Source organism: Dryobates pubescens, chromosome 4, assembly GCF_014839835.1.
Source record: "Dryobates pubescens isolate bDryPub1 chromosome 4, bDryPub1.pri, whole genome shotgun sequence".
NCBI classification, from domain to species: domain Eukaryota; kingdom Metazoa; phylum Chordata; class Aves; order Piciformes; family Picidae; genus Dryobates; species Dryobates pubescens.
Window position 1 is genome coordinate 43242313 of NC_071615.1, and position 70821 is coordinate 43313133.

Consider the following 70821-nt stretch of genomic DNA (forward strand, 5'->3'; position numbering starts at 1 on the left):
CCAATGCAGAGTAACTGTTTTACTTACAAAGATCCTGAAGGTGATGCTGATGAGCAGAAGTATGCAGGGACGTGACAAATCACACTTGTGCTTAACCAGAAGAGAGCCATTGTAATCCATATGATTCCCTCCATCTGCTTTGTGTAGCTGGAGCAGCACAAAGCTTAAGTAAAGGATACCTTTAGGCCATGCAGACGTGATCTTGTGGAATTATTGACTGTTTTCATCCCATCTGTGAATCCTTTATGTACTTCACACTGCAGAAATCTAAAGTAAGTTGCAAACAGGCAGTGACCACAACTCCTTTGTTCCTAAGTCAGACATCTCATCTTGAGTAAGGCAGTGAACTTTTTACTAATCAGTTCTGTGATGCTTTCCCATTCAAGTTCAGGGGCAGAGAGCCAAAGCATACATGTCAAAATGCAAAGAGTAACTGAGCTTTTGTCATGCAGAAATCCAAGCACTGCAGCAGGGACAACAAAATCAAAAGTGTCATTAACCTAGCTGGAGGGTGCCTCACTAGGAAAAAAACCCAACTTTTCATTATGAAGATGACACTGTTGTAACACTCTGACTCTTAGGGAGTATTATATTTGAGCTACAGCAATTGAATAGTCTGGGTTTGATTTCTGGCCTTCGGTGCTTAACCTAGCTCCAATTGCCCAGGGTTGTGATTCAAGAAGGCAGAATCTCATTTCTCATCAATGAGTAGCTTAAAAAAAAAAGGCAAAAAAAACCCCAGCATTGTTTAAAATGGAGTCAAAAACATATTAGTATCATCTGAATGACCCAAGGATCAGATATGGCAGAGAAGAAGGAACCATTATTGAATGAAGTCTTTAATCAGGTGGGTCAGCAGTCAGCATCTGACACCATGAAGGGAGGGAAGAGAGGTCAAGAGTATGATCAGACAGATCTCATTTGGCCCCAGACCAAATGATGCAAAGGATATGAGTTGGCAGCAATTCACATCTGCTCTGCCAGCTCCTTTCAGACATGAATATTGGTGATGCTATCTTGTGGGCTGCAGAGCAGACAACCCCTCAGTGGATTACTCAGCAGGTACTCCTTGCACTGACCCACAGACCCATGAGGTATGGTTTCTTTCTCCATCACCTCCTGTGATGAGCCATGCTGGTCAAACATTTATAAGTGTCCCCTACCAAGTGAGCAAAAACAAGTTCCAAGTTTGAGACACTGTCAAGTTTTAGCTAACGTGACCTTAGGAGAAGGATTTTTAGAAGTGCTTATGAAAATGGTGGTTCTAATTTAATTATGGGATTCAAAATCAATTTATACTCAAGTATAACTATTACTCAATTAATTTTGTGGGTTCAGTACAATCGTGGATACAGAAGAGTGATTCAGCCAATGTAATATTTGCACATAAATGCAGGTCTCTGTCACTAGCAGACTCTGTCTGCTTTGTTGGCTCTTCAAATATTATTTATGCTTTTGTTTTCATCCTTGGTATTTTACCAGCAGCAACCATACTAAGGGTTTTTAAATAAACCCAGGATCTGTGCAGATATAAAGGAGTTTAGATTTTTCACAGAATGTTATGGGCTGGAAGGGGCTTTGAAAGATCATCCAGTCCAACCCCCCTGCCAGAGCAGCATCACCCAGAGGAGGTCACACAAGAACACGTCCAGGTGTGTTTTCAATGTTTCCAAAGAAGGAGACTCCACAACCACTCTAGGCAGCCCATTCCAGTGTTTTCTCACCCTTACAGTGAAAAAGTTTTTCCTTATGTTCACATGGAACCTCCTGTGCTCCAGCTTGCACCCATTGTCCCTTGTCCTGTCATTGGACATCACTGAGAAGAGCCTGGCTTCATCCTCCTGACACTTGCCATTCACATATTTATAAACATGAATGAGGTCACCTTTCACTCTCCCCTTCTCCAAGCTAAAGAGCCCCAGCTCCCTCAGTCTCTCCTCATAAGGAAGATGTTCCACTCCCTTCATCATTTTTTGGCTCTGTGCTGGACTCTTTCAAACAGTTCCCCGAGGTCCTTCTTGAACTGAGGGGCCCAGAACTGGACACAATATTCCGGGTATGGCCTCACCAGGGCAAAGTAGAGGGAGAGGAGAACCTCTCTTGACCTGCTAACCACAGCCTTTCTAATACACCCCAGAATGGCATTGGCCTTCTTGGCCACAGGAGCACATTGCTGGCTCATAGTCAACCTTCCATCCACTAGGACTCCCAGGTCCTTTTCCTCTTCACTACGCTCCAGCAGGTCAGTCCCTAACCTATACTGTTCTATGGGCTGTTCTTTCCAAGGTGCAAAACTCTACACCTGCCCTTGTTGAATTTCATTCAGTTTCTCCCTGCCCGACTCTCCAGCCTGTCTAAATCTCAGTGAATGGCAGCACCACCCTCAGGTGTGCCAGCCACTCATTGAGCATGCATACCTGGGGGCCTCCAACTCTGGAAGCTGGTGCAACTGATGCACAAGATGTTTTGCAAAAGGCTTTCAATCTGGTGAAAGTGACTTGTTTTGTGTAAGTCATTCCAACCATAAATAATGCCACTGGAGAAGACAAATGTCAGAAAGAGACAGATACTGTTGCTGGAACCATCAACAAACCAGAACAACCACAACAACAACAAAAAGAGATGCAACCCAAACATTGTCCGAGTAAACATGGCATTAGCAATGCTTCTGTTTGCAAACCCAGAAAAGGCAGTATGAGACACATCTAACTTCACCATGTATTTGATCTAATCACAGTGAAGATCCAGCCACTGCAAGTGTGGCAGTTGTTTTACCAATCTAGATCAATATGACACTTTTCTACCTCTTTCCTCTGAAAGCATCAAAGAGCCACAGAAGTTGTGTACAGTGCATTGTTGGCACGTAACAATCTGGTATGAGGCATCCATGAGTTGCATGGATGTAAGATAGCAAAAAGTAAAAAGAGACAGAGAGATTTAGCAACCCTTAATATGTTTTAAAGATACATAGAATAGAATACATAGAATAAACCAGGTTGGAAGAGACCTTCAAGATCATCACGTCCAACCCATCAACCAATCCAACACCGCCCAAGCAACTAACCCACGGCACCAAGCACCCCGTCAAGTCTCCTCCTAAAAACCTCCAGTGATGGTGACTCCACCACCTCCCCAGGCAGCCCATTCCAATGGGCAATCACTCTTTCTGTATAGAACTTTTTTCTAACATCCAGCCTGAACCTCCCCTGGCACAGCCTGAGACTGTGTCCTCTTGTTCTGGTACTGCTTGCCTGGGAGAAGAGACCAACATCCGTCTGTCTACAACCTCCCTTCAGGTAGTTGTAGAGAGTAATAAGGTCACCCCTGAGTCTCCTCTTCTCCAGGCTAAGCAACCCCAGCTCCCTCAGCCTCTCCTCGTAGGGCTTATGTTCCAAACCCCTCACCAACTTTGTTGCTCTTCTCTGGACTCGTTCCAGCAAGTCAACCTCCTTCCTAAACTGAGGGGCCCAGAACTGGACACAGTACTCGAGGTGTGGCCTAACCAGTGCAGTGTAGAGGGGCAGAATGACCTCCCTGCTCCTGCTGGCCACACTGTTCCTGATGCAGGCCAGGATGCCATTGGCCCTCTTAGCTGCCTGGGCACACTGCAGGCTCATGTTCAGTCTACCGTCGACCAGCACCCCCAGGTCCCTCTCAGCCTGACTGCTCTCCAGCCACTCTGACCCCAGCCTGTAGCTCTGCATGGGGTTGCTGTGGCCAATGTGCAGAACCCGGCACTTGGATGTGTTCAATCTCATGCCGTTGGACTCTGCCCATCTGCCCAGCCTGTCGAGGTCCCTCTGCAGAGCCTCTCTACCCTCCAGCAGATCAACTCCTGCCCCCAGCTTGGTGTCGTCAGCAAATTTACTGATGATGGACTCGATGCCCTTGTCCAGATCGTCAATAAAGATGTTAAAGATGCAATTGTGCGAAATTGTAGACACAAGCAGGCGCTGAAGGAAGCCTCAAAAATTGCTCAAGTAACCAGCAATAATATAAATGCTGCTTGAATAATAAACCTTACCTTAGAGTTGAATTTTTTATTCATTTTTTAATTTTGTCCAGGTATAACAAAATAGTTTCTGACAGATGTGGATTCCTAAATGTCTAAAAACAAACCTTTTGACCTGGCATAGGCCTAAGAGAAACTCTCGAGTTCCAGTTGAAACCTCCAACCTCACCTAAATGCCTAAAACTGCTAAATCATTTAAGACTGAAGTTTCAGAGCTGCATAGCTCTTCTTGTTCCAGCAAATCCACCCTGAGTCAAAACATTTTTGTCAGTTAGCCATGAACACCACTGCTGGCTGGACACTACCTTTCTAAATGATGAGGCTGCAAAGGACAACACAATGTCCCCTTCCGCCTTGCACCGTCCTGCCTTTCTGTTCTGGGTTTCTGCGCTCTCAGTGACAGATCATTCCTGACATACCACTTCATCAATAATTAAAACTATAAGTGCAAACAATATTTTTTTTTCTTCCAAGGGTTTTAAATGTACAGCAAGTGGATACTGAAAGCACCAAGTGCTCTGTCATTATTTGCCTCTACTTTGGTAGTTAGTAGCCAACAGTTAGCACAGCACCTCGTGCTATATCAAGATTATCACCACACTGCCTTCAAAAAGTCAGGGCCTCTTATCACATCACATATTGTGGCAGTTTTAGGCTGATGCCTAGGAAATTTTGCACTCATCTTGAGTAGAAAGTGGTAGAATGTAAATAAGTTACCATTGCATTTCATATTTCTAGATTTTAGTCAGCTCGTAAATACAGCTTCAGTTGCTCCCATCCCAGGCTGGGCTGGCCTGGCAATTTTATTCTGGGGGGGGTGATTCTCTCAAATTAGTTGGGGGGTAATTTCAACCCACCACACATATTCTTGGATCCCACAGGTGCCACTGCCATGGAAGTGTCAGCTTCAACAGAAAAACAAATGGAAATCTAGTCCTTTCTACTGGTATGTTCTAGGATTGTGTAGTAAGCAATGTCCTCTTCCCTTCTCAACTCCCAAATACAACCAACACATTCCAGCATTCCAGTACATTTTGTTCTGGTTGAGATTGTTTAGAGGTTTTGCTCCTTTGGATTATTTTTCATTCTCATCTCCTTTTCCTTGACTTTCAGCTGAAGTCTCTGCTGGGATTTTTTGTTGTAGTCTGGCTTTGGGTGTTGGGTTCTTTTTTCTGTATTCAAGGAACGGTTTATCACCTTCTCCAGGAAGAAGGCAAGTGTTCCTCTGGTGACAACTGTTATTTCCACTAGCCCTGAAGTCCAGCTATGTTTTTGTATGTGCACAGTCTTCTCTGGCACATGTCCTTGTGACTGAATTTGTAGGAGGAATTCCTGGTGAGCCATGCTCTCAGCCAGTGCCAAGCTACAATGTGAAGAAGAAAGCAAGCATTAAGGCACAGATTCAAAATAAAAGCATGTAAGTGCCTAACACCCATCTGTATAGGGCCACTGCCAATTGTCCTTGCACTGAGATCCATTGATGATGAAAAGATGCCCACAGAAGAACAAAAGCTGGATTTTCCTGAGCTAAGGCCGCTGTGCCAGGACAAATGACCTCCCTCCTGGAGGAAGGAGAGAGAGCAGGATCCTATTCAGGCACACCTCAAAGAAAGCAGTGCTGTACTTTGGAGGTCTGCTGTGTTTTGAACTGTATGTCAAGGAAGGGAAAATGATACATTTATTTTCTTTTCTCCAGATGGCCAAAATAAATACACTAGCTGGGTGGGCAAGGGTATGGGTCTAAAGAGAAAACATGGGCACACCACTTTTCTGTGGGAGCCTGCTGTGCATATGTGGAGCACCAGCAAGAGGGGACAGTTTGGCTGGGGATTTGGAGCAGCTTTTTTGTTAGAATGAAACCAGGGGACAGGATGCGAAATGGAAGTAATTTGCATCTTCATATCAATTCTTGTTGCACACTTAGTTGAATCTGTGAATGGGTAGCACAATGTCCAGGGAACAAAGCTTTTTACTCTTTCAGAATCTTGAATGCAAGGTCTTTCTGTCTTAAGACACAACTGGAAAAGAGGAGCCTCTGGGGAGACCTAATAGCAGCCTTCCAGTCCCTGAAGGGGCTCTACAAGAAGGATGGAGAGAGACTGACTACAAAGGCCTGTAATAATAGTAGGAGAGACAATGGCTTCAAACTAGAAAAGATCAGATTTAGATTGGATGTTAGGAACAGGTTCTTTGCCAGGAGTGTAGTGGAACACTGGAACGGGTTGCCCAGGGAGGTGGTTGAGTTCCCTTCCCTAGAGATATTCAAGAAGAGGCTCCATAGGGCCCTAGGCAAACTGATCTAGTTAAGGATGACCCTGCTTACTGCAGAGGGAGTCGGACTAGATGACCTTCAGAGCTCCCTTCCAGCCCAGACCATTCTATGATTCTATGACTTTCCAATCCTCAGTATGCACCTCTCTGTATATATCCCTTGTAAGGGGATGTACTGGGAGATGAGGCACGAATGCATTACAGACCTGTTTAGGAGGATTTAGTGAACCACTCTTCCAACATCTGTGTCCAGCCATATAAACTGCAGCCTCAGCAGCAATAATGCAGCTATTTCAGAGCCCTGCCAAAGGATTTGTAGTAAGAACTTAATAAGATACATGATCCATCCAGGTATTTGTGCAATGATGTCACTGGTATAGTATCTGTGTGATTGTGACATGTAAATAATGAGTGAATCCCAGATGTACACTCAGCTCATGCCATTTGATTTGCAACATGCCAGATCTGGCCACTGCAGTTTCATTCTCTTTTTCTCCTTTTTGCCCATACCTTGAGAGAAGTTCTCCTCCCCCTCTGCTCTACCCTGGTGAGGCCACATCTGGAATATTGTGTCCCACTCTGGGCCCCTCAGTTCAAGAAGGACCTCAGGGAACTGCTTGAAATAGTGCAGCCAGAGCCACAAAGATGATTAAGGGAGTGGAACATCTTCCTTATGAGGAGAGACTGAGGGAGTGTGGCTTTTTAAGTTTGGAGGAAATTGAGGGGTGACCTCATTAATGTTTATTAATATATGAATGGCAAGTGTCAGGAGGATGAAGCCAGGCTCTTCACAGTGATGTCCAATGATAGGACAAGGGGCAATGGGTGCAAGCTGGAGCACAGGAGGTTCCATGTGAACATAAAGAAAAACTTTTTCACTGTAAGGGTAAGAAAACACTGGAATGGGCTGCCCAGAGTGGTTGTGGAGTCTCCTTCTTTGGAAATGTTCAAAACACACCTGGACATGTTCTTGTGTGACCTCCTCTGGGTGATGCTGCTCTGGCAGGGGGGTTGGACTGGATGATCTTTCAAGGTTCCTTCCAGCCCCTAACATTCTGTGAAACACCTTTAATGAATTATTTGTTATCAAAGCACAGAGGAAATATTTCACCAAATTTAACAATCTTTTTAAAAGTGTTTTACAGCTAGCACTGCTAGAGCTGATAGCTGTACACCCTTATGTAAAGAAAGAGTCACAGGAGAGTGGTCAAAACCAGTACTGGTTGTAGGATCTCTTAAACTGCAAGTATGAAAGTAAAATTAGAACAGGGGCATCCCTTAGGAAAGTAGTAAAAATGTTGCTACTTGGTCACAATTTGGGAGACAAACTAATGGAATGGTGAGAAAACAGTCAGATAACAAAGCAGGAAAACTACTGCAGCCTAGGCATTAAATTCTTGACTGTTGTATGTTTGTGATGGACAACAGCCTCCTGCTCTGAACTTAAGGGTCCAAAATTAACACTTCCATCAGCTGCTGCAAGAATTTCTACTCCATTCTTTAGCCTCTGAGGCTAAAGAGTGTGTCCCTCCTTTTCAACACTGGCGTGAAGCACAAAGGCATGCAGGGAAGCAATTCACCCATCTAACAGGGCAGAATCAATACCAAGTAATTGAGTAACATATTTATTAAAGTTGATGTTAATGCTTCTCTAAAAGAAGATCAGCTATGAATTGCTTACCTTTATAAATTGAAATAATTAGAAATGATGCATGAAATGTCACATGCAAGAAACTTTACTGACATGTTATAAAAGTAAATAAAATTACTATCAGAATTCTGCAGTCAGGAAAATCCAAAGACATGTTTACTAGATTTAGTGAATGTAAGGCTAGCAGAGTACTTAGAACTGACAAGAGATTTCTCTGAACTTGACTGAGAGGTGTGGGAAAATCTTTTGTTTAAGGAGTTCATGACAAAAGTATTCACTCTATGATGTCACCTATGTAGTGGTCTTTACATTGATTCGTTATCAAACATGCACAGAAATACTGATGGCTTTGCAGGTCAGGATGAAGGCTGACATACAAACAGCCATAGTGCTGGCTGGGAGAGGCCACACAAGCTCTCTGACACCAGTGCCTTCTCTGTGAGACACTGCTAGCTGAGCACACTGAGGGCAGGATTTTGAAGTCACAAAACCACACAATGTTAGGGGTTGGAAAGGACCTCAAAAGATCATCTAGTCCAACCTCCCTGCTACAGCAGGACTACCTAGAGCAGGTCACACGGGAACACACCTAGATAGGTTTTGAGTATCTCCTGTGAAGGAGACTCCACAACCTCTCTGGGCAGACTGCTCCAGTGTTCTATCACCCTCACAGCAAGAAGACCTGAACAGTGAGAGACAGAGACCTGAAGAGCATCCCTAAATCTACCACCATAAAATCTCTTCTGAGCGAAGGCTGTCTCCAGTTCAAGGCCTGTTTCATGTACACCGTTGTAGTGGCTCACAGTGGCCACAGAGAGGCTCTTGTCAGCCCTGAGGAGCGGCGTGTGCTGGGCGGCGGCCGGCAGAAGAGTGCCCTGATACATCAGCTGTGCTTCAGGTGGTACTGAAGGTGCACCGCGCATCGTCACGGGCAATTTCAGGGAAACGTGGCAGGGGAAGGCAGGAAAGGGTTTAACACCAATGAGTAATGTGGAATGTAAAGACTTCTTGTGGTGGATGTCTGTCCTGACATTTGTGCCATGAATCATAACGTGAAGTCTCCTGAATTTAGCTTAGGTCACATATAATTATCATCCTTTTTTTTTTTAACAACAAAATAAATATTGTTGCCTTCAGTTATGCTTTGAGTTAAAAAGTTAAAAGCTCTCTCTGGCATGGGGAAAAACCTGGTAATGGAAGACCCTAGCAGCTTCCAGTTGATCTGGGTCTTTGAAAGAAAACTTTTTTGTTTTTTAAAAGAAAAACACAGACCGAAAAAAAAAAGGGTAAAAACCCCAACCAAAAAAAAAGGGCAAAACCCCCAAAACACACCAAACAAAAACAAAGGAAAAAAAACACCCACCTAAACAAACAAAACCCCAACCCACCCCAAAACACAAACAAACAAAAACGTCAAATGAAAAAAATTATTGGAATTCAAGAAACTAAGATGCAAGAAAATGATAGGAGGATTGTAATACACCCATTGCACAGTATCACAGCGGGCACAACGAGAAAAGGGGAATGTCACCCATGATAACAGATAAATGAGAAACTGCACCCATCCCACACAGAGTTATCACTGGAGAAGTGACTCTTTCCGGGTCTGCCCAAACAGCTTTATGCCACAGACGTGCTAAACCAAGTCTGAAACACTCAGATAAGTAAAAGCGATGAGCAGTGGTGAAAGGCCTTTTCAGAGGAGAGAATAAAACCGCTAGAAAAGATAACTAGGATGGGTGAAAGTAAGTTCATGTAGCGCTAAGTAGAAATGCTGTGGAAAATGCCGGTGGGAAACAGGGGGAAAGCAAAGGCTCTGCATAGGTATTTAGATACCAGGCTGACTGAAATTAAAACCTGTACCTGGTTGTTGTTTGTTTGGGGGGTGGGGAGGAGGAAGAAGGAGAATGTTTACTACCAGAGGGGCAAGTAGAGAATATAATTTTTTTTATATAACCTTTTAAAAATATATTTATTTTCCCTCTCCTCTAGTACTTTCTAACTCGTCTCTTTTTTTTTCTAGTCCACTCCAGCGACCGTCAGCTTTTGCTCCCTCCGGGCACGCAGGAAACCCCCAGGACGCAGGTGGGGTGCGGGGGTAAGGGATGCCGACGCCCCTGTTCCGCATCCCGCTCCCTGTCCCGCATCTCCGACCCGCCCTCGTTCTTCCTCCTGAGCGGGGACAGGGCCGGTCCGGCGGCAGGGAGGGGGATATACGGAGCGGGGCCGGGCCGGAGGGCAGGGTTTGTGCCTACTGCGGCAGTTCGTTTGCCTCACGCATTTCAAGGAGCGCGTCGGCTGCGGGGCCCCTGCCGGCAAGCTGCCATGGGTCACCGACTCTCCCGAGCTTCCTTGGGTTCCGCTGCCAGCCGGACCTACCCCGGTGGGTGTCCGCCTCGGCCCCGGGAGAGCGGCGGCGCCCGATGCTGCCCGTCCTGCCCGGGTGAGTCGCTCTGCGCTCAGCCGCGGGAAGAGAACGGGGCAGCGGCGGCCCCATGGCGGAGGTAAGGGCGGAGGCGGCGGCAGCGGCAGCTGCGGCAGCTGCGGAATGGCCCTGGGGACGGGAGAGACGTGTGCTGATCCGCCCGGGCAGGCAGGGGCAGAAGGGGGCTCCCGGATATGCTGTGCTGTCTCGGCCGAGCAAGGAGCCCCTGCGCCTTATGTCCGTTTGGGCGGTCTGGGCGTGTCGGTATAAGGCGAGCTGTGAGGACGCGAAGGAGGAAGCTCTTCTGAACCATGTCCACCAAAAAGAAGAGAAGCACTTCCAGAAGGGAGCAGGACTGGCCTGTACAAGTTCCCCTCCTGCAGTGGGCTCCCGTCTCGGAAAGGGGTCCCAGGCACCGGGGTGCGCTGCAACCCAGGCGGCAGGTTGGCGCTGTGCTGTACCGCCACGGAGCCTCCTGCTCACGGGGCAGCTGGTGGCTCTCCGAGCACCGGAGCGGGGTCAGCGCATCGGAGAAACGCTTGTCCCTAGCACCGCGCGTCACCTGCAAGGCAGGGCTGCAGGTCCAGGGCTGACAGCTCGGCTTGGCATTTCCTCCGGAATCACCTTAGTTTTCGTCGTGCGAGCATGAAGGCAACTCCAGAATGGCATGTGGCAGCAGAAATGCAGCTTTTCAGTGCTCCATGATGAAGCAAAACGGCACTCCTCGCCTTGGGGAAGAGCACACGTATGTTGCAGTCCGGTAACGACACTAGCCAGCAACATTCCTGACATCTTGGGAGTTTTGCTGCGTGCCAGGGCTAACCTCCAGCCTGGTTGTATCTGCCTCTGTTTTCAGTGTGGCATCTAGAGCAATACACTCAGGCAGTTAAGTACCCAGCAGCAGTGGCCCGTTTTTCTGTTTTGGTTGCACAACATGCAGTCCTTGCATGCTGGTAACTGGAAGATGAGCTGAGCCATTCAGCTGTAAGGGCTAATTTTGGGAGTTAAGGCACTAGTGGGCATAGTCCTTAATTTTTCCAGAGTAGTTTGTGCAGATACACTGTGCAGATAGAGAAGGTGCAGTAATGCCATGATAGTGGTTTTGTGATACTGATGTTCAGTACTTTTTGAAATGCCAAGTTGAATTAACAAGATTTTTTTCCAGTTGGTTTTGAACTGTTATGAATAGCTGGTTGTTATGAATGAATGTCCCAGCTTGAACTGGTAATGGTAAATTTCTTGTAGGTTCTTTTTTACCTTGTTCCCTTTTCTCTCTCTCTCCCTTCCCCTGCCATGTGCTAGCTTGGTTATTTTCCTAGTAGTTACAAATCTAGTTCCAGCGTCTTAACTTCAAGGGATCACTCATTTCAGTGGAGACATGATTCATTTCTTTGCTGAATAGAAGTCTAGGCCTCTCTCTCAAGTACATTTTGTTAAAGAATGATTGGAGCAAGATAAGGCAGTATTAAGTTCTTAACCTAAAATGCAAATGGGCTTCTAAGTGAACACCCCTGTGTCTCTTCCACCAGACTTCTTTTGAAGTGCATGACAGGTCCAAAACATGGAAAAAAAAAACCAAAGGAAAAAGTTGGTCTTGTTTTAAAGGTGACCCCTGTAGGTTTGAGTAAGTCCACTTGTGCTGTCAAAATGTTACTGCAACAGTATAATGGATTGCAAAGTGGTTTAGCTGATTTATAACCTTCATTTTGCTTTTTGTGAAAGTAGAGCACAGCTATTTTTAGCATTTCTCATATCCCCTGCAGATCAGGGCAAGGAGGCTGTGTAAACAGATGAAAGTGATTGCTTTGCTCTGCTCAGTAGTGTGGGATTGGGTGATGTTCTGAAAAGTTAGCAGCAGGATTCACCCGACCCTGGATTAGTTTCTTCATTGGGCTCTAGTTCCCTGCTGAGAACATCTCGGGCAACACATTGCAAGCTGTTGATCCTCATCCTTAGGGAACTGGTATTTAAAACCATTCTGGAAGACCACTGCTGATGGAAAACAAAATTGATCCAGTGGTGGAAGCGTGCTGTTGGAGCATGCTAAACTGCATAGGGTTGGCTGGCCTGTTTTCCTACTCTGTGCTAAGGTGAGTAGTGGTGCAGTGTTAGGATGGCCTGAGCAATTCAGCTTTGTCAAGGAGTAAAGCAAACAGGTGGATTCTTACATTCAACTTCCTGCCTTACAGACTGGGCTCAACCCTAGACTTTGTATTCACTGTGTTCCCAGCAAGTGATCTACACTAGATTCTGTGGTCCTGCTCTGGCAGGGAGGGTTGGACTTGGGTCCATTACAACCCCTAGCATCCTGTGATCCTTGTAGCCCTGAGCTGTGTAGTTTTAGCCCTGTTTGCTAACTGCATGGTGATCAATAGCTGAAACCAGTTTGCTTATGCTTTCTTCTGCTGCTAGAGAGGGCTGGTGTTCACCCATCCAATGCACCACCATAGACCTATTCATATTTTGATGTTGTTACAGGTTCTACTCTCTCATGAGGTTTTATAGACAATAAATAATGTATGGGTGTGGGAAGCAAGGGAAACTGTTACGTGGAGGGATAGTTTGATGTACAGTGTACCCAGATCATGCTGAGATCAATACTCTGAGGTGATTAAAGGGAAGCTGAAGACTCTATTTTTAACATAGTAAGAAATCCTGGAAACCTGCCAGAGCAGGCAGCAGCCTTCCAATTAAGAGTAGGCCAGACCCCCCCAAAATCATACTTGCTCTCATATCCATATTGATTCCTGGACCACCCTAAGCAGCATGTTTGACATAAATTACTATTTTTCCTATTCCAAAGACAAAATGAAGCCTATTTTTTTAACTTACAATGAGTTGTGCCTTAGGGGAAGGCCAGATGCCCAGTTGGAGCCCAGCTGTCCAGCCTACAAGGCTGGTGGATAATTTTTTCTCAGGCTGTTCTCTAGACCCACTAAAACTAGTAAGTGGCAGAAGGAAGATTAGAGTTTGAGGTGTTTGGGGAAGCTGAGTGTGGTGTGTGTGTTTGTTTTTAATGGGAGCTGTAGTGTAAATCTGTCTTGTGCTTGCATAGAAATTGTTCCAAATGCAAAGCAAAGGTTGTCCTCAGGTAGGTTTGCAGTTTACTGCTTGGAAATGGCGTGCTGTGGGAGGTGTGAGCTTTCACACCCTCCAGTGGTAGAAGCAGAAAGGCTGCTGCAATAAATGGGTTTGGCACTAATATTAAGTCTTTACAATTAGCAAAATTTCAGCTTTTTCTGTGTGTAAAGACAAACCACATGTGGTCTTGGTCTGGCTCTTGCGTTCATAGGGCTATTACTATAACTCAATTACTGTTTATTAATGCAAAGTAAGCATTCAGCCTGGAGAAGAGGAGACTTAGAGGGGACCTTATCACTCTCTACAGCTACCTAAAAGGAAGCTGTAGTCAGGTGGGGGTCAGGTTCTTCTCCCAGGCAACTTGTGACAGGACAAGAAGGTTATGGCATGAAGCTGCACCAAGAGAGGCTTAGGTTGGATATTAGGAAGCACTTTCTCAGAGAAAGGCTGATTAGGCACTGGGATGGACTGCCCAGGGAGGTGGTGGAGTTGCCATCACTGGAAGTGTTTAAGAAAAGTTCAGATGTGGCACTTGGTGGCATGGTTTAGCTGATGTGATAGTGGTAGGTCATAGGCTGGGCTTGATGATCTCAGAGGTCTTTTCCAGCCTCAAAAATTCTGTGATTCTGTGATCAAGGCAGAAACACTAAGTGGGGCAATGCAGTACTGAACAGTTTTTATGCCTAATCCTTTTTGTCATTAGATGTGTATTCAGGCTGCAAAATTAGCTATCTTTAAAGAAATGCCTGATTAAAAAATATGATATGACTGTTTCTAGGGGAGGCACTCCTCCTATTCTCCCCACAGTAGTAGCCCAGCAATCTCAATCCCAAGAAAGGCACAGTCATGGAAAGAAGTGTGCAGTTGTTGAGCAGTACTTTTCAGATGTTCTTCATTACTGGAAAAGATTTAACAAGCTGGTGGGAAGTGTAATGTCAGAGAGTAAATCTTAACAGCATAAACCTGGGGATTTTTGTTAAAAGCTCAAACTGAGAACTGAAGGTGAAAGGGTGCTGGTTGTGTTATGTCATTTCTGTAGTTCCACTGAAATGATCCCATAGGTAGACACTGGTGTTATGAACCATCTTACAGGCATTGTATCTACCCCACCATTGTTGTGAAAAGCTGGTCACAGGGCCTGCTCATAGAATCACAGAATCATAAAATCATAGAATCAACAAAGTTGGAAAAGACCTCAAAGATCATCAAGTCCAACCTTTCACCCAAGACCTCATGACTGCTAGGCCATGGCACCAAGTGCCACGTCCAGTCCCCTCTTGAACACCTCATACTCTGCCTTAGCAGCAGCAGCTGATTTCTAGGCAACTCAGCTCAGGAGGAGCTGCTGAAGGCCTTCAATGGTAGTTGTTCCTGACTTCTTATCTGCTTATGATGATGATGATGATGAATTTTATTATTTAGGATGGTAACAGATCATGTTAATTTGTCAAGTATTAGGTTGGTTCTTCGTAAAATTAAAGACTAGCCCTGCCTGATCTTGCAAATGTGATTATGGGACTAGTTTCATGCCTGTGAATAGCTCCACTGAACTCATGAATAGTGTAGTTGGCAAGCAGCTAGTTACCATGTTTTCAGTACCTTACATACTGATTTCTTTCTTCTGCTGTTTTACTGCATAGACAAAACAGGGGGGGGGGGGGTGTTTAGGAAAGTAAATTTGCTTTCTCCTATTTGGTAATAACAAGTCATTTGGTCATTTCCAACTGCAGCTGACAAAGACATAATGTATTGGAGTATCATTTTTAATAACTGGAAATTGTGTTAGACATCCCTGAAGGGAAGTACCTCATACATCAGACTGACAGACAAGTGCCCTGTATATTTATTTGCTGTTAGAAATCATTGTTTATAAAATCAAAGTTCCCTTCCAGCCCTTGAAAAGAAAGTACAAAAAAATGGAAAAAGCCAAGAAAGAAAGATTAATTTTCACAATTAAACAAGGTTTTAATAAAAATGAAATGAATATAACTCTATTTTCAAATTAGATTGACTTTTCCTCTGTAGTCTTATTTTTATACCTCCTTATATTTAGGTTTTATTGTGGTTTGTATGTAACTTTAAAAAAAATAATCTCTTGCACATTTTGTTGACTGCTGCAGCTGCTGTTTTCATCACAGAATCATAGAATGGTCCAGGCCAGAAGGGACCTCCAAAGGCCATCCAGTCCTATCTCCCTGCAGTCAGCAGGGGCATCCCCAACTAGATCAGGTTGCCCAGAGCCTCATCGAGCATCACCTTGAATATCTTCAGGGAAGGAGCCTCAACCACCTCCCTGGGCAACCTGTTCCAGTGTTCCATCACCTTCATAGTGAAGAACTTCCTTCAGTTACCCAATCTAAATCTGCTCCTCTCTGGTTTGAAGCCATTGGCCCTTGTCTTGTCACTGCAGGCCTTTGCAAAGTCTCTCCCCATCCTTCCTGTAGCCCCCTTCACGTACTGGAAGGCTGCTATTGGGTCTCCCCAGAGCTTCCTCTTCTCCAGATTGAACAACCCAAGCTCCTTCAGCCTGTCTTCATAATATAATGTATGCTTTCATATAAAACTTACAAAGTTGTCCTGGTTTTGGCTGGGATAGAATTAATTTCTTCCTAGTAGCTGGTACAATGCTGTGTTTTGGATTTAGTGTGAGAGTAATGCTGATAACACACTGATGTTTTACGTGTTGCTAAGTAGTGCTTGCTGTAAGTCAAGGACTTTAAAGCTTCTTGTGCCCTGCCAATGAGAGGGGTACAATAAGCTAGGAGGGGACACAGCCAGGACAAGCTGGTCAGAGGGATACTCCATACCTTGGGATGTTACACCCAGTATATAAACCCGGGGAAGTTAGTTGGGAGGGGCAGATTGCTGCTGAGAAGCTGGCTGTGGGTGGGACAGTGGGTGCTGAGCAATTGCCCTGTGCATTACTTGTTTTTAATTGGGTTTTATTTCACTCTCTTTTTATCACCTTCATTTTCATTGCAATTATTATTGTTACTATTAAAAAATAATCTCTGTTTTTAAACTGTTCTTTGTCTCCAGGTTTTAACATGTTTTCAGTTTTCCTCCTCATCCCACTAGGGAGTGGGGAGCGAGGAGTGGAGGAGCAGCTGTGTGGTGCTTAGTTGCTGGCTGGGGTTAAGCCAAAACAAAAGTGCATCTGTTGTGACTTTTAGAACAGGACACTATCTTGTTACATTTGCTGCTGTTTGAGTTTGGTTCTTCTGCTCCTGCCATAGCATTTTGCTGGGGATATACAAAACTAATGCAGTGTGGCTACGTGTTTTTTCTGGCTGTTGCTTCACCTGGTTTCACATTTTAATAAGTCAGACCTTCCCTGTAAAAGCTGAACTACTGAAGTTCTTAAAAATAGAGATATGGAAAGTTCTTCTTAATGATTTCATCTTATCCTAGCAATACCCCAGGCCTATAACCAAACAAGCAAACAAACAAACAAGTCTGCTGATATAGACGGAATATAACTTGACAAATGGTTTTGAAACTACTAGATCAGAACAATTTCATTGCTGGAGATGGGGAAAAAACAAACAAACAAACAAACAAACAAACAAACCCCAACATAATTTGGATAAATGGGAACTGAGTATTAACATGGAAATAAATGATGGGGAAACAGAGCTGCTATTACAGTACATATTAATGTGATTGCTTTCCTGAAAGAAAAGGCAAGGGATTTTGCTGAATGGCCATGGAAAATTATCTTTATAAGGATCCCATCACTGAGTATATATCTGGCTCAAATCTGTTGTGAAATGACATCCAAAAGACACTGATAGCCCAAACTTTCCATGAAATCACATCCTTGTGTATCTGGTAGAAGAATTTGTTTCCAGTGTTCATGAATGTGTTTGCACCACAGACAGGTTCAGGGCCTGGGCAGTTAAAGAGGAGGTGGTGTCTGCACTCCTGACCTGGGTGGTCTCATTCTGCCCCCAAAGTCTGCAGAGTCAGTTCACCCACATGAATTAACTAGTCAGTGTATATTTTATTTTAAATGCTGTAGGTGTAGGGAAGGGTGTGGGGGGGAAGTGCATTTAAAAGATTAATTTTGACAGTGTGTTTCTTAATAGAATTGTTCTCTTTGTGTCTTCAGGATGTTGACCTGAAAGCATATCAAGAAGCTTTGGATAACTACTGTCCACACCAAGGAGGTGATCAGCTGGAACTGCAAGAGGATGAGGAAGACACAAATCAGGTACATTGTGGAAAAGTGGAAGAAGGGAAAGCTGTAAAGAGGAAGTGAGGAAGAATATAGATCTTGTCACTGAGATAGAGTAGTGGAAGAAAGAGAGTAAGTGATTCTGAAAGTAGTATTTGATTTCCTCTTTTCATTTGGAGTGTCCTTTGCAAGGGCAGGAAAGAAACAGTGACTGCAGATGATGATTTGTGAATGATGCCCTTGTACACCTTCTCAAAACTTGCCTCCCCCAGTGTTGTTTATGTAGCTGAAACATTCTAAAGTTTACAGAAATCACTTGCAAGTAATCATTTTGCAGTTTGGTTCTATTTTCCTCATCATGAAGGTGTGTTTGTGGGCAAGGATGATGGGGTTTTTTTGGCCTACAAACACTTCAGACATGGATGCTAAATTGTACTGATGTAAAGCTTGATAATCAGATGCAGAGTTACATTTGGGAAACAGGATTGTTCAGATCTTAACATGTGTGTTGTAATGAGAAGGAAGGAAACAATAATGTTAAATCAAAATGGGTGCACTGTGGGTTTTGTTCTCAGAGCTACAATGAAAAAAGCACTCGTCCTTCTTGAGACCTTGTAAAGAACTGAGACACTGGGCTTCCTGCCAGCCCCTCTGTTTTCATTAGGATAGAATACAATTAACCAGGTTGGAAAAGACCTTTGAGATCATCAAGACCAACCTATCATCCAGCACTATCTAATAAACTAACCATGGCACCAAGCACCCCATCCAGTCTCTTTCTAAACACTTCCAGTGATGGTGACTCCACCACCTCCCTGGGCAGCCCATTCCAATGGGCAATCACTCTCTCCATGAAGAACTTCTTCCCAATATCCAGCCTAGACCTCCCCTGGCACAGCTTGAGACTGTGTCCTCTTGTTCTGATGCTGGTTGCCTGGGAGAAGAGACCAACCCCCACCTGGCTACAACCTCCCTTCAGGTAGCAATAAGCAATAAGGTCTCCCCTGATCCTCCTCTTCTCCAGGCTAAATAATCCCAGCTCCCTCAGCCTCTCCTCATAGGGCTTGTGCTCCAAACCCCTCACCAGCTTTGTTTGCCACTGCCCTGCAGCTAGGCTTATTAACATAGTTGATTTTTCACAGTGGTGGGTAGGAGCAGTCTCAGGAGAGGAGGAAAGACCAGTTCTGCAGGCTGCTCTTGCCATGAAGTCACTCTGCTCACTCTATCAGCATTACACTTCTGGATGAAGACTCGATGGCAGGGTTAGCAGCAGCATTTCACAGATCTGTGCTCTGCTTCCTCTCAGACTTAGAATTTTTGTCCCCTTTATGTAAAGTAACTGTGCTTTACAAAGCTTTTCTGCTTCTTCTGTTACAGAGTAACCACAACTGTGGAGATTCCCTTTTCTCCTTAGAGGGCTGTTTCCAGCTTCTGTCATCACAGATGGAAAACATGCTAGAGGTAAATGGAAAAGCACATGTATTGCTGATGAACCGGGATACAGTCAGTGATTACTGCATAATGACTTACTGAGTTTTCATAGAATAGAATCATAGACTCAACCAGGTTGGAAAAGACTTCAGAGATCATCAAGTCCAACCTATTACCTAATACCTAACACCTCATCACAATAAAACCATGGCTTCAAGTGCCACATCCAATCCCTTTTTGAACACCTCCAGGGACAGGGACTCCACCACCTCCCTGGGCAGCACATTCCACTGGCCAATTACTCTTTCTGTGACAAACTTTCTCCTCACCTTGAGCTTAAACTTCCCCTGGTGCAGCTTGAGACTGTGTCCTCTTGTTCTGGTGCTGGTTGCCTGGGAGGAGAGACCAACCCCCACCTGTCTACAACCTCCTTTCAGGAAGCTGCAGGGAGCAATAAGATCTCCCCTGAGTCTCCTCTTCTCCAGGCTAAACATCCCCAGCTCCCTCAGCCTCTCCTCATAGGGCTTGTGCTCGAGGCCTCTCACCAGCCTCATTGCCCTTCTCTGGACACATTCAAATGTCTCACTGTCCTGTCTAATTAAAAAACCACAACCAGAAAACACAACAGTGAATATATCAACAAATCAATGCAGTAAAACTTACCTGAAGACATTAAAGACATTGCTATTCACCTTTTACAGCAGCTGTCATTGGCTCTACTCAAAAAATTTTCCCCAGTAATTTGTCTGGGATTTCAAAACTGTAAAGTCTTGTCTTCTCTGTCACCTGGTGTTCAAAGTTGGAATGGAGATTCTGGACAACTTAATTCCCTTTCTCAAACCTAATTCCAATCTGTACTTACCCAGTAGCTCTTAGTGTGTTTCTCTAGAACAACATTCAGTTATTAAGCAGTAGCAGCTATTAAGCAACTGCAGCCAAAGTTTCTGGAGTTTCTATAAATACAGGGTTAAATGCTTACAAGGCCTTACCTTCAAGCAGAACAGACCCATCTTTGCTGCAAATCAGGTTGGATAGCATAAGCAGAAACCCATTTTGTTTTCTTATTTTCTGGGCTTCTGAGACTGTTCTGTAATGTATGGTTGCCCATCTTCAGAAAAAAAAGCAGCTGTTGGAGTCTGTCTTCTGCAGATCATAGCTGCTGTCGTTAACCATTAAGCTACTGCCTACATTCCCATTTTTGGCAATACTGTAAGGACATCATACTTACATTTCCCTTTGTAGGACACTTACATGCTCCACTTTCCCTCTGGAACACCTTGTTTTACAAACCTCTTTGATAGTGCCTCCCAGCCCATAAATTAGCTTCCTTCTCTGTAGACATTTGGTAATGGATTGTACACTGACAAGCTTCAGAAGCTTATCAGTTCAGTTTTCCCTGTTCTTCATTCCCAATTTGAAAGGGATTTGGTTGTAGCCATTATGCTGCTATGTGGTTGCATATTTTATTTAAGATTATTAATGCACTACCATCTTGTGATAATCCACCTGCTGGAAATGGCTTGCCTGGTTTTATTCCAGCTGAAAATTCTTTTCACTGTGAGGGATTTTTTTAATGGTTGACTTCCTGAGAATATTTCTTCTCTAGGACTTAATTGAAACAGTAGCTTCATCTGTGTTGACTAAGGGGGTCTAGTACACAGTACCTGCCTAGGAGAAATAAGACTCTTCTGTTACATGAGCTCTGAGTAAACATAGTAGAGAACTTAAGAAGGTCTTTCTGGTACATCATTCCTTCCCTGTGAAAAATGCTTTTTGTTTTGTTCAGTCAGAAAAGTCCTTTCCTGCACCACACATCATACACTTCCTACTTAATGTATTTGTATGCTCAAGTTTATAGCATCTATTTATTCTGTGACTGTTCTACTTGTCAGCATGGGCTCTGATACAATCTTGTGTAGTAGCTTTGAACTTCTAAGACGCAACAGAACAGCTATAACCTTAAGCCCACCAAAATTGGGCCTTCATACTACTGAAGCATTTACTGTATGGACTTCAGGGCTGAAGCATCATGGAGTAGTCATTTAAAGTCAAGACATCCACAGGTGGGAGGCATGTTTCCTCCAAATTAGTCACTAAAGGAATTGAGTTGAAATCTGACTACAACAGACCTCGGTTAGGAAGGAGCCAAGCCAAATGTGGCAGCTCACAGCCCCAAAAGCTCTGTAAACTGTGAAAGGAAAGCAGTGAAAATGTGCCAGCATGACCTTAGCATTCCTGTCCTACTCCTCTTTTTTCCTCACGCCATTATTATCGTGGGTTAAGTCCTGCCAATGAGCTATTGATCTTGCTTACAATGTTCATTTGCTAACAGGACATCACCTTGAACCAGCTCACCCTGGAATCTGCTGATCATAAAGAGCATTACCAGGGAAGGGGCAGGACCACCCCTCCTAGAAGGACCTTTTCTTAAGACCATGTTATGTAGGCTGTAGCTTGATGTACACTTAGCAACAGTCTCACTTCTAACTCTTACCAGTCCCACACTGTCCTTCGCAAGTCCTCCTCCTCACATCCCTTTAGTCACTTTTCTCCTGCACCCTTCCTGCTTCCTCTAGCCCTATGCCAAGACAGGTTATGCCATATACAAATGGGAAACAGCATTTAGGGTAACTAATATTTTGACTTTAATAGATTTAAATAGTAGAACATTAAAAAAAATAATTGGTGAAGACTGTAGGTGAGGGATGTAGAGGCATATGTTTTATTAAAAGTCCCATTTCCCACCCTCCCCCCATACCCTCCCCTCATCTTCTAGGTGAATTTACTGGAGGATACACAAGTTGCTACTTCTGGTAGGGGCCAAGAACCATCATCCTCACACTACAATGTAAGTTTGGCCCAGACACTTTGCCACTATTTCAGTCCTCATGAGGCCACACTGCTGAAAACAGACCACCCGGTGGAACCACATTCAGAAACAAGGCATTCACAAAGGCAAGACTGTTGTCCTCAGTCAGACTCTAGTATCACAGATCCAGACTCGCTGCTTCATGGGTCACACTTGACAGGGCTGTTTCCAGCTACTGACTTTGGAAACCTAACTGCCCATGACAATGATTTTGATAAAATTAAATCAGTGTCTTTGGCTTTAGAGGACGGCTCTGATCCTATAGAAGTTTCTCAGCTTTTTGAAGAATCTGGCCTAGATTTGGCACTGTTTTTGAATTCAAGTCACAGCACTGCCTCTTACTCAATCAGCAGTGAAGGGGCTATTGGGTGCAACAGTGATACTAATTCTTCTTCTTCATGTGGCTTAGAAGCCATTGGTGGCCACAGCCAAGAACACACTAAGTATGACCATGTGGAACATCCAGGTGATTCAGAGTGTTCTAGAAAAGCCACACTCAAGCAGTTTCTACCTAAACACACTTACAGGCTGCCAAGTCAAGCAGCACCCACTCCAGTTCTTCATCAACAGCTGTGCATGAAGCCATCAAAGGAAGTAAAGGACAAGTGCTGTAACACAACTGATACAAAGCTCAGCAGTGATGAGCGCCCGGCCAACTCCCTGATGATACCATTTTCAGCTGAGGAAATTGTGAGCATGCCTGTGGACGCTTTCAACACCATGCTAGCAAAGAACCAGCTGACAGATACCCAGGTATCACTTCTGCGTGGCATCAGACGTCGTGGAAAAAACAAAGTCGCTGCCCAAAACTGTCGCAAACGCAAACTGAAGGCAATTCTGAAGTTGGAAGAAGCCGTGTGTAACCTTCAAACACAAAAGGAGAGCCTTAAAAAGGAGCACTCTCAGTGTAGCAGATCCATCAGCCGGCTGAAGCAACAGTTAAAAGGCTTGTACCGTGACATTTTCAGTCACCTGAAGGATGACCAAGGCAGACCTGTTAACCCCCGCCAGTATGTCATTCATTGCAGCAGTGAGGGCAGCCTTCTCCTAATACCCAAGTATTCAGTCAAACCAGAACAGACACAAGATAATGAAAAAGAGCAGAAACAAAAATAAGGTGGCTGAAGATCATAGATTTTATTTTTCCAATGGAATGCCAAGGGTATTTGTGTGAAGACCGGAGGCTGGTGATTACTGCATTACAGACAGGCGACTACATTTAAGGAGGAAGACTGCATGGCCAAGGGTCTGGCAAACCCAGACAATGGTGATGCTAGAATTGTGTACCAGCTGAGGCTTCTGAATGAGGAACTGCTTAGTTTTAATTGAAGGAGCTAGGCTAGTACCATAGGCGGAGTTACACAGACCTATGTAAAACTAGGAGTTTAATTCCTGTTGCTGAGGGAAGGAGAACATCAGTGTGGCAAAAGAACAAGCCTTAGATTGCACAGGGAAGAAAAATGTGTTTGGGTCTTCAGTACTTGATTCTTCATATACAAAGGGACCTTATTTTGGTTTAGCATTGAAAGAAAGAGCAGCTCAAGTTCATCTTCACATTCACTGTATTTCTAGGAGAGGCTTTGTATTTATCCAGAACCATTGTGCTGTTTTTAAACCATCTTCAAAGTTATGGATTTAATTTGTTTTAGATTTCCCCCAGATCATTAAACTAAATTAAATCAGACCAAATTACTATTTATCTGTACTTGTGCTAATGAGGTTACACTCTCATAGTTGCTTTCATGGAAGAGCTTTTGGGTTTAATATTTATTTATGCTATGAAAAAGACATTTCGTTCACTTAGGCACTTAGAACCACTTAGCCTTTTCCATTTTACAACTTGTAAAGGATCTGCAAAACAAAAGATGTCCTGAAAGACCTGCAATGAATGGCAAGAGGTCTATTAGTTTGCAAGATATTAACAACTAGATAGCAACACTCTTAATGTCATTTTGTATACAAACACCATGAAAGTGGTATTAAAAAAAGAAATAAACCCTTGGTCATGTCATGACAGCGTAGTAACTTCGTGGGCAGTATGCTAAAGCAGCACTTGGATCAAACACTTAAAAACTACACATCCACCTAATAGAAATTCAAAAGCCAAATGATACCATTTCAAGATAAGACTCTGCCATTAACATATAAAATCACATTTGCACTTGTGTTTCCAGTAACTGGTAGCATTAAGTGATTCTTGCTAAAGAGGGAGTGCAAAATGCACTGAATTACCACCGATTATTAGATCAGCCAGTTTGAAATATTTGCATTTTATACATACATAAAGAGTGCATCTGTCACCAAGTTTTGCCACAGCCTCACAGCAATAGGGTAAATTCACAGTGGAAACTCACGAGTGGCTCTCGCTGTTGGTTAAGCATTGGTGTGACGCGTACCTGTCTGAACGGGTATTCGCAAGGAATCTATCGAACCGCTAGTTCAGCAGCTTCAACCAAAACATGCAACAGGTACAGATGATGAATGTGAACTTTATTTCTAGTGTCACAGAAAAAAAAACAAACAATGAAACACCAGATTACATGTCCGAGTCAGCCCAGTTGTCGTGTTTTAATTGACACAAGCATTTAGAAGTCTCTGCACGACCTACGTACACAAATTCTGGTAAGCACCAAGAATGAGGCCCGTAAGTGACAAAACCCAAACCCCATGCATGTCTGGTTTAGGGCACTGCAACTCAAGTTTCTAGTCTTAGGATGAAAGGGAGGGAGAAAAGAAAGGAGAAAAGGGCCTTGTGATGCCCTGTCTTTCAGTACAGTCAGTGCTGCAGATGTTTGTAAAGCCAGCTGCCAACGAAGTGAAGCGAACAGCCCAACTGGGCAATACTTAGATGGTTAAATTTTGGCATACCCTGAAAATAAGGAAGCACGTTCCAACTCTGAATTTCAGCAAGCAACCCCAACAGTATGATGAGCCAGATAAAGAGATCACTCCCAACCCTATTCCATTCCATGTAAATTTACATATTATGAAGTATGATGAGCTGTCCTCAGCAAATGCCACTCATTATTGCTCCAAAATTGCATTTTTTACAACCTGGATTCCTGAGGTCAGCTAACAACTATACCTCTACAAAACCACCTGCTGGTGACACAACACAGAGCATGAAGTCTGGATGCACTATACACTTTTTCCTCACACCTTCACCTACCTACTCAGGGAACACAACACTGTAGACAGAATTCAGATCACTGTCCTGCTTTTTTCCCCGTTCCCCACCATTTTTGCCCCAGACCCAGCGTACTTTTCAAGTGTCTTTCCATTCTGTGACCAGCCTGTGTTGAAACAAAACCAACCCCAAACATTGTCATCTTGGGTAGAACTTGAATTTTCACATCTTTAAATTATTTGTTGAAACTCAGCTACACAAATCAGGAGAGAGCAGGGTTTGTGGTAAGCTTTCATCCCAAGATAAACGGCTCCTGAATCTACTTTTACAATGTTCCTGTAATGTCCTTTCAGCCTATGTATGAAAAGGAGACATTGTACAGGAAGCAAGCAGCTATGCAGGAAAACAGCTGACAGAAAACTTCTAACTCACATGGTTGGAAAAGGTGGGATCCTCCTGACTGAAGTTTGTCTTAGCTTTCTTACTGATGAGACTCAGCTTTAAAGAAACCAAAATCCCAAGTGTACAAACCAGAAACTATGCTGTGTAAAAGGACATGTGATATCAAAGTTATTCTGGAGCCAGGTGTCTAGTGAAAAAGCTGTTAAGGCTGCATCCTGCCTCACTGAACATGAACACAGAGAAAGGCATCTCTGAAGAAACAATGAAAACACTTTCAGACTTGTTACACTGCTGGCAAACTGCAAAGCCGAAGATTGTCGATTTACCTGTTGATAATGCAATTAAAAAAACACAACACAAAACCGAAACACCAGTGTGGGAGTTCTCCTTATTGTTCCCATGGTAAAGCAATCTGTAAGACTTGAGTGAACACTGGGTTTGTTACATTAATAACGAAAGGAACAGGTTATCAGATTATCTACCAGCGGTTACAAAAGGTCCGACTGAGCGAGTACAGAGGAAAAACAGTGGGTGGTGGGGAAAGCACAAAGAACGCCGATTACCTTCCTCATTACTGCTGGTAGCAACGCATAAACTCACTACAGAACATTCTCACTGCCCTTTGATCACCCCTAGAGAAACGCCCATTAAAAACAACTCAGTTTAGCACTTCATTAGAATGCAATACCGCGAGCATTGTTCGCGACACTGGCGTACAGGCACACCGCAAGTAAGCGCTCACAGGCGACTGGAGGTGTATTGCTGTGACATGGCATCACTTTGACCGCTGACAGGTCTGCAGAGAAGTACAGCATCACCTTCTGGTTTATTTAACAGACGTGGCTTTTTACAGAAGACTCTTCCTGCTCAAGAGCTTTTACAATCTAGTTTTAGACGAGGTAACCAGAATAACAGAGTAACCTCATCGAGACCAGTTTGTCGGTTTTAAGTTTGTCCCAAAATACACACACTACACTAGTCAGAAGTAACGGTTCTAATGGAAATATTCAGGGCACGAGTAGGTGGAAGTCCACAAATGAAGCAACAGGACACTTGGGACCAGGTTCTAGTGAAACTATTTATTACATCAATCAGATATGACACATGCGACCGTGTGGAGTTGTAGAGTATGTCAAATGCACTGCAACTTGATAACGTGCTACAGCTACTGGAACTCCAGTAAATGCTTCATTCATTTTCATACAAGAATTCCCCAAAGTGGACCAAGAAAGAGCAGACCACGTAAGAAGCAGGGGGGAAAGAGCATGGATGTGTTGGCGAGAACTCTGGGTAGACCACAACCATTTTCTAGGATGTGCCCATAGTCACATTCATACAACGGAGCAGCATGGGAGGTCACACAAGCCACTTTGTACACAACTCAAGTGCTGTTGACCCAGTATGTTCATAGCACCTGCCAAGCAAGTCACACAACCATTGAAACACTTCTAGTGTTGACAAATAAACCAGTTCTTGCTACATTAACTGGAATAACACCACAAACTTCTGATGCAATGCAAATCAACACTAGCTGTAAAGCAAGAACACAGCTGATAAAAGAAACAGTATGGGTTTTGGTAAAACAGCTCAATGTTATCCAAGAAAAACCCTTCCGTGTCACACTCTTGCACATTCCTACCAGTGTTGCGGGATAAATGAGAAGAGAAATTCACACCTTCCTTAGAAGGAAAAGTAACACCATCACTACAGGATTTCACTGGCATCATGCACTCTGCTTTGCAAAGAAAACAAACTGCTAAAGCTACAGGGAATGTCTCTTCCAGTACCTTCTCAGCAAATCCTCCTCTTTCAAATGTGGTCAAGCTGTCAAAACACATTCAGCCGACAGCTATTTCAATCCTTATCCGTGTTTTTGGGGATTTGGTTTTCCTTCCCCAGGAGTGGTATGACGACATCCCCATGTATTCATCACAGTAAGAATACAGTCTTCCTCCCCCACAGACAACCAAGTTCAGTTCCTGCTAGCTTTAAAATATTAGTATTTTTTTATTGTTTTCCTAAACACTTTCCAGCACCCAAAGCACAAATCACATGTGAGTGAGCAAAATTCAGCTTTCACTGTAACACACAGAACACTGTCTTGAGTGGCCAGGATCCCAGTAATGACCTCTTTTCACCACTTTTAAGTAACACACCGTTTTTTTACCCCTTGTCCCACACTGGTTACCAACAAGTTGTCTTTCACATTCTTTCCTCAGTTCGCTGCAGAGAAGCATTTGCTGGGAATGAGCCGGGCTTAGTACTGACATGATCCTCAGTTGTTAGTACACCGAAATGTACTGACTGGCAACATGCCCCTTACTTTGAGAACAGTCTGTAGAGTGACATAACCCCAACTTCTTAGGAATTAAAAAGTAGGACCACCAATTCACCACACACTGTTGTTTTTATTCAAACCTGCCAGCTTTCAGGATCAGGCTGCCTGAAAATGGCGACTTCCCTCACTGAATTCATCAGTGAACCCTGTGATCGTCACTGACTTTAATTATTAACACCATACCATGAAAGAAAAGTCATAGGTCAAGAGTAAGACAAACAAGAAACTTTGATTCAAATACTCCACGCTTCCAAGACTTTAAGTATTTTTTGCATCTGCTGTACCTTACACTCCCTTCCCCCACTGCCAGAACATCAAAATTAAAACACCCTCATTGTGGAAAATGTAACATACTTGAATAAATCTTAAACCTTTTTGCAAAGCCGCTGAAAAGATTGTACGCATCTCAAACACACAAAGAATCATTCACCTCCTTTGAAGTTTGTGGTGTTTTAACACCATGTGAATGTGGACTTGGCAACTGTAAAGAAAATCTTCAATCAACTAAATCAAAGTTACAGGGAAGAAGGCAAATTCCTCATCATCTAGTCAACTCATTCTGTTGGAAAGAAGAAAATAAAGCAATTTTGTGCATCTTCATTTTCTGCTTCCGCTGCAGCCCACTGGTGACCTATGCCAAGTATTTCAGAGTTCAACTTTAAAACCAGGAAAAAAAAAGTCATCTATAAAACCTTAAATAATTCTGAATTATATAAAGAAGGTTAAAGACATCATGATTCTGCCAAAGCAAAGCACGTAAAATTCCAGTTTAAAAGAAACTGCATATGTAGGCAACACGTTCAACAGTACAGACTGAAGGTAACTTTCCTCAATTACATTCCCAACTGAAGCTTTCCCAAACTTATTCAGTTTGATGGTTTTTGGGTTTGGGTTTTTTTGTGGTTTGGGGTTTTTTTTCTCCGCAAGATGCAGCTATCAGTAACACAGTTCTGGTAGAGCAGGAACTCTACATTCCATGCTAAAAGCTCTTTACAGAATGAAAATACTAAAAAGCTACTGACCTATCACATTTTGACAGCCTTAAGTGGTTAGTTTCATTAACAGGAAAGGAGGAGTTAATTTTATAAAGTGATATAAAACACAGCCAGAAAGCTATTTTAAAGCAATTGTGTCCAACAGCAAAAAGATCAGCATTTTTAATTTGTAGCACTGTTTCTCCCAACAGGGACACAGATGCCTATGGTCAGATACAAGTTCTGCGAATACACTTGTCAAGTTGACTTGGTTTTAAATCCACCTTAAAATGGAGTATTTCCAATCATGAAAGGGTCTAAAAGCTGCACATAAACATTATTTAATGTTAGACACACACTAGGTTTTATTAAGCATTACACTAGAACTACTTTGGTATAAAAAATACTTTATTTTAAAGCTATGAAAGTTATAAAAATATGTAGTTAAACTTTCTACTCACAGAATGTTTGCTTGTTTTAACATTAGTGATTTGTTTCGCCTAACAAATCTGAATTTTATTAGAAATGTTTACAAGACATTATTACTATAATTTTTTTTAAAAACCCAGCATTACAGGGAGCTGTACTAATTGTGATGTTTTATCAGTATTCATTTAACCTCTAATTTTTTAATGAAGGCAGCAAAAAACAACTATTTTCTGATGATACAGAATTTCTTATTTCTTGAAGCGTTTCTGTGGTTGACCACTTCTTCATTAGTTACCTGCAGCATGGCACCTTCCTGCCAAAGAAAAAAAAAGTGTATCTGAAGATGTTTATCACATATGTCTAAACCAAATTACCAATAGGGGAACTTCAGCCTTTTTTGTTTGTTTGTTTGATTAAAAATAGTATAAGCAGTTCACTGGTGTGTCTGTAACACAAAAGGAACAGGACTTTGGTTAGCTGAGTCCACGTTCTTCAATGAGTAGCCTTTTAAAGGCAATGGCAGTTTGAAATGAGGGCATTTTTGGTTGCCTTTTTTGTTGGGTTTTATTTAAAAAAAACAAATCTAACAGAGTATGCCATCCTTACTCTGAAAAACTCGTTACTTCATGGATTTTCATTAATTTGAGGTGCAAGCATTCAATGTAGCAAGAGTAAGGCTGGCTGAATTTGGCACTAAGGTTTACTAGCTGCAAGAACTATAAAAAATGGTGGAAACCTCAACATTCTAGCCAATTCCAATTTACACAGTGACATTGTACACTTGTGAAATACCACCTGCAGTTTCATTTGAAGTTTTCACTTCCTCTCCTAAAGAACTGCTTATGCAGTTGTTAAAAGAATGGACGACACATTCCTTCACAGAGGCAGATGTATTCTGTGGTGCAATTTTTTTCCTTACACGTAAACAGTCTACAGTAACTTGGGAACCTTCAGGATGAAATGTGTTATATAAAATAGATTACAGTAGACAAGACACAACAACAGAGTTCATTTTCAACAGCACAGAACTAGCTTCATTGCATTACCTTGCAACCACCATAATGCACAGACTCCCAAGAAAAAAAAAATAATGTTGTAGGATGCAAAAATAAAGTTGTATGATTTAATTAACTTGTGACCTACCATTTTAACTACCAACACCAGGGATGGAACCCTTGCAAAGCTTTACTAATGGACACTTGCAGGTCTCATTTGTTCAACTGTAGCAGTGTACAGTGGCAGCAGTCTATGCTTGTCCAGGGTTCATATCATAGCTAGATTCCAGTAGGAAAAAAATATGTTAAGTAGCTGAAATTAACATAAATTTGTTTGTAAAAAAATTTAATACAAGAAAACAGGATTCTCAAATTTCAATTGGTAATTGTTAACTCAATTCATTGCTATGTTAAACTACATAACAACAATCACTATACTCAAAGAATACTGTCATACAATTATTAGTTTCTTGGTTTTGGAACATTAAGAAAGAAAAAAGTAAATAAGATCTTACCTAAAGAAGTTTAACTGAAGCTTAGAACTACTTTGCTCTAGACCCTCAGCCTTCGTTGGCATCCTTATCAACTACTGTAGTTAAAGCTTTGCAGAAATACAGCGCAGCTTTTTAAGACTGGCTGAACTTAGTGACGTTTTCAAGAGTTCTCTTGTACTAGACCTGTGTCCCTGGAAGAGTACCTCGCTGGGGATACTTCCTTTCCTTGCCATTGAAGAAGCAGCATCTAAAAGATCTAAAAAGGTGTTTCTCCTTGCAGAGATATCCCTTAAGTTATCTAGATACTTTAAACCTGGTAATTTACAGACAACATACTTTTTTTCTGACCAGCATTTAATTTTACATGTACAACAATAGCTTTATAGAATTTGTGGGACCTTATACTACCCACTCCTTGCCTTATTTTACAATATTTAAAAAAAAAATCTAAAATTACACAATATTTCCTTTAGAATTATTTTATTAAATCATAAATGTACAACAGCTTCTTAACTCTACACACGCACTTAAATTTTTAAAAGGAAAACGTTATGTCTTATTACACCATGATCCTGGCTAATAGCTTTTCAAAACTTTGAGAAAAATCTTAAAAAAGGTTTCACATGTCACCTGAAACTTACAAATTTAACATTATCAAAGGAATGCTTCTACACTTACAAAGACCACTAGAAAGAAACAACAATTAAAAAGCTAAGAAACTGTCTCAAAGGCATTTTTACAATCCTTCCTCCACAGTAAGGTAATGTTATTAAATAATCCAAATCCATTCACAAAATGGCTCTCTGCATCTGCTCTGGTGTCTTCTGCCATATCACTGCATATTTATGCATGACTGAGATAAGTGTTTCCTTAACATTGTTATTTCGATAACCTGAAGCTGTTCTGTTACCTCTGGGCTCTCATCCTCTCCTATTTATACAGTGAAGCCTGTTTCAACAGAAGTAAAGAGTAAAAAAATAGGTTATGAAATTATTCATCTAACCATTTTTTAAAGGAAAGATAATATGATCCTAAAAAGCTTATAACTCCTGCAGCTACTCTCAAGAATCACTGCAATTTAAACATTTATAAAATATACTTACCCATGGCATGCTTGTAGAAACTCAGTAACGGCTCCTCCCTCCATAACCACCACTCCCTCCACTACCCCCCGGACCATAGTTCCCTGCAAGTGCAGAAAAACAAGAAACAATCAGTACATCAGTAGAATTTTGAATTCTTCCTACAGATTAACATCCCCTTTGCTCCCAGAGACTACATATACAAGAGATTTTAACATTTTGCTGTCTGCCAAGAACTACATGCTGAAACCTTAGAAGATTCAAGCGTCACACGCCATTTGATGCGGTGCACTGCCTTGGGCCTGGAAGGGCTCGCTTTATTTGCATGCTAAGCCTTTTAAGAAAGGGGTTTATGTTTCTGTTTCCATCTCGTAAGCTTTACACACCATATTAAGTAACACAGACAACAAAAAGCAGAGTGCATTAGAAAAAATTAACACTGCAACAAGGGGGCAGGGAGGGAGGAGGAATCCAAGTTTAGTGGACACTAACTAGACTCTACGAACAGCCTGAGTTGATAGAAAAGAACATGTAATTTGCCTAGCATCTTTACGATCTGGAAACAGCAAAACATTTCATTATATTCTAGAAGAAAAAAAACAGTATCATCATTTATCTCTTAAAAACCAGCAAAGTTTCCTTGAGACAAGCTTTACAACAGCCTCAAGATGAGAAACTGCAGCCAACTTGCAAAAAGGATGTAGGCATTGCAGTCCATCCATTGCACAAGTTAGCCAATGTCTACAGATCAGTCTCACACTCATACAATGGTTTGGGTTGGAAGTGTTCTTCAAAGGCCCTGGCTCTAACATGAGCTTGACACCTTCCACTACATTGGGTTGCTCAAAGCTCCATCCAACCCAACCATGAACATGTTGTTCAGGCATGAGGCATCTATGGCTTCCTGGACAACCTGCTCTAGTGCCTCACCACCCTCACTGCAATGTATTTCTTCCTTGCACCCATCTTCATCTATCCTCTTTTGGCTCCCTCCCACATCCTCAAAAGACTAAAGCCCACCCCTCTGGCTCCAAGGCAGGTCAGGACGTATACAGTACCTCCACCATATGGTCCCCCCATGTTCCTGCTGCCACCAAAATTTCCACTCTTCATTGGACCGTAATTTGAAGGTTGTTGGTTATAGTTTCCAAAATCATTATAGTTTCCACTTCCATAATTGCCTGCATTATCAACACAAAAATGAACAAATTCCTAGGTGAGATAGAACATGTACAGTGTTCACATCATTATCTCATTAGAATTTTAATCACAGAAGTATTCCAGCACTGTATGTTACAGATTGCTTTTTCTAACTATTTCATACTATTTGGAAAACAAGAGCTTCCTCAGACATTTTTACCCAGCACCCCTCCCTAAACCCCCCAGTCTCAAATGATTTGTACTTATTTACAACTGAAATGGTCATTTCAAGCCAGTAGGTTACCTCCTCCATAGTTGTCATAACCACCTCCATAGCCCCCACCCTGGCTGCCATATCCAGGTCCTCCTCCACCATATCCTCCTCTTCCACCTCCGTAACCAGGACTGCCACCAAAGTTGCCACCTGTGACAATACAATCCTTTGAAATAAGCTTTTCTCTGTAAAAGGCAATCAAATTCTACAACATCAGAGGGTATTTATCTTTTTGTAAGTCTACAGCTGAAGGGTAGAAATTTCTATGAACATTGTTCCTAAAAGCACATACCAATTCCCACCCTAAAGGAATTGTGACCAAAACCCACCAGCCAGACTGCCTACAAGCCTCAACTGAAAAATGATTAATTAAAATCCTGGTTTTCCAGCAAATTTAAGAAACACTGCTATTCTAAGAAGAAGAAAATGGCATGGTTATATGAAAAATTGTGTGGTTATTTCTTAAAGGTTTAACATGAGGCAACAGTCATGTGTGCTTCTTTAACCCAATGGCTTTGGCAATTGATACAGATGGTATGTAATGTGAAAACATTTCTGCATGAGAAAAAAGCAACCATCACCACTTAAGTAGTGAACTAACCTCCAGGTCCTCCACCATATCCATTATACCCATCACCAAATCCACGGCCACTTCCATACCCATCTGTTGGAGGAAAAGAAAAATAAAAAGCAAATTATTTCATCTGGAGCTAACTAAATTCTCAAACCACTGTCACCTTAACGACCAAACTGCAGGGATTACCAATTAAGCACACAGAGCTGAATTTAGAAAAGCATATGTGAATTAACACATCCAATCACTGCTCTACATTTTCCTGCATTTGTAAGACAACCTGGTTTTAATTTCAGACACTGCCCTTCCACTGCAAGTCATGCAAGTGATGCATAGAGTAACAAAGAAGCCTCTGAATTCCTTGCATTTAGGTGAATTTTGGTTTTTAGTAAAATACAAAACCCAACCAAACCAAACCCACCCCCCTACCCTCTCCAACTTCATTTTACTGAATATCCACATAATCAATTTGTGTACTACCAAAGAGGTTTAAGTTATTTAAAAACACACACACACACACACACTAACTGCTGCAGCTGCACTTAAAACTAAAGAGCAGTAGCCTACAGGTTACTGCAGTATGACAGCATAAATAAAGGGTGGGGTGGGTGTGGAGAAACACAGACCCAAAAAAAAAAACCACCCCAAACCCCACCAACAACTGAAGGGTACAAATAGGCCTGTCTTACCAGCTCCCCCTCTGAAATTGCTGCCAGGTCCTGGACCAAAGTTGCCACCACCTCCACGTGCATCACCAAACCCAAAGTTCCCTGTAACCATTTATAAGCAATGAGATTGTGGAAAGCGAACATAAAAAAATCAAATCACTTGCCACTACCCATTACTTGTACTTACCTCCTCTCCCACTCCTAGAATTTTGAACTTCCTGCATTTCCTGTCTAGAGAGAGCTTTCCTTACTTCTGCATTATGGCCATTGATGGTGTGATACTTCTGCACTGTAACATTGTAAGATACCATCAGCAATTAATAAGGAGCTTATCAGGCTTCCAAAAATTAATTCATTTCCAAATTAACCCCTACATATTTCTTCTCATTAAAAAAAAAAAAAAAACCCAACACACTAAAATACCACAATTTTTAAGCAAAGAAGCCAGCAGTTATTTAAAATACATGTTCCCATACAATTCACCAGAACCATCAAAGGAAAAAAATGACATGAAGCTTACTTACATACTATTTTATCCACGGGGTCATGGTCATCAAATGTGACAAATCCAAACCCTCTTTTTTTACCAGACTGTCTGTCGGTAATGATTTCAATAGTGTCAATTTTTCCGTATTCCTCAAAGTAGTCACGAAGGTGGTGCTCTTCAGTGTCCTCTTTAATACCACCAACAAATAGTTTTTTCACAGTAACATGAGCACCAGGTTTTCCAGATTCCTGTTAAAAGAATCCTTTACATTACCGCAAATAAAAACAATTCCACTAATCACTGTTCTGCCAGGATTTCAGGAAAAGAATACCGAGGTTTTCAAACAGTGAGGTAGCCCTCTTACAACACATGTCCCTGCAACCTTGCTTCAAGGGCCTTCTAGAAGAGAAGTAACATGGGGTAATTTGGAGGTTTTTTCCTCCCCTCTCTATGTCAAAGCCTTAAAAGCACTGAAAAAGATACAGACAGAAATGCTATAAAATCTAAACATATTTAGACAAAACATTAAGATCAATTGTTCTGAAATACTTGCAGTTCTTTGAAACAAGTAGTTTCTAAAAACAAAGATGGATCTGCTTCCTATTTCCCCAACAGCAGTGAAACCCACATTCCACTAATGTCGACTACAAAGGCTCCTTCAATCTCAGCAAATCCACAGCTGTGCATTGTAACCCCTTTGCAAAATAGGAAGACAACTCCTCAGATTCAGGGGTTATTTTTACACTAAGCACCAAACTGTTGCACTAGGTAAGAAATTACTTATTCATGCATTCTGCAGGAAATGGGAAGAAAACTAGCATAGCTAACAGGGCTACCAGTGGTTAAAATTTCCATTTCCCCTTGACCTCTGGGATAGCTCAGTAAATTTCAGTTAAACAGTTCAAATGTGCCGAACATCCATCTCCAACTTTAAACTAGTAAACCCTCCCAGACCTCTCACAATGTGGTAAAACAGAAGACCTAAAACTTGGACTTGCTCCTTGAGTATCTCTGTAAAACAGTAAACTCACTAAAAAATTTGACAGGTGCCCTGCATTCCTATGCATACAATTACATGGCACCCTGAAGTTCAACACCAAGTACACCTGGGGCTAAAACCAGTGTAGTCCTAAGATGATTCTGTACATCATCACTGGAAAAGTATTTTCTGTATTCTCTGATTTTAGCCAATTCAGTTTTACACATTTTAGAAATAGCAGAGGGTCAGAAGACATTGATGGGAGTTCATTAATTTGAGGTTTAGCAACACAACTGTTTCAAGGAATAGTTTGCATCATTAGAGGTGCTCTGGTATGCTTCCACTAACAATACTTTTGAGACTCTAGTTGTATCCCTTGCATGACTCTTCCACCAGAATAACTTGGCAATTCATTGTAATGATTTTATTTATGTAACAGCTTCATTTGACAGATCTAAAGTGTGGGAAATCATGCCCCAACTACAGGCTTAACTGTCCAAAACAGAGATTCCTTTTATAAGGCATAAAAACTACTTGTTTCAAAACCATGCTTACCTCTCTGGCCACAGCCCTTTTAGGCTCAACCACCCTTCCATCAATTGTGTGAGGTCTTGCAGCCATAGCTGCATCAACTTCAGCCATGGATGAGAATGTTACAAAACCAAACCCTCTTGATCTTTTGCTTGCAGGATCCCTCATTACCTACAAACAATAAACACATGGAAACCATTTCTACGTGGTTTGTGTTAAGCTTAACACTAACACCAGTATCACAGTATAACTAAGGTTGGAAGAGACCCCAGGGATCATCAAGTCCAACCTGTCTTCACAGACCACATGACTAGACCACTTAGAGAAAGCAGGTAAACATCTTCCTTGATTTGATTTCAAACACAATTCTAATGAAATAGCAGGCCATGCTGATTAAATACATGAATGACACTGCTTAGTATGAAAGACATTGAAACCATTGTTATCCTCCAGGACTCTACCTGCATCTCAAAGATGCTGCTACATTAATGACATGTTAATATTTATGTGGTTTGGGTTGGGGTTTTTTGTGTTTGTTAGGTTTTGGGGGTTTTTGTTTAATTTAGAACTTTTTTTTTTTTTTAAGTTTTCTGAAGATCACAATTTAAATTCATGTTACGAAAATATGTACTCACTGCTCCCAAACAAACTCAGTGGAAAAACTTCAGCAAGAGTCAACTACCTCTGAAGGTACTTAAGACATACAGGTAAGATGCTTACAAACATGGTTTAGCAGTGGACTTGGCAGTGTTATGTTTGTACTTGAACTCTACAATCTTAAGGGTCTTCTGCAACCTAAACTATTCTATGGAAGTATCACACAGAAAGACATCCTTTTCCAGCTTTTTGGAGGCTGCTTACCATGATACCAATTTTCTGCCAAAGCTTATCAATCACACACATGTAATAGAGCTTTGTGTAAGCACTCCTCCCTAATGCACACTTCAGCATGTGCCCAAGTTAAACTGCTGAATTTATTGGTTAGAGAAATCCAGGGTTTACAGAAAATATAGTAAGAATGATCCCCAACTCTTACCAACAGATTTTGCAAGGGAAAAGTCTGTGCACAGCTTCAATGGACTGGACACTTAAGGAAATTTAATATTCCATCTTTTTCATTAAACTATCCAGAAAACAAACTCCCCACTTTTACAATTTCTAAACATTCTCTGTCATTGTTGCATACTGGCACACCAAACTTACCACACAGTCTGTAAGCTTTCCCCATTGCTCGTAGTAACTCCTCAAGCTCTCCTCTGTTGTTTCAAAGCTTAAGCCACCGATAAACAGTTTGCGGAACTGCTCCTTTTCCCTCTATGTCAAAAAAGAAGATTACATTAACATAATTAACAATATCCTCTCTGCATCAGTGTCATCGGACACTAAGTCTCCTGAGAGTCAAAATCTTTCAGGAATACGTTTTTCAAAATTAGGTTTGGCTCTTAACTTTCTCACACTGCTGAAGAAATTAAGTAATTTGGGCACTTTTACTACAGAGATTTTAATACATTCCTTCTTCCCATCTCTCCCTCCAAATATTAATGAGGGACACTACACTCAAAGACTTCCAGAACAGTCCTCTCAAAGATCTTTAGAATCTTAAAAGAAAATGAAAATAAAAAACAAATCCAAAGTTCGTATTACAGATAACATTAATCCATTCACAGACTGATTGTATTCCAAACAGCCTGAATTGTTGTACACAAACACTACCTTGCTATTTACCCAAAGCAGTAAAAATTAAATTAACATACTAATGATAGCTAAAAATGGAGCCTCTGTAAAATTAATCTGGAAATAGAGGTAAACCTATCCACCTTCAACAGGCACAGTTATCAAAGCTAGGTGGGTTCCCTTTAAAACAGAAATGTGGAAAGCATCTATACTCACATACCCACAACATAATTATGCTTCCAATAAAACTTTGTTCTATTACCTTTCAGAGAAATTACTGCTGCAGTTGTTCAGCAGAAATTTCTGCTGTAATGACAAGTACATAATTAAAAAATCTAGAACCAACAAATAGGTATTGTATTTATTACTCTGTATGTGGTATTCTACCAAAGCAGAAAGGACAACCTTCCAGCTTCTACTAGTTAAAAATACTTTTATACTAACTCATTACAATAATTAGACGTCATAGTTGTAATTTTCTACACACAATAGCATCACTATATCGTGAGGTTTGCAATTTCATGTCAAACTGCAACAATCACTAAAAAGGCATTAAAGTAGTCCCTTTCCACAAAATTTAAGATTTCCAAATGCTGTTTGAAAAAGAACAGTCCTGCCAGGGACAAGAGAACTCCAATGTAATTAGTTAAACTTTACAAACTTTACACCACTACACGATTTTAAATACACACACTTGTTTGGGTATTTAGTTTTGTGCCTTCTCTAGGATGGTAGATGTTTTACAAATAACCTAAACACCTCCCAGTTATCTGTAACTCACCTATGCAGCATGGTCAACTATGCACACACAGTTATCTTAAATGTCTATTAAAAACACTTGGAATTGCTATTGGATCTAATGTTTCTTTTTTTCTTCTAAAGGAGCACAGAGGAAGCTAGCACTGTCTCCTTGTACAGACAAGTAAAACTGGACACAAGTTTAAAAGCAGGAAACCCATGTTATGTCAAGCTCCCTTTTTACACTTAGAGTTAAAAAAATAAAGGAAAAAATGTTGCATACCAGACTTGGACTGAAATTTTATGCTGCAAGTCACAAATTTTTAACTTGAGCAGGCTAGCAGAGAGAAATTTCAGCAATGATTCTGAAAAAACGAACAAAGAAGCAAAAACCCCACAACCCTTCCAATTGGTTCAGTTCTACTTAAAAATTAGGGAACTTGCATACAGAATGTGTCTTCTATGGTCCTATGTAATTGGTAGTTACGTGTCTAGTAATGCACATTTGTATTATAAAAATAAAGCAAGTTTAGTAGGCAGGTAGGATTTTTCCAGAATAAAATTAGGGTTACCTTTAAAACATGTAAATAAAACTCAAGGGAAGAATGGAATCTATCAGCTGTAACAACTTTTTTTTGTAAGGGACAAAAGTACCATACATTACTCATTAAACTGTTAATGCTCATTACAGATATATAAATTCGTTGAAATGGTAATTTACCATGTACCGTTACACAGAACATGCCGTACCCAGAACAACATCCAGGCAGGACATGGAAGTAATGAAATTCATTACCAGTTTTTCAAATAAATAAACAATGTGAAAACATCGTGAACACGATATTCCACTCATACACGCAGCCTCTGGATGTAGAAACTACTTATCTTAAATGTGGGAGTTCAGCCTAGGATTAACCTCTCACCATGGTCCAGAGAGCTCTGACCATCTGAAGTTTATGCTGAAGCTGTAAATTGTATGCTAAAAATTATCATTACTGCAGTCCCTCTCAAAATCTTGATGTAAATCCTCATTTGGTAAAAACTCTACATACAGCCCATTCCCGCTAAGGTCCACAATATAAAAGCTGATACAAAAACCTCTCTCCAGAGTTTCATAGTACACTCTGTGGCAGAAACAGTGCAAGATGAAATCAATCTTCATTAATGCTTATTTTAAGCCTTCCTTCACAGGCTTAAAGCAACACTTTCAAAGCACGGCCTTTGCTGCAAAATTCATCATAAGGGCAAGGAAATGTATTCCATGTAACAATAACGTGTGCACAAATACTCCAAAGCTGATCACAGACTTCTCCAGAGTTAAGAACCTGAGTAATAAAAACAGTAAAGAGACAAACAAGTGGGATCTCTGAATTATGGCTACACGCGCTAGGCCTGCTGAAAACGTAGCTGGCTTTCACTGGTACCGAATTAGAAAGACACTGCTCGTTCGCTCACTTTTCGCCCTGGCCCAAGCACCCAGTTAGCTCCTCCACGTTCTACACGGCTTTGCAATCCAACAGAGTGGTTCTGCCCCTTCCCCCACTGCCTGATGGCGGTGAAGCAGCTTCCGTGCCGGCTCCGCCATGTGGCGGACCGCAGGAAAACAGGGCCCCTGGAGCTAGGAGGGGAAAATGGCGCCCAGAAGCAGCCGCCGCCCCCAGGGACAGCGATGCGGCGGGAAGGAAAGAAATTCTGGACGCACCGAGCCCAGAAAGAGACAAAATTGAAAATAATAATAATAAATTTAAAATCCCGTTAAACAAAACCAAAACCATTACCCGGCTCTCTTCAGGGTACAGAGAAAACAAATCCTGCAAACTGCTTCTAAGGTGCCCTAACACAGACGGTACCGGGAAGAGCTTGTAAGCGTTTTTTTATCGCCCACGCAAGATACTAGACACTGCAGTTTCCAGCCCGCCTCGTATTCCTTACTACCCCTTCCACCTTACTCGCTTTCTCACCCCCGGAGTGATCTTCACCTCACGCACGGGCGAATCTCGGCGCCGCCATTTTAACCCCCCCTCCCTCTCCACCACCGCCATTACCAGCAGCGCCACCCCGGCCGGTCAGCACCTAGCAGGGCAAAGGCGATTCCCCAGACCGCACTCTGACTGACCTCCATAGCCGTATGCCCCCCTCCTCCACTACCACTTTAACGGCGGCTCGGCTAACGGGCAAGCGATTTGGGAACTCGCCAACGGGCCATGCACGGCTACCACAGCTTCCGCCTTCTCAGCCGCACGCTAGCCCCAACTGCCGCTTCTAGAACCTTCCTTGCCGCTAACGCCTCCTTCTGCAGAAAGATACCCAGCCCCCTAACCCGGGGCGCACCAACAACAGCACCCACAAGAGATCATTACCCGGTCATAACGCCCAGACCCCGGAAAAATTCATTCCGTACGCACAACCAAATACGACACCCTCCTCAAATCAAGCGCTTAGTTTTCCCTTTTCACGTACCATATTCTTCATGGTTTACGCGTTCCTTCTGCAGAGTACCGTACGGTTAGTCAGTAATGGCTGCCTGAACTGTTACGTAATTTGAAATTGAGCTCCGCGCAGAGCTAGCGCCCTCCTCCAGCCCAGGCTCGCTTCCGAGGTTTTAGGTTTGCTTTTTTTTAAAAAAACAAAAAAATAAATGCTTGAATCTCGATCTTAAATGTTTTCAAAAGGGCAGCAGTTCTGTATAACGCCCCTACGTGTTTTTATCACGTAATAAAAACTCATCAACTCTGTTAGTAATGGCTCTCTCCGAAATGAGCCGAAGGAGCCGTCGTCGTCTAGCTTATCCGCTTCGACAGTCGCCGGAAAAAGCCGATACGAGACTAGAAGCCCATTCGACTCCCTTCGGTAATTTCCGGAATTTGCCGAAGCAGACAAGACTGACGCTCGGACCGCGTTCGGCAATTTCCGGAGAAAAAAAGACGCAGTAGTCATCGACTATCCAGCTCGTTCGGCAATTTCCGACAACGGAAGAGACTCGCAGTACGTGCCGAGCGGAGCCGAAACGCCCCGATCACACCTGGCACTGTGCCGCTTTTTCTCCGGAAATGGCCGAACGGCCCCGAGAGCTCAAAACTCAGTGCGAGGGTTTATAATTAGCCGAAGGCGGCCTCGTATCGCTCTCCCATCCCCTGGCCATTGCCCTGCCCGCTGCAACCCGTGGTACTGACTGAGAGCAGGCGGGAGCCTAGCAAAGCACATCCCCGAAGCCTTCCCCTTCCCCCTCTGCCCGTGCAGGAGGAAGTGGTTAACTACCCAGATTTTGGCGCCAGCACCAATACATCACGGGGGCCAGGAAAAAGAAAGAGGCGGACTGCGCCGCAGCCTGCTCCACTTCACCCCGCACCGCCTACATCGGGCGCGCCATCCGCTCTTGCACCCTATTCATCCTTTCTTTCCCCCATCCCTCCCTTTTTTCCCCTCTTCATCAGGCCCGCACGCACCGCGACAAAGGGTGAGTGCTGCCTCCCCGCGCCGTAAGGAAATGGCGCTGGAAACTGCTCCTTTCTTCCCGCCCCCTCTTTTCCCCCCTCCCCAGCTTCTGGGGAAAGCCAACACCGATCAACGCTCCTCACCCGGAGCAAAGCTTCTCCTGCCGATTCCGACTGCTTTCATTACCAATAAATGAATCTAAGTTCCTCCCCCCACCAGCATCCTCGCCAACAACTAGGCCTCCCCACCGCAACGCGGGAAATGGCTGCGCTCCAAACGGCCCCCTCAGACACGCCGCAACAAGCTTCAAACACACCCCGGCGCTACCTGCCCACCCTCCCCGCTCCTTGAGCTTGCCAACGCCGCCCCTCCCGCATCGACTGAGGGCCTCGCTTCTACGGGCGGCGTCCGCTCAGGCCTAATACGCCCTCATGGCGGCGGCCATCATGGCGGCCGCAATTACCGGGTGCCGCGGGCCCGTTCCCCCGCCCGCCGCCCCCAGCTTACCCAGTCGCTTTCTCTGTCGCCGCGAGGCATCTTCCTTCTTTTGGACGCCTGACGCGGTCCTGCGGTAGCCCCCCGTTGGAGAGACGTCTTGGCCCCCCTCCTGTGCTGGCGGCGACGACGACGGTATGAGGTTGCAGCTCGCGCGTAGGCGGTGCCGTGTGCTCTGCCCCGTCAGCCGCTGGCGCGCAGTGCTCGGCCAGCCCAGCCCCACCAGCCGCCGTGCACGCCCTGCCCTGCGCCGCGCTGCCGCCCAGCCGCTCCCCACCCCCTCCCTCTCTCTGTGTCTCTCTCCCTTCCCCCACCCCCCGCCTCAACCCCCCTCAGATGTCGCTGTTGCCGCCGTTGCTCAGTGCGCGCAGGGCGAGAGCAAGGAGGAGACGGGAGACCCGAGCGGCTGGACACCATTGAAGTCTGTATCCTTATCTCCTTCTCCCTCTTTCTTTTACTCCATCCGTCTTCTTTTCCCCCTTCCCCCGCCCCGACTCCCCTTTGCGCCCCGCTGCGTAAGCCTTGCCTGCGGGCCGTTGCGGGGAGATACGGGGCGCAGCCCGCCCGCTTCCTCCCCCCCTCCCGAAAACCCCGTCAGTACGCTGCCGCTTCCTTGGCGGCGGGGGGTAACGGGCGGAGCAGGGCTGCCCGGGGACCGCGGCCTCGGCGCTGGCACGGCGCTTCCCGGCCTTCCGCGGCAGGGAGGGAGGGAAAGCCTCGGACCGAGCGGGCTTTGCCGCGGGGAAGAAGGGTTGCGCTGGGGGGCGGGGGCAGGGGCAGCAGCACCCGCGCGGCGGTGGCGGACACGCTCGGGAGACAAAGCCAGTCCGCCACCGCCGAGGGGCGGCCTCCACCGCCGGGCGTCTCCGCTCTCCGGCGTGTGCCGGGCCCGGGGAAAACGTGGCGGGGTGGGGGAGGCGGCATGGAAGGGGCCCTGGCGGCGGGAGCGCGGCGCATGGGGCCTGCCGGGCAGCGTGTGCTGTCCGGTGCGGGATCGGCAGACCCGCGCCCCCGCCTTGGCTGTGGGGCGGCGGGCAGGCCCCGTGCCGCCCGGGGTAGTCCCGTTAGTTTGCACGGTGCGTCCCTGTCGGCCTCACGTGCGCCCACCGCAGGCCCGAGGCGCAGCCTTCCCCGGCAGGCCTCCGCAGGGCCGCCTTTATTTTCTGGTGGGGTGGCACGGGGGTTTTGTTACTGTTACTGCTGTTTATTTTCCCCTTTCTCCTGCTTTTCAAACGGGGACAAGACAAGTACCTCTGCGCCGGGGCCCTAGCTCTAGCCCCTCTCCCACTTCACCTACCCCACCGCCTATGGGACTGCCCAAATCTGCCTCCCGTGTCAGGGAAGAGTCCGGCGGGATTTACAGAGTCCGAGAGGTTTTCTGGCCTTGAACGACTTTTCTCTTTTGCCTTGCCCAGGCATATGGGGAATTCTAACAGTTCTATAGTTTGCAGGGGGGCGGGGCCAATACGTGCCTAAGGAGGTGGCGAGTAAGAGAAATGACATGGAAAAGGGGATGGATTGTGTTCAGCATCATTTGCATAGGTTAAAAATGTCACGTACAGTTTAGCGGAGTTAATATTGCTCTAGGACCTTAACTCTTGCAAACTTGAGAAGCAGAAGGCAACGTTATAGTTGCACTAAGATAAATACTTGCTGTTTTAAGCATTTAATACAATGTAAGATTATGGGTGACTCATTATTACACCGCAGATTATGTAGCTGCTGCCCCCCAGATTCGCAGTTAATATGCCTAGGGGTATATCTCAACTGCCAGAATCTGAGCTCTCGTTCTGTTGGGTTTTAGGAAAAAAGCATCCCTGATGGTCCTCCCCCTTTTCCCTAGAAACATCCCTGTGCCTTTGAAGGCCTTGGGGAAAAACCTTTTTTTCAACCCATATACCACTTTGTCAGTATTGTTTATCCTGGTTAGCATTATCGGTGTGTTACTGGGTTATGCCGGACAAAGTAGTAACCTACTTTTTGTTCTGGATTTAATCCGTATTAGAAATGTTATATGCAGTGAATACATGGGGGTTGGACAAGGACCATGCTTGTATTGGGATGCCTTTCTTTGAGTAATGTAAACTTCCTTTTAATTGTCATGCATTTTTCTAGTAAAAGCTCTGCAAGTCTGCAATAAAAATGGCCTCCAATAAAACTGCATTGGTAAGTTCATGCACACCTAAAGTATATAAGGATTTAATCAACATATTTTTCTTCAAACTTTTAACTTGGCATCTCCATTTAAAAGATACATCCACATCTCCCCTCCCCAGCATTATTCTGACCAGAATTTCAGGTCCAGAAAGTAAGGCTACTAGAAAGGACATTGGCTTTAATAAATCTGCCATTTCTAAAAGAGACTTCTTGGGAAAAAAAAAAAAAAAAAGAAAATAATTAAAGGACTTTGTACTATTTCGCCTGTTCTGCAGTGGAAAATACTGAGGATTTTTTTTTTTAGACTCCTTTCAGTACGCCATGTAATTCACCACCTATGTGAAAAATCAAATCATGTATTCATTTAATTTCTCCCAGTGTATTTGGGGAAAACTAATGGCCTGAGAAAAGGCAGTTTTTACAGATGAAAAACAACATATCTGGGAAATGATGCGGCATAGTTAAGATGCCTTTGAAATTATTTTTAACAAATAACAGTTTCTTTGAATTTCATAGGAGCAGAGATTATCAGATGTCAACCCCTCCTGGACCGTTATAATGATGCATTCATGGATCTCAAGTCCTGTAAAGCTTTGCTTGGCATTAAAATATGGACTTCTGAGGGCAGTTGGTTGCTGGTTACCATTCGACTAAAATATGATACATAGCTTTGTGAAAGACAGAACTCAAAAAGTATAGCGTGAGATGCATCTGAGGTTGAGGTGGGGAAGTGAGCAAAAATACCCATGTAGAATTTGAAATTTGGAAAGCAGAACAATGGATTTATAATGCACAGAACAGGTCTGTTCTGAAATTTACTGAAATGATTACTGGTTGACCCAGATCAAGATAGTTAAAAACTTACATTAACTCTTGGCTTAGAAGTACAATGGAGTGCTTCTTCTGTATTGTGTGATGACAAACTATTACACAAGATTTCACCAAGGTGAACGCCTGGACTTTCTCTTAGTAATTGATTGCTCATCTTTCCCTAATTTGAGGAAGAGAATGAATTAGCCTGGGGAAGGGGTGCTTCAGGGAGAGGAAAGACTCTCTGAATGCAGTATTTTTAATCTTTTGATGATGTTGAAAATTTTGCTGCACAGGTCAGAAAATCAGTTATGGTTCCCATGGGAACCATAACTAATTCTGCTTCATTGTGTATTTGCATGCAAAACCTAAATGCATTAAGAGATAGCGTAGCTCTGGAACTGTAATTCCAGTTGTGTTACTTCTTGTACGTTAAAGTCCTTCACCACAGTGTCACATCAGTGTTTTAATCTTGTTCCTCAAAGAAAGTGGTTATCCACAGGTCTGCATCTGTCATATGTGACTTCTAAATGCAGAAAGGGAGACAAGCTGAAGGTTAGCATTCAGTGGTCACATGCCCAAGTTACAGCTTACAACAGGCAACCCTAGGGAAGGAAACTTCAGGGATCTGGTGGACATTTAATACCCTTTAATTTCAGTCAGGTACCACGTTCACTTGTGGGCCAAGATTAAGGTTGGCTTGTGTGATCTCAGAATGCATAGGTTTTTAACATGTTCAGTATTTCTGCAGGTTCTGCAATCAACTGTTGTTTTAATAGGTTGGAAGGGCTCCAGAGTCTGGAAAGCAGCGCTGATGGCGCACAGGAACTTACTAAATATCTAATATTTAAAACCAAAAAGCAGCATATTTTGATTTTTTTTTTTTTTATTGTATTTATTTATTTTTTTACTTCAAGAGAAAAATACAGATTCCCATGACATTGTTTTTCTGCTGTGGAAGATCATACAGACACTTAAGTCTTAGAAAGTTAATTTAAGAAGTTGCTTTGATACAGAAATCCAATACGTTTATCTTTAAGTGACGAGAATTAGTGAAGCCGAAAGAGTACCAGGAAGCAGTCTTCCCTTGAATCAAAGAATTTTAGTCCAACGGAGAGCACAGATGGAGATGTTCCCCACTTGTAGCCTGCTTGCCTCATCACCAGTAATTATAATTGTTATTACTATGGTATAGTGAGTCTGTGTCTTTTTTTCCTCTGCTTCTATTTTTGTTTTCCTCATCTCCACCTTTTTTTCCACACTTCCATTTCTTGAAAGAAGCTGCCTTCATAGAAGCATTGGACATAATCATGTTTCTATTTTCCTTCAATTTCAGTCTTTCTTACTTTTTCTTGTGGAGGCAAAAAAAGCCAGTGTGCTTAAGCTGACATTTTTCAGATGTGAATGCTGTGGTCAAAATACACCTGGGATACGCAGGCAGATAAAATCTAATGGGAAATACATGCTCTGTTCTAGATAATTTCGCTTCTATGCTTCTGAATCAAAACAAGTATCACATGAGATCTATACAGAAACTTGCTGTATGAAAGAGAAGCTGGGAGGTTTTCCTCCTCTTTGTTTGCACTTTCAGTTTATGCGTTGCTAGCCAGAGTAAAGCCATTTTGGGGAGAGAGGGAAAAATTGTGAAAATAAAGGAGACAAAGACAGGGCATTGGAAAGAATGAATTGGCTTAAAATCTTCAGTTTCCCAAAAGAAGACAGTTTTCCTTGTGTCTGACCTAAATTTTAACATTTCACATCAAGACAAAATTCTACAGAGTCTAAAAATTTCACAGTTTCAAAAGTGTTTCAGAGTATTCTCAATCCAATCCATATTAATTCTAGGGAGGACCAGAGAGAGGCCGCTGAGCAAGTAGAGGTGCTTTGTGATTTTTGCTTGTTTGTTTTCTGTTTTGTAGGGAGTACATTAGTGAGGAGTTAGTTCTGTCTGGTTTGATTTTGAGGTGTTGTATGACTATATGTTTTAGGAGCTTAATACTGCTCTCATTAGTTTATGGCTGCCACTTTAACAGTTTCCTTGTAAGGTGCAGTCCAAAATGGCAAGCAAACTGCTTTTGGTCTGCTAGTGCTCCAGAAACGCAATGCAACGACATGATAGGCTCCTTCCAACATTTTTCAGATTACAATTGAGGAAATTCTGCAATCTGTCCTATCACTATTTAATCGTGCCTTATTAAACTGGGAATGCCTTGAGGATGATGTGGATGTAATATTTATTTTAAGAACTTAAAGAATATTATTTGAGGTATCAAATGTAAACTTAAAACCACAAAGTTTTTTAAAGTTAGCAAAAACCTGTTTATGTGTTAAGTGCTGTACTTAAGTGTAGCTGTCTTAAATTTCTGCACCTTTGTGACCTCTGTTTGAATGTGAGTTACATTGGTGCATGGCTAAGAATGAGAAGGGACTGTAGTAATGGAATGCTCCTAGCATGCATCTTGTTCAGTAGTTACGGGTTATTGTGGAGTATTTTGTCTATTGTAGCAATGCATCATAAACTTTGCTCCCATCAGCTTCTTTTTTTTGTTGTTGTTGTTGGAAAAGGTAGTAACCACCTTTTTTTTTTTGGAGTGCCGCCCCTTTTCTATTTTACGCATTTTCACAGTTCCCTTATCACTTTTCTTTACTTCTGCCTTATGCTGTTTCTTGCCCTCTGCCTTTTCACAGGCATAGAGTTAATTTTTAGAAGCTTCCTGAATTTTTTGAGCATGTAGCGCTGAGAATTAAATTTGCAAGGGAAGTAGGGGCGCTGAGCGTATGGACAAAAATATTTCACCTACTGAAAAAAGTGGCGTTGGGTATCTCATTAAGCAACTGAAAAAAAAAACCAGCCCATGTCTTGCTCAGGTTACCTGACCACATGCCCTAACGTAAAAGGAGTCTGAGCTGCTGGCTTTAGTGTGAATAAATACACGATTCTTTGCTGTTACTAAGCAAAGTTGGATTTGGCCAGTGAAGTACATGTGTAAGACAAAAGAATGAATAATGTCATTCTGAATTTCTTTTGTAGCACAAAATGGGAAAGAAACAGAATGGCAAAGGTAAAAAAGTTGAAGAGGCAGAGCCTGAAGAGTTTGTTGTGGAGAAAGTCCTGGACAGACGTGTTGTAAATGGAAAGGTGGAATACTACTTGAAGTGGAAAGGATTTACAGAGTAAGGCATTACCCTTTTTTTTTTTTTTTTTCTTTTTTTTACCCTTTTTTTTTTTTTTTTTTTTTTTGATAGAATGGTGCATACTAACCACTTACTTGAAATAACTGTGCAGGGAGGGAATTGATTTGTAGGGATACGTTTTAAAGAGCCCCAAGGGAAAGACAGAGGAAATGGCCTTAAGTTGCACCGGGGAAGGTTCAGTTTGGATATTAGAAGCAAACCCTTCACTGGAAGGGTTATTGAACACTGGAATAGGCTTCCTAGGGAGGTGATTGAATCCCTGTCCCTTGGAGGTGTTTAAAAGGCTCATAGATGTGGTGCTGAGGGACATGGTTTATCACCAGACTTGGTAGAGTTAGGGAACGGTTGGACTGGATGATCTTAAAGGTCGTTTCCAACTGAAACAATAGTATGATGTCCGTAAATGGTGTCAAGTGGGGCAGTAAAGTATGAAAATAAAACAGAAGATGGGCAGCTTAGTGTTTGTGCTCACAAAATGTTCCAAGGCTTTCACCAACTCCTTAGTGATTATTCTTTTACCACTGTCCTTTGATTTAACTTGTGTCAGCATCTTACTAAGGTCAGCTAATCTGACAGTTGTTGGATGTGTGGTGGAATGAGTATTACTTCACAGTAAGAAATTTGCAAGGGTTTAAAAATGTAGGCATCTCTGAAGCAATGAATTTGAAGAAGACAGTTTGCTTATTACTCACTTTTCTGAACTGCTCTTAAATTAGATGAATCTGCATAAGGAATTCTGTGGCATGATTGCCATTATTAGGTATGCCCAAAAAGGTCTCTTTTGAATCTCTTTTCCAGGACTTAAGGAAGTACAGGAAAAAACCTTGTAGTGGACTTAAAAAGTTGATTGTCAAAGACATAGTTGTCCCCACTCCCTCCCTCCCTATCCCTTTCATCCCCCTCCTCTCCCTCCCTCCCTCCCTCCTTCCTTCCCTCCCTCCCTATCCCTTTCATCCCCCTCCTCTCCCTCCCTCCCTCCCTCCCTCCCTCCCTTCCTTCCTTCCTCTCTCTCTCTTGACACTTTCTGGCAGACTACTAGCTGAAAAAAGGTGATGCACCTAGCATTTGAAAGTAAGTGATGGCATTGCAACATTCTGCATTCTAGCACTTGAAATTTGTGTAGTGATAACTGCATAAAGGCAAAATGCAATGCTATTTGAGGATCAGAACTGAAGTTACAAAAATACAGTTTAGTAACCAAAAATAATTTGTAGGCACCCTGCTTATGCAGTAGCACCGGCAGTGTATGTGCATGAGGACTTCTGATGAAGTACTTAGCTGTTGTAGGGAGCATTCATGGCCTTATTAAAATTTTAATTAACAAAATGCACACAGATTGGAACCTTTGCAGTGACCAGCTCTGGACATGAAACCTTTGTTCCTCCTGTAGTCACTTGAAGGAGGAAGATAGTTGTAGATATAGTTGAGATCAATGCTAGCAGACAGCTTTTGAGAGTGTTCCTCATATATAGAAGCTTAGACATAGATACTTAGGCTGTAGGTAGAGAGCATTCTGTACATTCAGTTCTCTGCAAGTCTTAGTGTTTATATAATACAGTTTGTTTGCATGGACAGTCTTTAGAGGAACCAGGGAAGAGAGCCAGTTTAAATGGACAGGTAGGTTTTGCTAGAGTGGGAATGGCTCTGTTTAACTCCTATGATCCTACCCAGATGATGGGAGTTAATAGAGCTGCTTATTCTGTATCTCCAGTTTTAAGAACATTGTTCTTCAGCAATAGAGCATATTTCTTACAGTCACTAAATGCAGTACATGAAAGTTAAAGATGGCAAGATAAGCATCCTTAAATTTAAGAAAACCTGCCTTACATAATGAGAAAAAAAATTAAATTGCTTAAGGTGAGCCATGTGGCTAGTTTTACGTTTTTCTTCTTTTCCTAGTTTTACATAAATGTGTGTATGTTTCAGTGCTGACAACACATGGGAACCTGAAGAAAACTTAGATTGTCCAGAGTTAATCGAAGCTTTTCTGAACTCTCAGAAAGCTGGTAAAGAAAAAACAGATGGTGCCAAAAGAAAAGCTTTGTCAGATAGCGAATCTGATGATAGTAAATCAAAGAAAAAGCGTGATTCTGTAAGTATATGTTCATGTGCTAAGCTTTGTTTTTCCTGCATCTCTTCCCTACCTTTCCATCCCTGCCCCCCTCAAAATCCTGTTGTGACTTTGAGAATGAGACCAAACACAGGTTTAAAACTGTAAAAAAACACAGCCTCTGGAACTGTGGCTTGAAAAGAGTAATAATTCATGGTGGTTAACGAAACTAGCCAAATGATGGGTAAAAGCTGATTGATAGATGTGATGAGTTAAAGTTCTTGCATTGTCCCATGATTCCTACTGAATAACTGAAAGCAAGACAGGTGAAGAGTTATTTATGAATGATACTAAGTGGCCAACTTTGTGTTAGAGCGAAAGGCTCATGAATGCAACAAAGATGAAGTTCTGGTTTAGCTTTCGTATTTAGGATATGACTTTAAATAGGAAAGTGGCAAGATTGGCAAAACGTGAAGATGAACAGTTAACGTAGATTAGGCCCAGACGTGGTGGAGAGGGGAGTAGAAAGGGAGATTGAAGAAAGCCTACCTTTCTGGGTTTCTCATACAATTTAAAGGAACAAATGATACGACAAATTTTAGTGGTGATGAGTACAAACCAACACTTACGTAATTACGTGCTCAATAGTTCACTTTTCTGTGTAAACTTTTCAGACTAGCAATTTCAAATGAAACTGGTTGGCATTGTCAGTGGTTTACTGAAGACAACTGTTGGATGTGTGGCTATTGTAAAAAATAACGTTGAAAGTCATCAGAGGGAATAGTTGATGATACAAAGAACATTCTAGTTTTGGTATGAAGTCAGTTGTGTGTCTTCTTCTGGTCCTGTAGCGGCCCCTGTCTCAAAACGGATATTGTGAATCTAGAGGAACTAATACAGGAAGTAGTTGTGACATTCCTTACTACTAGTGCAATCTCAGTGAGCCAAGAAGAGTTAAGAGATTCTGCAAGGGTGCAGTTTCATGGTTGGCTTGAGCCAACTCAGACCTGTTGTTTTGCTGAAAATGGTGTGTTTTTCCCACTTCTAGGAGTGCATTTTTGCTTTGCCTATTTTGTTTCTTTTACTGGCCATGCTCTTTTCTTTATCTGTTACAAAGATTTTTAGATCACTTGTTTCATCTATTGAGTTTTCAGAAGTAAATGCTTAGAAACATGGATGTAAAATTCCTTCATTGTGACTTCACATCTAAATGACTTGACCTGAAGACCAATCATGAAAAAAATAACATTAATGCCATCTTCAGACAATTATGTCTAATTATAGCTTGTTTAATTATGTAAGGCTATGTATTTTGTTCTGATGTGCACATGTATATGTGTACACACACAAAAATGCATATATGCAGTTTTAATGCCAAAACTGAGTTTTATCCTAACCTAGGTAACGATCTTCTCGCTTGCTCAACAGGTTGATAAACCAAGAGGGTTTGCAAGGGGTCTTGATCCTGAGAGAATAATTGGGGCTACAGATAGCAGTGGGGAGCTTATGTTCCTCATGAAATGGTAAGTCTTACATCCACAGTTTTTGTCCATCTTAAGGGAGGGCAGGCTGCAATTAAGCTAATGAGACAACTTCAAGAGTAAGATGTGAAGTCTGGTAGTCTGCCTATTAACCTTGTGTTATCAAAAACAAAGCTTCTGTAATCAGTCAGTCCCTCTTCCTTCAGAACCTAAAATAACTTCAGCTTCTATTGGTTCAGTTTTACAGAAGTAGACATTGGAAAGACAAATTCTGGTAAAATACAGGAAAATTGTCATTTTTGTGGAAAAGCTGGCTCGTCAGTAGTGCTCTTGATGAGGGAATGGCAGGCAGAAATCCAGCTTTATGTATTCCAATATGCAGAAGCCAGCTGCTGGATAACTAACCATTTAACCAACTACACTGCCAGCTGTTCTGCTGCAACCAAGTGGAAATGGATGCAGATATGTTGAGGGAACTGAGTTTGAAATGAAGAACAAACAACATGAAGGAGAGGTTTATCGTTGTGACCTAGTAAGAAGGGGAAAGGGATGGGGGTAAGTTTGTGTTGTCAGGAGAGTAGTTGGAGACAAGTTTCATCAGCTAACACCGTGGACAGAAGGACTTCTTGCCCTGTGAACAAGTAGGATAAAATTAGTACTTTTTCCCCAGTCCTGAGAACATAGGAGATTGAATTCACATTTGCTGGGGGTCCAAATTCTTATGGTGGCAGGATGAGAAGAACGATAGCTTTCCACAGACTTTGTGAAGGGCATCATTTTCTGGAGCTAAACTGAGCGTTCTCCAGAAAAATGATTTGCCACGTGATCTGCCTGGACGACTGTACATCAGTGCTTTGGAGTATTCTGCCTCACTTCTGCCTTTTCAAATTGCCCATCAATTTGATGTGAAACTTAAGAAGTGTTGCAAAATACAGATTGTGACAGTTTGAATTTCTGTAGTGGTGATTTGCAAATGAAACAAACGTGCAAAATGAAGCAGACGTACGAAAAGAAGCACTTTTTTGTTACTTGTATTGCAGTGGATTAGTTTTTCATAATTGATTGTAGGCAGCAAACAATAGATATGAACATGTATGCACAAAACTGGCTTGTAAAGGCAGCTTGCCCTTTAAAATGGAATCTGAAGCATGTCAGACTGGAAAATTTAGTTTATTACCCTGAGGCAGCATCAAGAGTAGCAGTGTGAAACACAGCAAGTTAATTGCATAAACAGTAATAACATTTTGATTGGAAATCCCATCTCTTAAGACTGCTGATACCGAGTTTCTAAAGTCTCACCTTGAAGTTCTGATTGTGCTTTACAAGACAAAATTACTTCTTTCATTACATCCTGCAATAGGTAACTGTAAATGGCTCCTTTTGAGCAGCGTTTTCCTCTCCAAAAAGGCAGTTAGAAACCTTGCCATTAGCGTGGAAATCCTTGGTAGCTATAGTGAAATATGTACCCTGAAAACATTTCTAGTTGCCGTTCTTTTCAGAACTTACTGACCTTCTTAAGAGCTGCTAAATTCATTGAGTTGACAAGTATGCATTTTCTTAAATCCCCTTTTCTTCTGCAACAGGAAAGATTCTGATGAGGCAGATCTGGTGCTGGCTAAAGAAGCTAATGTGAAGTGTCCTCAGATCGTAATCGCTTTTTATGAAGAGCGACTAACTTGGCACTCATGCCCCGAAGATGAAGCACAATAATTGTTTGCATTGATTTTATTATTTTTTTTTTATTTTATATATATATGAATATTAAAACCTGAAATTTGATTTATTAGCAATGTGAGAAGCATATGTTCTAACGGATCAAATTTGATATTTTTTTGAAGTAGTACGTTTTGCATCGACAGCCGGTAAATAAAAGCTTTCTGCGACTTGTTCCATTTATCACATTTGATACTACTACTTCCTCCATATTACTAAAAGCTTTTATAAAACATTCAGAAACTTCCATAGTTACTACAGAATCCTATTGAATGTCTGAACAAACTCACAGATGTTTTTTTTGTCTTCTGTACTATCGATGTGCATGTATCTTCTTTACCCAAACCTAGCTCTTGAAACCTGTAGAATCATTCTTTTTAGTATTTGGGATCGCTTGCTCTCAAGAAGACCAAGTGAAAACTAACTTTGTAGTAATTTGAATGTTATCAGACTGTATATTGTTTACTTTATTGTAAATACTGGTGAACAGTGGTCAATAAAATAGTTTTATATACTTCCTTTATACTGATAGGCTGTGACTCTTTTGAAACGGTATATTTCTTGAGCTTTTGATACGTTAAGCTCTCAGTTCATAATTAACTGTAAGTTGGGGGGTTTGGGGTGGATTGGTCAATTTATACTACCCTGTTGCTACTCTGTAATCACAATAGCAGATAAATACTATGCTTTGATCCTTGTATTTTTTCAGTGAACTATACCTGACATAAGTTTGGGGTTTTTTTCAGCCAGGAAGAGCCTGTGAAATTGATGTGCTTTGGGTACTTGTTTAAGTCACAGATAGCAACCATACTACCTAGATATGGCTACTGGTCACAAGGCCAAGTTGCCTCTACAGATGTGTGAGGAAATATTTGACATGTTGACAGTATCAGCCTTTGCTTTTAATTTCAGATATTAATACAAGGCTATAGTGTAACTAGAAGTGGTTAGGATGGAATTCTTCTTCAGGCTGTTGCCCAAAGAGTACTGTTGTTGCTGTGTCTTTAGAGTGAAACAGGTTGATGCGTATCCTTAAGTCATATACTTTAAACAAAAGATCTTGTCATCAGCTGCTTGGAGAATGCCTTCAGAGAGGCAGAAGTAAGGGGTGAAGAACTCAGGAGGAGGGAAGTTGCCTTTTTCCATTCTTCCTCCAGTTGCCACTCTTCTTTTTACTCGCTTTCATCTAACCTACCTTTTATTTGTGTTTTAAGTACAGTGGTGATGTTTGACTTGAGCTGTGCTTGTCCAAGTGTCAATGGTCAAGCTTGTTTCAGAAGTCCCTTAATTTAGAGTTTTAGCTAAAAACAAATCCTGTAATACCTTAGTGTCTTAAATGAGACAATTAAGATTGCCCAGTTATGTCTTTCTTAGAAGATTAAAAAAAGATGAGTGTTGCTGGAAACCTTCATATGGAGTGCTGAAGAAATTTAGTCCATGCTTGATGTTCTTTGACATTGTTTCACAGATTTTTACTGTAATTATTTGTCCTCTCATAGTTTCAAAATGAAAATTTGTCATAGAACACTTTATAGTTCAACACTGCAGTGGCAACTGAGGCTGAATTACCTGTTTTGTCAAGATTTCTTATTTCTGGATATGGGCAGAATTCAGTCACTGTCTGTGACTTCAGGACAAATTTGATAACCCAGTTGGTGCAGGGTAGCCCTTGCACCAGGTAATGATAATTTCAGGTTATCTAGCTTCTCTTGCCTGTTCTTAGACAAATTACCCCAACTTTGTTAAGTCAACAGAGTTCATGGCTTAATTCATTGGGGCCTACAATAGGAATGTTTGTACAGGTAAGGATCCTGAAAGCCTTGCTTTTTGTTTTGCCTACTGGCTTGGAGCACAGGCTAAACAAGAATCCCAAAGCAGATTGTGTTCTCCTGCCTGCGTTTTTTCAGCATGGAGTGCTTTTAAAAAGAGGCTTAAAAACATTATTTCTCCAGTTTGGGTTTTACTGTCTGAAACTGCAGATTCTGTACTTTGTTGCAAACGCTGACATGAAGTTGCTGCTGGGGTTTTTTTTAAGCAGTTGATTTCAATGGTTAAGTGGTAGATGCAGATGTGTTGGGTTTTTTGATTGATTCTCAATTTGTAACCCTTAAAACAGATTTAAGACTAGATACAGCTTTTACCTTATATTTGGTTCTTCCTTCTGACTATGCATAAAAATGCATTGTATTCACTTTTAAACAACTTTACAGCTTGTGAGGCATTTAGATTTGTGATTCTTTTCACGTTAACGACAGTGGAAATGCTGATTGGTGTTTGTTTTGCCTTTTTTCCCCCCCTCCTCTACTTTGTGTCGAACTCTGGTTTTGATAGCAATGAAATGCAACACTTTAAAGTTCTGAGTCATGTAAGGTTAATGCTGAATGTGCTGCATACATATGCAAAAAGAAAATAACAAATGTTATTAATTTAAAATTAACTGATTAAATAAATGAGATATCTTCTGTAGCTAGTGAGTTGTGCAGAGATTTCTGGTCATTGTCCATTCTTCTACCAAGACAAATAGGTTTCAGGCTGTCATTTCATGATTACTTTTGTGTTGATGCTTATGCCCTGAAAAAAACAACCCACAACTTTGCTATTTTCCCCCAACCTGTGCTTGCTCTACCACTACTCATCCCAGCTGAAGGAAATACATTTGAGTTAAACATAACCTGGGAGTGCTAGACTATGCAAAATTCAAATCAAGATCATTTAGGACATCATGTGGTGGTTGAGCCTTAACTGGGACTTAAGAGCTCAGATGGGGGCAAGGCTGAGAATCCCTCCCCTTCTCCCCCCTCCTCCTTCCCAACAGAGAGGAAAAAGAAAGGGAAGGAGCACATCCACCAAGAAATAATTTGGAGTTGGCTTGGAAGTAGAGAAAGATTTTCTTTAAACTATATATATATACACATACATACATATATATATATATGTAACAATAACAGGTAGGGTTCACAAGGGTAAGGCATAAGGATGGATGGGGGGAGAAAAAATGAAATACAAAACCAGTCCTTTGAAGTCCTTGTGGATGTAGCTGGGAGAAGGATCAGGCCTGACCACGTGGCAGAGAAGCAGGAAGGCAGCTGCAGTAGCTCTCATCCAAGGAAGGCAGGAGCCAAAAACAGAGCTAATGGCTGCAGTGTCCTCCCTTTTATACCCTAGCTGGGCAGGGAGGGGGAGTGGAACAGACTCAGTTTCCCAGGGGGAAAACACCCTGCAGGGAGGGCAAAGCACTTGCAAGCCCACCCCTCCCTGCTTCCAGGATGGGTGTTAACCCATCCCACATCATCCTCTCACAGCCTGGTTCTTCTTTGCTAAGAAAGAATAAAATTCCTAATTTGTATTGGAGTAATTGCAGATTAATCAAAAAGTAATTGCTGCTAAAAGGAACATAACAAGTGTTCCTGGAGAGAGAGGAAAGGAAAACAAAGCTATCAGCATTGCAAAGTGAATGTTACCTGTTCAGCACAAAGTGTTTCTGCATTCTTCATGGTAATTCTAGATTTATGGTCCACTTTTCCTTAAAAACTGCTTGGCAGTTTCTTAACAATAGATTGCAGCATGTTTTTGACTCAGGGTATGCTGCCAGGACTTCAAATATAACTAGAAGTAATTTTTTTTACTGTTTTGTCCCTTAACTGCAAGTCATTATTCACCTTGTTTTGAGCTCTTGAACTATAAAAGGTTTTTCCTGTCCTGTGAGCTTTCTCAAACATCCTCAGTGGTTTCCTTACCGTTAGTGTTGCTTCTCTGTTTGGATTTGCTTCTCAAACTGATACTTTTTATTCAACTATTGAATTTAGTTGCTTACGTCTACTGACCAAGGCTTCTAAACTTGGGCCATCAGCCAAGCCACATGTCCCTGAATTTGTTTCTGAAGTGCCTTCCCCAAAACAAAATTTCTTGCTGCACCTTCCAAGCTGAAGTGCAGTACCATGGAAGTATGGTTGGCTGATTCCTGGACCGAAACATTGCAGGGTCAATGTTTTTCCCTACAGGCTTATGAAGCTGTGCTTCCATTTGCTCACGGAGTTGTTTTGCAGAGCAAACCAGCACGAACAGCTCGTCAGTGTATCTGCCTCATGTACTGATTTTTGGGTAGTTTCTGCCTGACAGCATTTCACTGGTCTCCCAGCCTTCAGCTATGACAAAACTTGAGAGGGTGCAGAGTGGCTGAGGTGTTCTCAACAAGACCTGGAGCTTTGAGTTTTGCTGCTGCTCCTCCTTTCTGTTGGAAAGCTGTCAGCTTGTGTAACATCAGATCCTTTTGAAGTTCAAATGAAAGACTCCTGTCTCCCAAATTCCCTTTCAGGGTTCCCTATCAACACACTTTGAGCTCTAATTTCAGATAAATGATAGATGGTTTAAGGGGGGGGGGGAGCAAATTACACAGGAAAATTGAAGCACTTAGCCCAGAGGGGGAAAAAAAGCCTGCAATTGGTCCACCCCCATGCTAGCAGAAACAGTGCTTTTCTTCCTTGTAAAGTGCTGTGGGAATTATTAATGTGCTTAGAGAATTGGATATGATTCCCAGGGCTCCAGATGGCACCTGCCAGATGGGAGCTGATATTCTTGTGTCTAAAGATGCTGGTGTGGATGGCATGGTGTTTGAGCATGCGGTAACCTTTTGTGGTGGACTTTTCTTGCCAAGTAATGGTTTTAATAAATGGTCAAGTACTTGCAGTCATTGCAGTGTCTGAGAAAATAATTTCAGGTGGTGTAAAGGTAGCCCTTCTGGATCCAGCATTGGAGGGCAGATTTTGGTTTGTTTCCTTGGTCAAATATGCAAATCCTTTGGTTTGATAAACCAGTGGAGGCATCGTTGGCCTCTGTTAAGATTTACCCTACTCAAAATGGTTTTCTTATTCAGGTACACTGCTCTGGACAGAGTTCCAATTTGAAATCTTTGTCAGAAACACTGAGCCTTGTTGCCTGACTTGATCATCAGGGTCAACAATCAGGAAGTTATGCCTGTATAAAGAGAAGGAATAGTAAAAAAACCTTAGAGCCATAAAATCATTTAGGCTGGAAAAGACTTTGAAGAGTCAAATCATTAACCTAAGAACTGCCAAGTCTAACACAAAACCGTGTCCCTGAGTGCCCCATCTGTATGCATTTCATATATTTCCAGGGATGATGACTCAACTGCTTCTCTGGACAGCCTGTTCCAATGCTTTACAACCCTTTCAGTGAAGAAATTTTTCCCAGTATCTACCCTAAACCTCCGCTGGTGCAACTTGAGACTGATTCCCCTCATCTTACCACCTGTTTACCCGTGAAAAGAGCCTGACACCCACATTGCTACAACATCCTTTCAGGGATTTGTAATGAGCAATAAGGCGTCCCCTGAACCTCCTTTTCTCCAGGCTAAACACCCCCAGTTCACTCAGCCACTCCTCCTGTGCCTCAGGCTTTATGCCCTTCACCAGTTTTGTTGTTCTTCTTGGACTTGTTGCAGCATCTCAACATCCTTGTAGTGAGGGGACCAAAACTGAACCCAGGATTCAGGTGTGGCCTCAGCAGTGTCAAGTGCAGGGGGACAATCACTTCCTCAGTCCTGCTGATCGCACTATTTCTGACAAGCTAGAATGCTGTTGACCTTCCTGGCCATCTGGGCACACTCCTGTTTCATATTCAGACCTGAGTCTTTCTCTGCTGGGCAGCTTTCCCCAAGCCTGTAGCGTTGCACAGGGTTGTTGTGACTCAAATGCAGGATGTGGCACTTGGCCTTGTTGAACCTCATACCACTGGTCTCAACCCATTGATCCAGATCCCTCTGGTAGCAGCACTACAGGCTTAGGGACATATGGCTGGAGAGCTGTGGCAGAAAGGGATCTGGGGGTTCTACCTGACAAGCAGCTGAATATGAGTAAACAGTGTGCCCAGGTGGCACACATTAAGGATGTGCAAAGTATCTCAACAAAGATATGATCATCCTGAGCGACCCACCCAGCTCTGCCCACTGAGCTAGCACATCTGGCAGTCACATATGCATTGGAATATGACAAGTGTGTGGGCCCGGTTGGAATACTGTCTCCAGTTTTGGGCTCCCCTATTCAAGAGAGACAGGGATCTGCTGGAGAGAGTCCAATGGAGAGCTATAAGGATGATTGTGGGACTTGAACATCTCTCCTACGAAGACAGACTGAGAGACTTGGGGCTCTTTAGTCTTGAGAAGGCTGACAGGGAATCTTATCAACATCTATAGATGATTGAGGGGTGGGTATCAAGATGAAGATGATAATCTCTTTTTGGTGATGCCCAGTGATAGGACAAGGAACAACAGGTAGAAGCTAGAACACAGAAGGTTCCAGCTCAACATGAGGAGAAACTTCTTTAAAATAAGGGTGAAGGAGCACAGGAACAGGCTGCCCAGAGAGGCTGTGGAGTGTCCTTCTCTGGAGAATCAAAACCTGCTTGGATGCATTGCTGTGGGGCCTGCCTTAAGTGATGCTGCTTTGGCAGGGGGGTGGACTCAGTGATTTCTGGAGGTTCCTTCCAACCCCTAACATTCTGCAATTCAGTGATTCTGTGATGCCTGTCGTAATAAACTAAGGTGCAGTCTTCCAAGTATACTGCAACTGATGCTAGAAAGTTAGTGTTTTTCTCTTAATGCCACCCAAAAGCTAGTTTAAGCTAGATAACTACATTCAAACCCAAATAAACCAGTGGAAAACAGTGAGACATGCAGAAATGTAGTTCTTAACCCTAGACAATACTAACATTTTCTACTGCAGCATTGATTTGTATTGTCTTTTTCTGTCCCAGGGGCAATAAAAATGTCTCTTTAGTGTGCACATGCTATGGTCAGCAGGCTAAAAATATGTCTCATTTTTGTGGACAATCCATGTCAAAAGATGCCAGGATAATTAGGCCAATCAAGACAAAGACAGTTACAGAGGTTATTACATACGAACAAATACATTTGGACAGCATGAGACTGCTGAATGCATTTTTTAATTCCACTGTCTGAAACTCAAAGGCTGCCTGAACTTCTTCAGCCCCATTTGCTCCTTTGTCACTGAGCATCACAAGTAGCCTGGGCAAGATGAAACATTTCTATTAAACAAAAGCCAGCTGGAAAAGTGTTCGAGCTGCAAGCTTACAGTCACCTGAGGCATGCTTGTCTCATTCCAGTGTTAATAATCGTGGTATTGGTGATCTAGGTGGCTTTTGCTTTAAAAGAAATACGGGGTAGTCCTTAGATAAAAGGCAGCATTCATGGGCTTCCCTTTGAAACTCTGTTGTTTCTTTTAATTGTCACAGACCTGCAGGCGCCACTATTTTGCACATCACTGCTTAGAAAAAGCATGCCATCACCTCGAGTCAGAAAACAGCCAAACAAATCGAACCAAACAAAACCCCAAACCAAACAAACCCCCCCCACACACACCCCAAACAAACAAAAAAAACCCCAACAAACATAGATCTATCTTCATTGAATGAGAGTTACAGACTTACCAGCTGATGTTACTCCTCCAGGAGGAACTCAAACCACAGCTGCTGGATTTAAACATTTGAATGTGTTATTAGATATAACTCATCATTGATATATCTCAGGTATGGCTGCTTTTACTTCAAATGCTGTGGGTAAACCTACAAACCCTAATCAAATTGCCATAGTCAAAGGTGGTGGTGATTCAGTAGATGGCACTCTAGCCTGGGAGTCTTGTAGTTGCCAGTCTGCAGCATGTGGAGTGGCTGTATCTGCCCTGACAGAGCAGGGAGCTACGAGGAGAAAATTATGGGGGATCACCAGAGATCTCTGAGCACATCCAGTTGTACATAGTGTGAATAGTATCTTAGTCTTGCAGGGAGACCCTCAGTGCCTTCCTCCCATTGGGTCTTTTAAAGAGTGTCATGCATAATGGGACCTGCAGTGTTCTAACAGCAGGTTGCTGAAGTCTGTTCTTCCCCTGTCAGAAAGTCACTGATGTCTGGGAAGGTGACATTTGGGGTTTCCTGCATAACTGCAAAGAATTCACAGGCAGGTGCTGTGCTGCAATCTTTTGAGTGCCCCACAGGCTGCAGTTTCCAACCTATCAGAATACTGAGCTCCCTATGTTCAGTTGTCCACTGTGAGTTTGCTGCTAACCCTCTAGGTGCTATTTTCAAAGCACCGTGCCCCATCTTTCTGAAAACCACTACTACTGAATAGCTCTTCCTGTGTATTGGCTGTCAACTAAGTGGATGAATTTGAAGAGCTGGAAGAGCTGGAAGGGAGGTTGTAGCCAGGAGGGGGTTGGTCTCTTCTTCCAGGCAACCAGCACCAGAACAAGAGGACACAGTCTCAAACTGTGCCAGGGGAAGATTAGGCTCGAGGTGAGGAGAAAGTTCTTCACTGAGAGAGTTGTTGGCCATTGGAATGTGCTGCCCAGGGAGGCTGTGGAGTCACCGTCCCTGGAGGTGTTCAAGAGGGGATTGGACATGGCACTTGGTGCCAAGGTCTAGTAGTCATGAGGTCTTGGGTGACAGGTTGGACTTGATGATCTTTGAGGTCTTTTCCAACCTTATTGGTTCTCTGATTATATGTCACCAGCCTAGCAACTTTGACATAATGTGGACAGCACTGGAGAAGAGGCAACATGAAAGCAGCTGTTTCTGTAGGGCTGTTACCTTGTGATGCTCCTCTTGGGATGAGCTTAGGCTGAAGAATAGAAGGGCAAGCAGTGGTCAAAGAATTTCAAAGGCAAATGGTGGCTTTCCTGGAGATGGTTCCAAGCACTGACAGCTGCTTTAGGAATCTAACTGTGCTCACTGCTTTCTAGTGACTATTTGTTGCCAGTAGATCAGCAGTTGGAGCTGCTGTCATGATGATTAGTGCCTCCATTAAGAGGGAAGTGAGTGAGTCTGGGCAATAAAGACAATATTAACTTCTTGATTATGGTTCAAGGTTTGAATGAAGAGACTTTGTTTTCTTTTTCCTACAGCAGACTCACATGACCCATGCTGAAGTTTGCAAATGTACTTTTAGGATGAACAGCAACTAAATTATAAAGTTTAAAAGGTTTAAACTTAAATGGAATAGATATGTAAGGTAACAACAATTAGAATATTGAGATTCCTCAGCAAATATACAGTAAAGGACTCTCTCAATGTGCCAATAGTTCTGATGAAAAAGAACAGCTTCTCAAGTTGATTTTGGGACAGCCATGGTTACCCTCCTGCTTGTGATTTTATGGCTGCTAGTTACATTACTGATAGTGGTGTGGCCTCCTAAAGAGCCAACTTACCATTTGCTTCCAAATGGTTTTAATGAACAATTGGACAGAAGGAAGAAGATGTTTAACTCCATCCAGGAGAGCTGTGGAGTAGCAGAGGTGGGTGGCTACAGATGTGCTGTAAGTATCGATGCAAACAGTTCATTGTGCATGTGTGCAAGAGCAATAGAAAAAAAAACACAGCAAGTGCTGGTAAACAGAGGTTTGGGGAATTTTCTCACCAGTTGGAAATGCTGCCTCTGCAAAATGCAGATATTTCAAATTGGCTAAAAGGTTGCACACAGATAAAGCATTGTCTTTCCAAGAAAGATGATGTACTAAACCAGCCCTTGAGGCAGCATCCACTGAAACCTTCCTGTTCCTCTTGCAATAACAACAGCAAAGGCTAAGCTGCACTCACGGAGCTGACCTGCTGATGCAAGGCTGAGGGTGCAGCAGAGTGGCTGAAGATAAATATTGCACATAAATGAGAGCTCTTTACTCACATGGCTAGAGCAATTATAGGGTATCCTGGGGATATTATGTGAAAGGACAGACATGGAGCATTTAGCTTTTTCTTTACAGACTTGCAAGAAGCATACAAAAGCAATGCCAGCACAGGCTTGATCCTCAGATCCTCACTATTTCCCATGATGAATATTAACTGTTCTCAAAAGAAGAGATTCTGTATTTTGAAAAAGAGGTGTCAAGACAAGTGGCAGGCACTCTCTATCAACCTCTCTTCCCACCAAAAGAGGACCAAAAAAAGAAATAAGGGAGATAGATTTATGGGTTGGAAAAATAAAACGGCTTTAATGAAAATAATCAAAATAAACCAAAATGCATACCAATATATAAAACCCCCAATATTGAACCCACTACCCCTGATAGCAATTTCATCACTCACCACTGATGCTGTGGGCAAGCACTGGGGTAGTCCAGGATTGTACTCCAGAGGCAGTCTGGGACAGGATTCAGTAATGCATAGATTGAAAGCAGAACAGAGTCTGCCTCGGACATCAACCATTGAAGAAGAGCTTCACCCTTGTGATTCCTCAGCTTTATACTGATTATGATGTATATGGAAATGAATACCTACCTGACCAATTTAGAGCCACCTGTCCTGTCTGCTCCTCCCCATGGATGCAACCTCTTACTTACTGCACCCCAACAGGATACACAAGACATCGTAGTGACCTTGGTCTCCATACCAGTTCTTGTTACTACCAAGAAACATTGAGCATTATGTCTGCTAGAAGCAGACACTGTCTATGAAAATATACCATTCATTTCAGAAAGTGCAGTTACTTAAGAGAGACTCAGCTGGGAAGTAAAATCACTGACCAGAAGTAGTTCTGTTCTCACTCAGACCAGGGCAATAGGCCACTTGATTTGAGAGGCAGTGCTTTGTAAAAGAAAAACTGAAGTTTAAGACAATACAAGAGCCTGAATTAGTAGAGGACGATGTACATACATAAAACCATCAGCCTGGGGGGGGCTCTGAGCAACCTGATTCAGTGTGAGGTGTCCCTCCCCATGGCAGGGGAGTTGGAAATAGATGATCCTTGAGGTCCCTTCCAACTCTGACATACCTATTATTCGAAGAGAATTACAGACTTAAGAGATACTGTCTGTCTGTAGCAGAGAACTGAAGTTCAAAACAGTTGAAGGTGTCCTGTTCCTCCTCATCATTCTGTGTATTACTTGCTGTCTGAAGCTGTTCAATTACCACAGCCACAGACTGCTCTCTGCCTATTTTGAATAAGTGCAAAAATGGAACCAACATCATCGTTTGTATTTGACCTCAGCAGGCTCTCACTTAAAATTTGCATGTCTCTTTCCTGTGTTTGGTGAGAATTCTGCAGGTGCTGAGAGTGGTCTGGGTGGATACCAGTGTACCAAGGCCCTGGCTCTCACAGATATAAAAGACAACATAGTCTGAAAAGGCAGGGGAGAGCTACAGGTAAGGAAGAGCTCCTTGTGTACTCCCTTGAAATCTCAGTTTTAATTGTTCCTCAGATATTGTACAACATATCTGTCACCAGAGTATAACTGCACCAGCAAGCCCAGCTACCATTCTCTCAATGCACAGGGGCAAAATGTGTCACAAAATTATTCTATTTTATTTAAGTAATACAAAAAGTCTCTGAAAAAAAAAAAAAAAAAGCCCAGAAAGAAATTATTGCAAAAATACTTTTGTTTTCTTGTTTATCTGTGCAAAGGAAGTGAGGCAGTGCAGCACAGCACAGCGTGGAAACACCTATTTGAAATCACGGCACGCACCTGGTAGAGAGACGTGTCACAAGCTGAGCTAAGACAGACGGCATTACAAACCTCCCCAGGAGCATTGTTGTAACACAAATATTGAGGTTACAGCAATGAGTTCTGTAACAAGGTAACTGAGACATTTTTACCACTCTTCCCACCACAGAAGGTTATACTAGTATCCGACACTGGCAATTACGAGGTAATTAAAACCGATGTATAACTAAGCCCAAATGTTGTAGAAACAAGCCACAGGCAGGAACTAAAGAGTCACTCAGATGTCTGCAAGCATGCCTAATTAAGTAACACACATCAAATAGTCCTTGGCTTTAGCTTTTTTGGCCATGTAATAGAATGAAAAAACTTCACATGAAGTCATGAAGGGCAGACAAAGCAATGATCTGCACCATAGGACTTGTCTATACAGGAAAGAGCTGCAGAGTATCTGTTCTGCAGCAGCTCCCTTTTTTTTCCCCCCCAATAAGTATGCATTTTTGTGGTCTAGCTTAACACACATGAGAAGTGAACTCCGTTAAAAGCAAACAAAGGCATCTACCATGGAAATTAAGACCATCTACTTGAGGAACTGGTATGCCTGTAGCTGCTGAGCTCTGAATTTCACACCTCAGATTGTTTCACAGCAATCACCTTATACAGATCAATTGTAAATGTACAGAATGAAACAAATGGAACAATAGGCTGCGTGGCTTCATGATGAGGTAATACATAGCCAGAAGCTGCCTGTGATGCTGAGCTATTGCTTGCAATGAACATATGTGGGCTCACAAAGTCCAGGCTGCCAACTGCAAAGAAGTAAGAATAGTCCAGCGCCACTCATAGCCTACAAGTTTCTGTGGCTATAAATAGCCTTGCAGATGTTTATGAGACAATCAAGAAGCTGTTTTGAAAATACTAATTCAAACAATGTAATTCATGCTACAAATTCAAATATCACAGTATCACAGTATCACAGTATAACTAAGGTTGGAAGAGACCCCAAGGATCATCAAGTCCAACCTGTCTCCACAGACCACATGATTAGACCATGGCACCAAGTGCCACGTCCAATCCCCTCTTGAACACCTCCAGGGATGGTGACTCCACCACCTCCCTGGGCAGCCCATTCCAATGACGAACGACTCGCTCAGTGAAGAACTTTCTCCTCACCTCAAGTCTAAACCTCCCCTGGCGCAGCTTGAGACTGTGTCCCCTTGCTCTGGTGCTGGTTGCCTGGGAGAAGAGACCAACCCCCTCCTGGCTACAACCACCTTTCAGGTAGCTGTAGAGGGCAATGAGGTCTCCCCTGAGCCTCCTCTTCTCCAGGCTAAACAATCCCAGCTCCCTCAGCCTCTCCTCATAGGGCTGTGCTCAAGGCCTCTCCCCAGCCTTGTTGCCCTTCTCTGGACATGTTCAAGTGTCTCGATGTCCTTCTTATACTGAGGGGTCCAGAACTGGACACAGTACTTCTTGGGAAAAATATTGCATGGACATGACTGTAATGCCATGAAGACTTCAGAGGGAAAAAAAGAAAAGAGCAGCACCATGTTTTCACTGTGATGCCTGTAAGGCAACAGACACACTCTTCTAAAAGGGATAGATTACATGGGCAACACGGAGGGCAAAACCTGCCTAATGTAGCTGTGCCAGGCAGTAGGAGCTATCTGATCCACCTGAGTTACTGAAAGAACAAGGAAAGAGCCCTTAAAATGAGTACTGTTCTGGGCTCCTCAATTTAAGAAGGATATTGAGACACTTGAAGGTGTCCAGAGAAGGGCAATGAGGCTGGGGAGAGGTCTCAAGCACAAGCCCTATGAGGAGAGGCTGAGAGACCTGGGGGTGTTTAGCCTGCAGAAGAGGAAGCTCAGGGGTGACCTTACTGCTCTCTACAACTACCTGAAGTGAGGTTGTAGCCAGGAGGAGGTTGGTCTCTTCTCCCAGGCAACCAGCAACAGGACAAGAGGACACAGTCTCAAGCTGCACCAGGGGAGGTTTAGGCTGGAGGTGAGGAGAAAGTTCTTCACAGAAAGAATAATTGGCCATTAGAATGTGCTGCCCAGGGAGGTGGTTGAGTCCCTATCCCTGGAGGTGTTCAAAAAAGGACTGGATGTGGCACTTGGAGCCATGGTTTAGTTGTCAGGATGTGTTAGGTATTAGGTAATAGGATGGACTTGATGATCTCTGAGGTCTTTTCCAACCTGCTTGTTTCTATGAAACACAGCATTAAGCTGGGATTCTGAATCATAGGTGTTTAACCCAAATGGCTGTTTATCAAACCAGCTGGTTCAGTAGATTTCATCCCTGTGTATCAGTGAAATATATTCATGACAATGAGGTGTGGATATGATTGTAACTGACAGCCACTGACATGTACTAAAGGTTGTCTATGTATGGGAGAGAGCAGTACCATTTTTAACTACCCAGGTGTGTCTAATGAAGCCTTGTCAAGAAGTTCATTAAATTGGCATTAGGAGGGTGTATAGATAAGCTCATGCCTGTGCTAAAGAAGAAGGTAAGTTATATTAATGTATGAAAGCTTTAATCAGTAGAATACATTAGTAGTAGGAAATGTACAAGTCTATTTAAGTGAAAGATTACTCCCCTAAATGGCACTTACACCAGTACAAACCCTGCATGTAACCAGGCTAAGGAGAGCAATGGCACGAAAAGTTTGTTGGTCTGGTGGGAGCCACCCACAGATGTGATCTCAGAGCACTATCACAGCATGGCAGTATTTAGCTTAAATCTTTTTTTTGTTTCCTGCTATAATGAGATTGTATGAAATGTCATTGAGGGGCAACTGCCCAGCCTCCTGTGTGTCAAAGATGTAAGTTAATTTAGTGTGCTTCAGGAGCAAGGTCAAGATGCTTACAACCAAGAGATGTCTGTTATCTCTGGGAGCGAAGATCCATGAAGCTGCCTCAAAAAGCAGCTGAAGGAGTGAATCTTGTGAAGACAGGACAGCCCTGTTTCTGTTGATATTTTTCTTCTTTGTGATAGAAGCCCCAAGGCCCTCTATTTTAGCTTATCTTCAGATTAGATATAATACCAAAAAGAAACCCCCAACACACACAAAAACCCCTAACCACAACCAACCACCACCACCACCAACTGAAAGTAGAATTAATTACAGGGGGGAAACCAGAAAAAGTAAACATCTGAAACAAAATAAACAGTCCCTTTCTATATTGCATGCAAATCCAAATAATCCTCCCACAGTCTGACCCAATTGTGATTGGGGCTATTCAGTCTGGAGGAAAGAAAGCTCCAAGGAGTCCTTATTGTGGCCTTCCAGTATCTGAAGGGGGCCTACAAGAAAGCTGGGGAGGGACTTTTTAGGGTGTCAGGTAATGATGGGACTAGGGGGAAAGGAAAATAACTAGAAGTGGGTAGATTCAGACTGGATGTTAGGAAGAAGTTCTTCCCCATGAGGGTGGTGAGACACTGGAAGAGGCTGCCCAGAGAGGTGGTGGAAACCTCATCCCTGGAGGTTTTTAAGGCCAGGCTGGATGTGGCTCTGAGCAAGCTGATGTAGCGTGAAGTGTACCTGCCTATAGCAGGGGGGTTGGAACTAGATGCTCCTTGAGGTCCCTTCCAACCCTAACAATTCTATGATTCTATTTTGTTTTCATAATATGCCACATGTATTTGTTCACTAACTGCAGCACTCTAGTTTGAAGAAGCATACCTTGCCAATTTAAAAACCTTCCTTTGTGTCTGAGATTTTTCATAATGTGATCAAACATGTCCTGTAGTATTTTCTGGATGCAAAGCTTTCCTCCAGACTAGTGAAAGAGTTGAGGGATTATAAACATGCAATAACAGAAAACAGCATTCTAATCACTCTGTCATGTAAGCTACATCTATGTTAGCAAGCAGTTGGATGCAATGGGAAAAGCTCTGCAGTGCTGGACCTGATTAGGTGAATTCTCTTTGTTTTGTGGTAGGTTAAAAATTGCCCTCACCCCAACATTAAATTTGCCAGACCAGCTCAGCTGGAAGCAAATGAAAGCTGTGTTTTCAAGCAAAACTACAATCTACAATGGAATGCAATGAATATGTACAAATATACAAGATTTACAATCAATAAACAGCACAAGAACATCCCTGGTCAAAGATCAGAGGAAGCTACTAGCTCTCTGCCTCCCCCTTACCTCCCTGTACAAAAAGAAGAAGAGAAAGGAACAGAGAGACGTCAGACTTTACCAAAACAATACAGCCAAGGTCAAGCAGAAGCAAGTTAGTATCTCTCCCAGAGTGGAGCAGCAAGAAGAGAAGAGAGATCATTTGGGGACAACCAGTTTTAGTCCCTTATCTCTTCCAATGGGATGGTTTAGAATTATCTTTGTTTTCCTTTTTACACCCAATAGTGATTTATTTACATTTCACTACTTTCTGTTCAAGATTGGTGAAAATTTTTAAAGGCATAGCCTAAAACTACCACAGGTTTATTCCAGGCTGGCTCCTTCAGTGGTTGGAGTGCACCTTTCAGTTACGTTTCAAGGGAAATGTTTCTCCTCTGTCTTCTGTGGCTGCTCTGCAAAGTGAACTGAAAAGCAGGAAGGGAGAGCAACCACAGATTTGCTTCCAAAAAATATGTACCTCATATGAAACAAAATGCTAGCACAGATGGATGCACACCTTAGTTTGCCCTTCTGACGGCCATAGTGGAGGCAGACATAATCTGAAATAAGTCAAACTTGTGTTAAGATAGTAAAAGAATAGTTTATTTCAGTGGAAAATTCGAAAGAGAGATGTTGTGGAACAAATTCTCCTCCCCCCCTTTCTTTTTTCTAGCCGAAACATTTTGCTGTCTACAACTACCTGAAGGGAGGTTGTAGACAGGCAGAGGTTGGTCTCTTCTCCCTGGCAACCAGCACCAGAACAAGGGGACACAGTCTCAAGCTGTGCCAGGGGAAGTATAGGCACGAGGTGAGGAGAAAGTTCTTCACTGTGAGAGTTGTTAGCCATTGGAATGTGCTGCCCAGGGAGGTGGTGGAGTCACCGTCCCTGGAGGTGTTCAAGAGGGGATTGGATGTGGCACTTGGTGCCATGGTCTAATCATGTGGTCTGTGGAGACTGGTTGGACTTGATGACCTTTGAGGTCTTTTCCAACCTTATTGATTCTATGATTCTGTGATTCTATTTTATGGAGGAAACATTTTATGTAGATTCAGTAACTTCCTGAAGTGCAATT

General features: G+C 42.6%; 3 protein-coding genes across 8 annotated transcripts; 2 read left to right on the forward strand and 1 right to left on the reverse strand.

Moving 5' to 3' along the window:
- The first annotated feature begins 10039 nt into the window (after positions 1 to 10039).
- Positions 10040 to 23281, forward strand: NFE2L3 (NFE2 like bZIP transcription factor 3). The gene is made up of 5 exons (XM_054161285.1): positions 10040 to 10177; positions 10222 to 10377; positions 17552 to 17653; positions 18995 to 19078; positions 21825 to 23281. Exons 1-5 carry the CDS (start codon positions 10040 to 10042, stop codon positions 23031 to 23033), a joined length of 1689 nt encoding a protein of 562 aa, XP_054017260.1. The 3' UTR covers positions 23034 to 23281.
- A 5493-nt stretch (positions 23282 to 28774) lies between these two features.
- Positions 28775 to 42969, reverse strand: HNRNPA2B1 (heterogeneous nuclear ribonucleoprotein A2/B1). 4 transcript variants are annotated; one of them, XM_054161195.1, is made up of 13 exons: positions 41284 to 41627; positions 37615 to 37725; positions 36436 to 36582; positions 34939 to 35149; positions 34602 to 34703; positions 34436 to 34516; positions 33774 to 33836; positions 33203 to 33322; positions 32817 to 32939; positions 31780 to 31862; positions 30698 to 31624; positions 30331 to 30461; positions 28775 to 29500 (listed from the first exon to the last, which is right to left on the reverse strand). In XM_054161195.1, the coding sequence occupies exons 1-10, from the start codon at positions 41293 to 41295 to the stop codon at positions 31801 to 31803; spliced, it is 1032 nt and encodes a 343-aa protein (XP_054017170.1). In that variant the 5' UTR covers positions 41296 to 41627; the 3' UTR covers positions 28775 to 29500; positions 30331 to 30461; positions 30698 to 31624; positions 31780 to 31800. The 4 variants fall into 4 exon arrangements, with proteins under 4 accessions (XP_054017170.1, XP_054017167.1, XP_054017169.1 ...); XM_054161192.1 differs by lacking the exon at positions 41284 to 41627 and adding an exon at positions 42766 to 42969 and having other exon boundaries at positions 28777 to 29500; XM_054161194.1 differs by lacking the exons at positions 30698 to 31624; positions 41284 to 41627 and adding an exon at positions 42766 to 42969 and having other exon boundaries at positions 28783 to 29500.
- Positions 42970 to 43062: 93 nt separating this feature from the next.
- On the forward strand, positions 43063 to 54680 carry CBX3 (chromobox 3). 3 transcript variants are annotated; one of them, XM_054161196.1, is made up of 6 exons: positions 43063 to 43174; positions 44869 to 44919; positions 48752 to 48894; positions 50842 to 51007; positions 52394 to 52488; positions 54030 to 54680. In XM_054161196.1, the coding sequence occupies exons 2-6, from the start codon at positions 44896 to 44898 to the stop codon at positions 54154 to 54156; spliced, it is 555 nt and encodes a 184-aa protein (XP_054017171.1). In that variant the 5' UTR covers positions 43063 to 43174; positions 44869 to 44895; the 3' UTR covers positions 54157 to 54680. The 3 variants fall into 3 exon arrangements, with proteins under 3 accessions (XP_054017171.1, XP_054017172.1, XP_009907004.1); XM_054161197.1 differs by lacking the exon at positions 44869 to 44919 and having other exon boundaries at positions 43070 to 43174; XM_009908702.2 differs by lacking the exons at positions 43063 to 43174; positions 44869 to 44919 and adding an exon at positions 46641 to 46885.
- The last annotated feature ends 16141 nt before the right edge of the window (positions 54681 to 70821 follow it).

Excerpts from the sequence above, each read along its gene's own strand:
- CBX3 (XM_009908702.2), top strand. The coding sequence starts at position 46,844 with ATGGAGATGTTCCCCACTTGTAGCCTGCTTGCCTCATCACCA. Across the intron at positions 51,008-52,393 it reads CAAAGAAAAAGCGTGATTCT|GTTGATAAACCAAGAGGGTT; the intron begins GTAAGTATATGT and ends CTTGCTCAACAG. Across the intron at positions 52,489-54,029 it reads CTTATGTTCCTCATGAAATG|GAAAGATTCTGATGAGGCAG; the intron begins GTAAGTCTTACA and ends CTTCTGCAACAG.
- HNRNPA2B1 (XM_054161192.1), bottom strand. The coding sequence starts at position 42,795 with ATGCCTCGCGGCGACAGAGAAAGCGACTGG. Across the intron at positions 34,704-34,938 it reads CCCCGTGGATAAAATAGTAT|TGCAGAAGTATCACACCATC; the intron begins GTAAGTAAGCTT and ends ACAATGTTACAG. Across the intron at positions 33,837-34,435 it reads CAATTTCAGAGGGGGAGCTG|ATGGGTATGGAAGTGGCCGT; the intron begins GTAAGACAGGCC and ends TTCCTCCAACAG.
- NFE2L3 (XM_054161285.1), top strand. The coding sequence starts at position 10,040 with ATGCCGACGCCCCTGTTCCGCATCCCGCTCCCTGTCCCGCATCTCCGA. Across the intron at positions 10,378-17,551 it reads ATGCTGCCCGTCCTGCCCGG|GATGTTGACCTGAAAGCATA; the intron begins GTGAGTCGCTCT and ends TTGTGTCTTCAG. Across the intron at positions 17,654-18,994 it reads ATGAGGAAGACACAAATCAG|AGTAACCACAACTGTGGAGA; the intron begins GTACATTGTGGA and ends CTTCTGTTACAG.